General features: G+C 48.1%; 3 long non-coding RNA genes across 3 annotated transcripts in view; 2 read left to right on the top strand and 1 right to left on the bottom strand.

Moving 5' to 3' along the window:
- LOC105723259 (uncharacterized) overlaps positions 1 to 1,030 on the top strand; it is a 13,456-nt gene extending 12,426 nt beyond the window's left edge. The window contains exon 2 of the long non-coding RNA XR_001108796.2: positions 1 to 1,030. This exon is cut by the window's left edge and continues 1,387 nt beyond it. This is a non-coding gene — a long non-coding RNA (uncharacterized LOC105723259).
- Positions 1,031 to 13,739: 12,709 nt separating this feature from the next.
- On the top strand, positions 13,740 to 51,930 carry LOC135275157 (uncharacterized). The gene is made up of 3 exons (XR_010342860.1): positions 13,740 to 13,926; positions 47,000 to 47,102; positions 51,642 to 51,930. It is a non-coding gene; the product is annotated as an uncharacterized LOC135275157 (long non-coding RNA).
- Positions 51,931 to 53,692: 1,762 nt separating this feature from the next.
- Positions 53,693 to 70,094, bottom strand: LOC110568573 (uncharacterized). The gene is made up of 3 exons (XR_002478815.2): positions 70,002 to 70,094; positions 57,778 to 57,935; positions 53,693 to 53,937 (listed from the first exon to the last, which is right to left on the bottom strand). It is a non-coding gene; the product is annotated as an uncharacterized LOC110568573 (long non-coding RNA).
- Between the last annotated feature and the right edge of the window lie 1,519 nt (positions 70,095 to 71,613).

Raw genomic sequence — 71,613 nt, 5'->3', positions numbered from 1 at the left:
TGGACCCTGCCAGCCACCCATGAGTGAGCTGGGAAGCGAATCCAACCCCATTTCAGCCTTGAGATGGCCACAGCTCCACGGACATCCTATTTGCAGCCTTGTGAGGGGCCTTGAGCCCAAGACCCAGCTAAGCCACACCCAGATTCTCAACCCAGAGAAACAGTGAGATAGTAAACTGTGCTGGTTTTTAAGCCACTACGTTTTGGGGTAATTTGTTACACAGCAATAGATAACTAACTCAGCCAGTAACATAGACAGATACGAGACAGTGTAAAACATTTTAGATTTTAATGGTTATCTTTTGGGTTTTAGAGGGTTCCAGGTAGGTTCTCAAACCTGGTACCCACATGTAGTCCATCTGAGCTTCGGATTCTGAGCCTTCCTGATTCATATAATCTACATATCACCTGAAGTTGGGTGAAAACCACTGTTGCTTTACTAACATCGAAGTGGTAGGTGGGCAATGGGAGGTTGAAAAGGATGGGGACTAACCTTGGTTGACAACGTATTGAACTCTGGCCCTTGCAGGTTGTTTTGCTGAATGTTCAAGTATCTCACTGATCCTTAAGGCTATCCATGAATCCTGAGGGGTGCAGTTAAGTAACTCACCCAGGAATACCCAGCTAGTCAGAGGCATGGCAAGACCTTCCTGCAGCTCTGCCTTTGACACCAGCTGTATGCCACAGGCTTCTGACCTTACTCTCACCAGTGGCCCTTTCCAGAAACAGCTGGTCTGCTGAGTGAGGACTGATGGTGGAGAAGACAGAAAGCCTAGATACCTTATTGCTCCTGGGGAAATATGCCCAGGCAGACCTTTGCAGGGAAGTTGAAGAAGCTGCATGTTGGCTCTGGGAGAGGTGACATTCTGCCATTGCTCCCTACTAATGGAACCCCTGTGATTACTGGGAACATCCACCTGCCCCATAAATATCCCAGCCCCTCTTGCCATAGAGGGTACCCAATAAGATGTAAGTAGAAGTCACTGGGAGAAGCTTCCAGTAAAGATTTTTAAAATTGCTGACTTATCTGACAGGTGCCTCCTCTTGTTCTTCCTACCCCTTCTTGGTGCCTGGACTGTGGACATAATGGCTGGAGCTGCAGCAACGTTTTATGACCATGCAATGACCTTGACAGAAGAAGCTACTCTCTAAGAGTAGCAGAGCATGAAGATGGAAAGAGCCTTGACCTCTTGGAGGGGATGACTGGGGCGCCATCATTCTAACCCCTGACTATTTACATCAGGAGTTCTTTTATGTGAAAGAAAAGTAAACCTTTTTCTTCTTTAAGCCACTGTTATCTGGGTTTTCTGTTACAGGTAGCTGATACTAACCCTGAGTGATAGACTTGCATTCTTAGTAAGGCATTTAAACAGGATTTGGGGATTTCATTTTTAAATGACCAGGATCCCAGACTCTCAAAAACAAATTTTCCCTTCTCCCCCTCTTAGTTAAATAGTTATTGCTGTGCTCTCCAGAGGACAGGGGCACTGAAATTTCCTGAACATCTACTTTACCCCACACACTGTGCTTAAATCATATTGTTTGTACTTGCCTCATAGTGAATTCGTGAGATGGGATCACCAGCCCATTTTACAGACGAGGAAATGGAAGTCGAACAGATTGTACCAGTGTTCAGGGAAACACCACTAGAATTTGAACCCAGACCTCTCCGGCTCCACGGTCCAGACTTTTTCTGTCTCCCGCGTCTAGAACTCTGTGTCCCAGTTAGTGCAGAAAGTGAAGTCAGTTGGACCATTCGGAGGGCCCTGGCTCAGGGTGCCATCCCTTCCCCCAAATCTTCCACTTACAGCCACAGGCCGAAGTCTTCTCCACTGCAAGGTGATAAAGCAGACAGCCCAGCTGGCCGCCCTCTCCTCACTAGCTGCCACCCTATTTAGTGGCCATCTGGCTTTCATCTCTGTAATTCTCTGACTGTCCCTCCTCAAGGTCCCTCTTAAAGAGGCAGACACTCTGTTTGGCTTCAGTGAAGGACCTCCACTTCCAAGCCAATGCCTCCCCAGCCTTTACCAGGGCAAGCCTAACAAAGAAAAGGTAAAACAACAGGGATTTCTGGTAGCAACACAAGTCTATTTCAAACCTCGGATTAGAGTATCTGAAAGGATTACCTGTTCCAAGCAAACACATTCCCCCCCTCTGGCAGAAATGTGGTCAGAGCAGCCTGATGCCATGGCAGGCTCCAAATATTCTCCATCGAAGCTTGCTTTATCCTGTTTGAAACTCCTCTGTCTGTCCCCAGAGAGTCTGGAAATACACTCTTTCTAGGAGCTGATGGAAAATTAACCCACATTAGGAGAGAGCTAGGTGATGCTGAATTGGGGACAGGAAGGTCCATTTGAAAGGGAAAAAAAAAACATGTTCTTTGTAACCAGGACAAGGCTAACCATGCCTTCTCTCTATTGGTCTAAATCTATGCCAGCCTCCCACTGGCATCTGCGGGTGTGCTAAGAGCAAGCTATGGATTTCTATAGAGATTGTCACCATGGTACTAGGTATCTTATTCTGTTATTTCAAGAGGAAAAATAATCAAAAGGTCAAAGGAAGAAAATCTACCATAGGGCTTTTCATTCTACAAATATTTATTAATGCTTTGGTGTGTTCCTGGCATAACATTAGATACTAGCACAAGCAAGATGGGCTCAGAGAACCCACCTATACTGTAAATTCTCCATGAGGCTATAGCACAAGGCGAGCCACTGTTTATCCGTGATCTGATTTCTCTCATGACAGCCTTGAAACGGCAACAGTATAATTCCTATTTTCTCAACTGGGGGAAAAATGAAGTATAGGTGACCTGCCCAAGTGCATCCCGAATTTGGGATGAAGGGTGTGGTCTGGACCAGGCCATCTCAGTTGGAAATAGAAAGTATGTGCGGTGGGGATTATGAAGATAAATGAATGAAAGGTCTAAGACGTGAGACAAGGGCGCTCACAGGGTGGTGAGCACCTGCAACTAGCCACGGGGAGACTCTCTTGCGTCCCATCGGCTTGACAGGCAAGGAAGGGAAACTGCATTACCAGAACCTGGTGGGGGCTGGGCTTGGAACAGGCGAGAGTTGGGCAGAGAATGGATAGTGGGTGAGATGGGAAATCAGGAGTCCCCAGCACAGATGCGCTTGCTGACCAAGCTTGGGTCATGGTCCCCACCCTGGGTGTTGAAGGCCTGTGACAGGGGATGCAACCCTGTAGTGATTAATCAGCTACCACTGTACTAATTATGGGAAACAACTACAAAACTCAGTGGCTTATGCTAACAAGTCTTTCTATTTCTTTCTTTCTTTTTTTGTTTTTTAGTTTTGCTCTTGTCGCCCAGGCTGGAGTGCAGTGGCACAATCTTGGCTCACTGCAACCTCCGCCTTCCGGGTCAAGCAATTCTCCTGCCTCAGCCTCCAGTGTAGCTGGGATTACAGGCATGCACAACCATGCCTGGCTGATTTTGTATTTTTAGGAGAGATGGGTTTCCCCATGTTGGTCAGGCTGGTCTTGAACTTCCAGCCTCAGGTGATCTGCCCTTCTCAGCCTCCCAAAGTGCTGGGATTACAGGAGTGAGCCACTGCGCTGGCCGCCTTTCTATTTCTTATTTATAAATCCGAAAATAAGTTGCATCCCTGCTGGGAGGGACTGGGCTTGGCTCCAAACTAATGTCAGGTTTGGGTCTGCACCAAATGCATCTCCTCCTGTATAGACAAGGACACATGTTTTTCTCACTGTGGATAATAGGCGCACAGAAGACCAAATCACATCCACATTTAGAGTCTCTGCTCACCTCATAAGCACTCATTGGCCACCAGTTCACAAAAGCCACATGACCAAGCTCAACATCAGTCCCTTGGAGAGATAAGTTCTCCCCTTCAATAGAAAGACACTCAAAAGTCATGTGATAAAGGGCATGGATGTATAATTCTCTTACAGGGGAATGAAGAAACTAAAGCAATGTTCCAATCTATTATATTCCCCAAAGAAAATAAAATGTTAACACCAAACAAGAAATAAATGTAGGTTGAAAACCACCAATGCCCACCACAGTGGTTTTGCATAGTGTCCACTTGGACAGGTTGAAGAAGTTTGGCGGTAGCGGGAGGGAGTGAGAGTGTTTTCACTGGATTCCTCCTCGTCCTTGGGTCAAGACATGAAACGTGCTGGTCAGTGACACCACAGAGGCTGGGATGGGGGCAGGTCTCTGATAGAGACTTCAGGAGTCTGAACACAATAGTGTCCTATTTGTGACATTTATGAATGCCATGATGATCAATTTCAGGGAAATGGCGTAGTTGGGGATCATACCCTAACTCTGGGTTCTGAAACATTTGAAACTCCAACATATTATGAACGTCGGGTCTGAGAAACCAAATCCAATCTCATTATTTTCACCGCGGTGATTATTAGTCCTGCCTATTGGGCTTCAAAACCTGACCACATGGGCAAAAAGATTGGGAGATTTTGCTTAGTTCTGTGTTTGTAGTTATAGCCCTTCTCAGCCTCAGTTGCCGCATTTGCAAAATGGTACTAATATGATCTGCTTCAGGGACATACAGAGACAACTCAAAGCAACCCTGTGTGTGAACTGAGCTTGGAATCCACAGGATGCTCAATGCACGTTGGTGCCTGGGTACCCTCACCTTAGAAGCAGCAGATATGCCCATAATTAGTGGTTCCAGAGGACTCAAAGATCATGCTTCGCGGGGTGTGCCCAGCAGAAAAGCGAATGGAGCAAGCACTCGCTATGGGAGATGGGAAGTCTGCTCATTCCCACACTTTAGCCCTCACTGGAAGTGGCCCATTTGACTTCAGGCATCCTGTTTAAAGAGACACTTTGACAAAGGGTAGCAGGTCCAGCAAGAGCCACAGGAGGAAAAAAAAGGAACTCAACATTCTTTCTAATAAAAAAAAAAAGTTGAAAGAATAGAGGAGCATTCGAAATATAATTCCAAATATTCGCCAGAGTGACTTCTATTTTGAGAATATAGAACACTATCAGGTGCAAACGGCAGGCTGGGGATTTTAGCTCAAAGTAGGGAAGGACTTTGCACCCATCATGGCTGCCTGAGTTTGGAACACATGGCCTTATCATGGGGCTTGAGTCAGACACATCTAGTTCAAATCCTGCCCTAGCTGCTCACTTCTCAGATGGCCTTGGGCAAACACGTCTCTTCTCTAGGCTTCAATCCAGGTCAGAGTTTTGATCACATTAAATGCTAAGAAAGGGGGAACAGATGACAAAGATTCTCGGATTTGGCCTTCCAGTTGTCTCCCCTCACCCCCAAAACCAGAGAGAAGACAGAAGCCATATGAGGGGACATACTGATACTCTTGGTGCCAGAGAACATGGGACAATGGGAAGGTCATGGTTTATCGCCTGTCCCTTGCAAGATGGCAGGCTCACAAGAAAGAGTGAAGAAGAGGGCAGCATTTGCTGGTTCACGCCATCTCTCTAGAACCTAGCATAAGACCTGACATCATGGCAGCCTTTGATCAATATTGGAAAGCAAGAAAGAAAGCAGGAAGGGAAGGGAAGCGGAGGGGAGGGGAGGGGAGGGGGGGGAGGGGAGGGGAGAGGAGGGGAGGGAGGCAAGGCAGGCATTCTTTGTGCTAAGCACTCCTGCTTTACAGAATCTAACCTTCCCAAGAACCTCGTAAATCGAGAACTATTATCTCTTATTTTCCAAATATGTGGAAATTGGGCTTAGCAATTTACCTTTCGCAATTTATGTGATCTTGCAATTTGCCTTATGCAATTTATATAACTTCTCTATGCCTCAGTTTCTTCATCTGAAAAATAGGAGGTGATAATAATAACATTTGGCTCATAGACTTGTCATGTGAGTACCTTATCTGGGACATGATGAACTCAGATTCAATGTAAGTTATAATTATCACATTGCAAAAGGCAGCTTTAAGACTCAAGGCCTGGTCTTTTTGATTGAAAGATTCTTTTTACCTTACCATGCACTTCTACAAACAAACATTTAAAAGGCTCTACACTGTAATCAATGCCTGATATATAAATTAATTTCCAGTTAGTTTCCTTCCTCCAAGTTGAGGCCTGAGCACAATTTTGATAAGCTACAGATTTATAAATTGCTCAGGGCTGGATTTATTGGGGAAGGGTGGTGAAAATGTGGCACAGGGCAGAGGAAAAGTAATTCCTATAAAGTAGTGTCAGAGCAGTAAATGCAGATCGTGGGATACATGATGATGACAACTCATCAGCTTCCATGAATATTTCATCAGGTTGTGTTCTGGGAGTAGGGCCTGGAATTTTCAGGCAGGCTGTGGCTTGGGCTTATAAATAGTGAACATGCAGGAATGAAATGGGCTCCCAAACCTGAGTGTCCTTCCCACCAGAAATTTCTGCCACATGAACTTGGGGAAGGTAGTGGGTCAACTAAAGGGACCAAGGGGTGAGGAGGAAGAGGGGGGCTCTAATCGCCCACTATCACCCCACCTCTTTACCCTGCTCCTCCCAGTTGCCCCCAAATGACCAGTGGTTCCCCTGGCACTGATCTGAGATGGCGCCATTAACAAGGCCCAAAAGCCATTTAGTCTGCAAAGGAAGAGCTGGTATAGTGTCAGCCAATCTCCAAGCCCCAAGCTGTCTTCCAGCCCTCTCAGGAGGAGCTCCGGTTTCTGGCCCAGTGAATGGCGCAAGCTGGGGCCTCTCTAAGCAGATCCGGTTACACTCCAGCACAGCCTGCCTAAGCCAGGGATGCTCAGTTGGAGGAGATCAGACTCTGGCTTGTTGGTGACCCTAAAGTGAGGGCCTGTCTACTAGTCCTAACTGTCTCCACTGCAGCATCCAGGCTTATGGCTGTGACCTGAACCTTTGCGTAAGAGGGAGGCCATGGAGACAGAAAAATTTGGTTTGAATCCTAGAGCTGCCACTTACTGGCTCGGGGACTTGAGCAATCCTTTAGCCTCTCTGAGCCTCAGTTTTCTCATCTTTAGTGTGGGGATAATAAAAGTATTCAGCTCGTGCCTTTATCAGGAGATATACATGAGCTGAGCCATACGAAATTATTTTGCTGAGTGATTGGCTCATATTACGTGCTTCATAAATATCAGCTACTTTTATATTTGGTTATCATTGCTGCTGGTTAGAGTATGTTTCTAAGAAACAGACTTTGGTGCCGCATTGGCCAAGGTCATCTTTGTTAGACTCAAATGGAACAATGAGATCGTCTAGTGTCCAACTATTTCTTAGGGACAGACATGTCCAGATAAGTAACTTCCTCCAGATCACACAGTTAGCTGGGGGCAAAGCTCAGCCTGAATCCAGGCAGCCTGAGCGACATTCTCCTCCTCCTTCTCCTCATTGTACACTATCCAGTGTACAAAATGTATTCACATGTATCTGTCTCCATCATGCCCCGCTGCAGCAAACCATGTGCAGAACAAAGGGAACTGGGCCCATGCAGCCTTGTCTGCCTCACTCACAGTGCATTCTGGGAAACTCCTCCGAGCCCTGGGAGGCCTTGACAATTAGCATCATTCTGGTAGGCTTTTTAACATCCAGAGGAAATCAGCATCGTCAATCTCTTTAGGATTTAGTTTGAAGTTTAATTTCAGCCCTAAGTCTCAACAATATCTCTGTTCTTTGCTCCCTCCATTTCATTTTATTTTTTTAAGATAGAGTCTCAACTCTGTCACCCAGGCTAGAGTGCAGGGGTGCAATAACAGCTCACTTCAGCCTCTGCCTTCGGGGCTCAAGTGATCCTCCAATCTCTGCATCCTAAGTAGGTGGGACTACAGATATGTGCCAGTATGACTGCCTAATTTTTTTATTTTTTGTAGAGATGAGTTTCACCATGTTGCCCAGGCTGATCTTGAACTCCTGAGCTCAAGTGATCCACTCACTTCAGCCTCCCAAAGTGTTGGAATTATAGGCGTGAGCCACTGTGCCAGAACTTACTCCCTCCATTTCAAAGGAGAAGCTGGAGAAACATATCTGCGTGTGTGTGTGTGTGTGTCTGTGTATGTGTAAAAATTAAAGCAAATGCTCATGGTACAGGATGTTTCCCCTCCCAAGGAAGAGAAAAGGAAAGCTGGGCTGTAAAACTTGTGCTCTAGGCAGCAACCTTGCTGCTAGAATGCAGAAGTCACCTGTGTTGTTATGAATTTTTAAAAGAAACCTGAACTGAATTGTAATTCAGATAAAACAGTGTTTTGCCTAAAAACAAAACAACAAAACCCTAAAACTCTAAGCCATGAGACACTCCGTGGGGTCAGGGTCAGGATGCAGGAGACACAGGCTTTAATGCCAGACAGACTTGAGTTCAAGTCTCAGCTCTGCCATGTACTGGCCATGAGACCTTGAAAATATCACTGAGCATCTCTGGGTCTCTGTGAAACAGGGACAGTAGCAATCACCTCATAGGCTCTTTGTCGGATATAAAATGAGAGGATGTGTAGAAAGCACCTGACATAGGAAATGTACAGTCAATAAGAGCTGTCATTCAGTGTGACTGTCACCATGGCATGACTTCCCCCAATGCCATTTCAGGCAGAATTCCTAGGTGGTTCTACTTTGGAAGGGAAGCCTGAGAAAGCACTGAACCCCTCCACCCATTTTTCAAATGAGGAAATTGAGGTCCAAAGAGGTGATTTATAATGGAACTAGGAAATTAAAAGCTGGAAATGTCGTAGAAAGTCCTTTCTTGAGCTGTTTCAGGGCAGTCCTGCTGACTCAAGAGGCTAGGGCGTGACAGACAGTGGAGTCGGATTTTTGAGACTTATTTACAAGGCCAGGGCCCACAGCCGGGACTTCAGTGACATTGATGCCACAGCCAACTGCATCACCTGTTCCACCAGAGGATTGGGGGCAGAACCAGCCAGGGGGTGGTTGGTCCTGTCTTCAAGGCTGTGGGTCGACTGCCTGGTCAGTGGAAAGTGTCCTTAGGTCAGGTTTCTTGCATAAAATGGGAATCAGACTCATTGCAAAGACAAATGCTACGCAGAATGAAAGAGTTGCTAATCTCATCTCTGTACTGGGCTGGGCTGAGTGCTGAGTGATTCTCACACATTCACTCATTTGGTTCCCCTGACAACCCCCAGGAGGCAGGAACCATCACTTCCCCTTATCGAACAGATATGGAAACTGAGGCTTTGAAGGTGAAGTAACCCACTGAAGGTCACACAGCTGCTAAGTGGATGGAAGAATGGGGCCTTGACTTCTGCCTGTCAGACTGCAGATGTCTCTGATGCTGTTCTGGGCATGCCCAGTGGGTTCTCTGCGAGTGGCCTCCAAAACCAGCAGCAAGTCATAGAACAAGGCAGAGAGAGCAGCTAGCTCTGCTCCCCATAAATGGAAAGGACACTGCAGAGCAGCTTCTAGGACCCAGATTGTTTCAGTGACAGCCAATCACGATCGCTAACACCTCTGCATGGGATGAGAGGGCTGGGAGAACGGAGGGGCAGGTTTCTTGCCCCCTGTGCTAGCTTGCTCCAGCTGCCATGACAAAATACCACAGACTGGGACGCTTAAATCACACACATTTACTGCCTCACAGTTCCAGAGACTGGAAATCCAAGATCAGGGTTGGTTTATCTTGAGGCCTCTCTCCTTGGCTTGCAGATGCCATCTTTATTCACATGGTCTTCCCTCTGTGTGTATCTGTGTCCTAATTTCCTCTTCCTATAAGGACACCATTCATATTAGACTAAGGGACACCCTAATGGCTTTATTGAACTTCTTTTTTTTTCTAAGACAGAGTCTCGCTCTGTCGCCCAGGCTGGAGTGCAATGGCTGATCTTGGCTCACTGCAACCTCCACCTCCCGGGTTCAAGTGATTCCTCCTGAGTAGCTGGGACTACAGGTGTGTGCCACCACGCTCAGCTAATTTTTTTCTATTTTTAGTATAGCTGGGGTTTCACCATATTGGCTAGGCTGGTCTCAAACTCCTGACCTCATGATCCACCCGCCTCGACCTCCCAAAGTGCTGGGATTACAGGCATGAACCACTGCGCCGGCTTATTTAACTTCTTAACTTCTTTCTTTCTGGCCGGGTGCAGTGGCTCATGCCTGTAATCCCAGCACTTTGGAAGGCCCAGGTGGGTGGATCACTTGAGGCCGGAAGTTCGAGACCAGCCTGGCCAACATGGTGAAACCCTGTTGCTACTAAAAAATATAACAACAACAACAAAATAGCCAGGTGTGGTGGTGCACACCTGTAGTCCCAGCTACTCGGGAGGCTGAGCATAAGAATCACTCACTTAAACTTGGGAGGCAGAGACTGCAGTGAGCTGAGATGGTGCCACTGCACTCTAGCCTGGATGACAGAGCAAGACTTCATCTGAAAAAAAAAAAGATGCCTTCTGTAAATAGGGTCACATTCTGAGGTACGAGGGGTTAGGATATCAACATATAAATTTGAGACGGGGGGACCCAGTTCAACCATGACACCTCCCCTGACTGTGAGGGATCAACGTGCCTTTCTGGTCCACACACTGTGGCCTGTGGGATCTTTCACAGCCTCTCAGCAGCACAGACCTCTGAGCCCAGGGCTCTCAGGAGCCTCTGTGGCTGGTCACAGACTGGCGTCTTTGGATCTCCAGCCAGCGAAGTTTCTACTCATGTGTCGTCTCCTAAAAGAGGCCTCTGCTGACCATCCTGTCTAAACAAGAGCTCCCCTCCCCCAGCCACACAAATTCTCTTCCCGGCATCTGTCGTCGCCTGGACTTGGGTGTGTTATTTGCTGGCTTACGTATTATCCCTCTACCCACTAAAATGCCAGCTACATGAAAACAGAAATTTTGTTTTGTCCCAGCTGTACCCCTAGCACTGAAACAATCACCAGAGCCATGGGTTGGGGGGAAGGGGTGGGAAGCAGGGAGGGCTGTGTAAGTGGCACACAGGGAACGGTGGCATCGTGCATGTCAGGATGCCTTTGTGCAAAGCCATAGAATGTACGACACAAAAAGGGAACCCTAATGTCAACTATAGGATTTAGTCAATGAAAATGTGTCAATATTGGCTCATCACCAATGCAAGATATTAATAACAGGTGGTAAGGGGATGGGGGACTTTAGAAGTAGATGAGAACTCTGTATTTTCCACTCGTTTTTCTATAAACTGCTCAAAAAAAATGAGGTCTACAATTTCTTAAACAGCACATAGCACAAAGTAAGTACCCAGTAAATATTTGCTGGTGACTGAAGGATTCAAATGGTCAGCCTCAACTTATGGAGGTTTATGCCATGCCCCGCATGGTAATGCAAAAAACCTAGATGAGGTATAAAGCATAGACCCTCCGAAGAGTGACAGAACTAGCAGGAAAAAAACACAAGGTCAATGGCAATTAGGTCAGTGGTAATTAAAACATAAGGTCAGTGGTAAACACAATGTGATGGTAATTAATTCATTCTAAAGCTCTTGTAAATTGCCTGCAGGGAGGCTGCTATTGGCCACCTGCAGACAGTACCCCAGCCCCCACTTGAGTCTGCAGGAAACGACCCCCAGCCACTGAGGGTTGCCTGGGTAGGGTATTCCATGGTGTGAGCCACATGACTTCTCAGAGGTCCCCAGCAGGCTAGAGCCCGGCTAGCCTTGGCAATTACCTGTTCATTACACACCATCCCACGGTTTTACTCCTTTCCCTGTGTCACGTCCCCAGTCCCTCACCAAGATGCGTGGGATCACCTCCCAAATAAAATCTTGCCCCAATCCTTGTCTCAGTGTCTGCCTCCTGAAGAACCTAAACTAAGACATTACTCATTGTAAAACGCGGTGCAGAGAAGGCTCTCCATAAGTGGTAACCACTGTTATCATGCTACTACTAGCAGCAGTAATAACAAGCATCATGATGATGAAATAACTGAGACTCCAAGAGGGAGGATCTCTTGCCCTAGTTCACTTCAAAAGGTAGATAGCAAAGGGGTTTCTAATCTAGGTCTCTCTGACTTTAACATCCATGGGAACTCATACACCCACACACCTATGCACTCTGGGTTAAAATGCCTGCTGCGGATTCCCAGGGCTCCCAAGGAGCTGCTATTGGGAGTTAGATGATAAAGATGGCTGGAGTAATCCCAGAGGACTTCCTGGAGGAAGTGGCATGGAGTCTCAAGAAAAGAACGCAGATTCTGACTCAGATTTGTGATTGGGTTCTATGTCCTGAGTAGCTGACTTTAACTGCTTAGAGGCTCAGTAATCCCATTAGAAATGGGAATAATGGGGCCCAGCTCACACAATTGTTATGAAGAGTAAATGTATTAGTGAAGAGAACAGGTTTTAGACTGAGAGAGCTCTGGGTTGGGATCCCAGTATTGTCACTGACAAGCTTAGAAAATACTCTTAATCTCTATAAGCCAAAGTTCTTTCATTTGTAAAATGGAAATAATATTAATTCCTACCAGTAGAATTATAGTGAGAGTTAAATAAGATAGCACATGCAAATTTCTTAACACAGTGTGTGAATTACAGTCAATGCCCACTAAATGTTTGGTGCTTTTCATCAAGATATTAGTGGCAATGGAGTAAATTGGTGCAAACTATTTTGGATAACAATATGGCACATCAAATTAAAAATGTCCATACCTGTGGCCCAGCAGTGCCACCTTTAGGGGTTTATCCTATGGACGTATGAAGTTACATGCGTGAGAACGCTGAGTGGAGTATTGTTTGTAACAGCAAAACACTAGAAACAGCTCAACTGCCTCAACAGGGAGGGAACTGGCTACATCAGTGATGGCAATACCCACACAAAAGAATACCATGCAGTTCAAAGAAGAAATGCAGATTCATGAGCGGGGTAGACAGAAAGATGTTCAAGACATACTGGTAAGTAAAAAAGCAAGTGATAAAAAAGGTGTATATATTAACCTGTATTTTAAAAAAATTTTTTGGGACAAGCTCTCACTCTGTCACCCAAGCCAGAGTGCAGTGGCTCAATCACAGCTCACTGCAACCTCCTCCTCCCAGGCTCAAGCCATCCTCCCAAGTAGCTGGGACCACAGCCGTCTACCACCACACCTGGCTAGTTCTTTTATATTTTTAGTAGAGATGGGGTTTCACCATGTTGCCCAGGCTGATCTCAAACTCCTGGGCTCAAGAGATCCTGTAATCCCACCTGTTGGGATTACAGGAGTGAGCCACTGCACCTGGCCTTTTGTTTGTTTGTTTGTTTTGTTTTGTTTTGTTTTGTTCAAGACAGAGTTTCGCTCTTGTTGCCCAGGCTGGAGTGCAATAGCGCGATCTCGGCTCACTGCAACCTCTGCCTCCCGGGTTCAAGCGATTCTCCTGTCTCAGCCTCCTCAGTAGCTGGAATTACAGGCCCAGCTATGTTTTGTTTTTTAAAAGCATACCCATATGCTTAGATATATTCTAAAAATATTCTCAAGTAAGTATGAACCCAAAGTATCTGAGACAGGTCTTAATCAAATTAAAAAGTTTATTTTGCCACGGTTAAGAAAGCGCCCGTGACATCCTCAGGAGGTCCTGACGCCAAAAATTGTTTAGCCCCAACGTAGTCGAGACACAGCTTGTTTTTATATATTTTAGGGAGACATGAAACATCAATCAATATGTATAAGATGTACATTGGTTAGGTCCGGAAAGGTGGAGGGGGTGGGTTTCCAGGGCATAGGTCGACAAGAGACAAATAGTCGCATTCTTTTGAGTCTTTAATCAGCCTTTCACCGAATACACAATTTACATGTGGTGGGGGTGGGCTAGAAGAATAGTCACTTATGCCTCAGTCTGGCTCAGTGAATCAGCATTTTTACTTGAACAATAGGGCAGAGGAAGCAATCAGATATACATTTGTTGCAGGTGAGCAGAGGGATGACTTTCTGTCCCACGTCTGTGAAGATCAGCTGTTGGTTTACATTGCCAGGGTGAAATTCAAGGGAACTGCTTTAGGGTAAAGATCTCGAGGCCCGCAAGGAATTTCCTTGTGGGCAAATTGTGAAGAAGGCATGAAGCTTTTAATCATCTTCGTAGCTATCTTATTTAGGAATAAAATGGGCAGCAGGTTTGCCTGACACAGTCCCCTTTGGCCTAGTGATTTTGGGGTCCCAAGATTTATTGTCCTTTCACAAAATGATTAACAGTGATTATTCTAGAGCAGTGGTCCTTGCAAGGGCAATTTTGCCTCCTACGGGACATTTGGCAATGACTAGAGTCATTTCTTTGGTTGTCACAGACAGAAGGGGGGTGCCACTGTCATTGAGTGGCTAGAGGCCAAGAATGTGTCTAAACATTCTGCAGTGCACAGACCAGCCCACGACAAAAACATTGTTTGACCCGAGATGTCAGTAGTGCTGAGGGTGAGGAATCGCTGAGAGGTTTAAGAGGTTGAGTGCTCTCAAATGTGGGGAAGAATAATTTTTCATATCATGCTTCTCTGATGCTTGCATTACATTAATAGCAACAACTATAAAAATCTGCCCACTCCTAGCTATGAGCTAATACGTGTAAAATGCCAGCAGATAGCAGGTGACCGCAAGGTGTTCTTTCCCTGCTGGCCTCTAGCTTTCACTTCTGCAGAAATGGGTGTGCTAACACCTCTCTGGGGGTGGCTACAGGGCTCATTTAAGGCTACAATTCAGGCCCTGACCACCTGGCTCTGGGCACATCTGTTAAACGCACCAACCTGCTTGGGGGCAGCTTACCATATCCTTCCCTCTGCCACTGGTTATTCTTCTGCTGAAGTTCAAGGGCCCCCAGCTGCTTCTCAAAGCAGGAACACTTCTGCAAAGCACACCCTGAGTTGGAATAGCCGAATTCTTGCCTGGGAGAAGTTTTGATTTGCTTTCCGTGGCACTGAACCTGATGTTGCTGGGTCTCTGAAGACAGGGCTGCCAGACAAAACTCAGGACATCCAGTTAAATGTCTCATGCAATATCTGGGATATACTTATACTAAAAACTTATTCATCACCTGGAATTCAAATTAAATTGAATTCACACATATATAGTCATTGTTTTAATCTGGCAACTCTACTGTGCAAGCAAGGTAGAGATGAACTGTGTGCTCTTTTCCAAGGAGCTGATCTCATCGGAGAGGGATTTTGATTTTGTTCCATCAAAAGTCTTGCTCACTTACCAAGGGAGCTTGGATCCTGCTGGGAGGCTGAGGTGGTCACTGCCTTTGACAGTTTCAGAAAATCTCAGGCTCCTGGGGCTTATCCAGGCTGGTTGCAAGGGTCTTTTCTGGAACATGTTTGGCTGGGTCATTACCGAGGAGGAGGAGGGGTTGAGAGCAGAGAGCAGAAGCAAATGGAGTTCAGGCCTCAGGACCTCCCTGTCATAGGCCCCATCCGAAGCCCTATTGTATGTTTGTAAGTTCAGATGGTCCTTCTTAAAGAGGGGCTGCATACTGTATGTGCCCCCGGGTCCACCAAGCCTGGGTCTGGTCCTGGCTGAGAGGGCAGTGCTCTGAAGTTGTTTATCCAGTACCTGCTATGTGCCCAGCCTTGAGCACACTTAACCTCAGCCAGCATCATGGGCTAGGGCTCTCTGTGGGCATTCTACTAAGGAGGAAACTGAGGCTCAGAGTGGTGGCGTAACTCCCCCAATGACACACAGCTGGGAAGTGGCAAAAAAAAAAAAAAAAGGATTTGAACCTAGATTGAGTCTCCTGTTTGCTGAGGACAGCACTCAGGACCCTGGTTCCTTGGGGCCGGTTGGAAGGAGAGACTTGCCTCCCTGAGGGTCTCTGCTGGGTCTCAGCACTGCAGAAAGGGGCTGTCCCCTTAGGGGAAGCTGGGGCCCTAGCCAGGGCCAGAGCAGGAGTAGGTTCTGGGAGCACAACTGAAAGTTTCAGAATGATGCTTGATGTCCAAAAATATCAAGCACCGATTTCATGGCAGGCACAGTTGCTAAGAGACTTCACAAGCATCATCTCATTTAACCTCCCAGCAACCTTGTGACAGTTTGATCATGAGCTGCGTTTTGCAGATGAGGGAACCGAGGTTCAAAGAAATGCTGTATGTGCCCCAAAGCACCCAGTGGGTAAGGAGAACAGGGATTTGAAGCCAGGCCTCCTGCGAGAAGGCAGGCAGCTCAGGAGGCGGAAGAGGCAGCACTGGGCTCCTGCGGGGGCAGTTCGAGGACTGTTGTATCAGTCTCCTGTTACTGCTGTAAAAGATTGCTAGGAGCTTAGTGGCTTAAAACAACACAATTTTTTTACCTTACAGTTCTGAAGGTCAGGAGTCCAAAATGGGTCTCACTGGGCTAAAACCAGTGTGTCAGCAGGATTGCATTCCTCCTGGAGGTTTTGGGAGAGAAGACATACATTTGCTTTTTCCAGTTTCTGGAAGCCACCTGTATACCCTGGTTCACGACCCTTCCCTCCAACTCCAAAGCCGGCAGCATAACATCTTCCAGACTCTCTCTGACTCTCACTTTTGGCCTTTCTTCTCCATTTTTTAAGGATCCTAGCAATTCCCCCAGACTCAGCCACATAATGCAGAATAATCTCTCCAGCACAAGATCCTTTACTTCAGATCTCAAAGTCTCTTTAATGATGTAAGGCAACATGGTCAAAGATTTTGTGGATTAGGACATGGATGTCGTTGGAGGTGGCATTGTTTTGGCCGTCACAGTGCTGCCTTGGCCTTAGGTGGCCTTTGTCTCTGTTCTGGGAGTGAGGGGTGAAGTCATGGGGCTGGAGGAGGGGACAGGAATGGGGCTCATGGTTGAAGAGGGGAAGTGAAACAAATATTCTTAATGTGGAATCATGGTCAGGGGGGTCACGGGATGGCCTCCCTGAGACGTCTCCAGCCAAGAATCTGAGGAGACCACTCTGGGCACTGCCATCTTCTGAGGGGCACAGAACCATGCCAGGGACCGCCTAACTGCAAGAAAGTCTAGAAAATGCAATTCAGCTGTGTGCTCAGGATGACAAGGAAAGCATGGCTATTGTTGAAAGTAGTGCAAGAAGTTGGTAGGAGGGTACCCCAGATAGATGGACTCCCTAGACTCTCGGGACCGTCGCCCAGGTCTGCATCGTTGGGTGAGACTAGGGAGGGACCCAGACAGAAGGACAGGTGCAGTGGCTGGGCGGTTCACACCCAATTATGCTAGAACAGTATAACCCTTTCACCCAGAAGTTCAGTTCCTATGAGTTTATACTGCAAATAGGTCCACTCCTGCATGAAATGACATGTGCAAACGTGATCACTACAATTTATTTATAAATTTGAAATAACCTAACTGTCCATCAATAGGGGACTACGCTGGTAGTAGAGTCAGTGTGGAGTTCTATGCCGTCATCAAGAAAAAAATCTCAGACAAAAATAAGGATCAGGATACTATGTTCAGCATGCTACAACTAGGACAAAATTGGGCGAAAGAAAGAATGGATGTATATTATTTATATTTGCATAAAACAGCACTGCAAGATTATGCATGAAACTGATAGCATCAGCTGCCTCGAGGGAGGAGAAAGACTGTGTGCCTGAGAGACAGGGTGGGAGGGAGGTTTGTCATGATTGACTCTTTTCACTTTTCAAATGTGGAACAAAATGAGTGTATATACTGTGTTCCCTATTTTTTTTTTTTTTTTTTTTTTTTGAGACAGAATCTCGCTCTGTTGCCTAGGCTGGAGTGCAGTGGCGCAAACTCGGCTCACTGTAACCTCCGCCTCCTGGGTTCAAGCAATTCTCTGCCTCAGCCTCCCAAGTAGTTGGGATTGCAAGCACCTGCCACCATGCCTGGCTAATTTTTGTATTTTTAGTAGAGACGGGGTTTCACTATCTTGGCCAGGCAGGTGTTGAACTCCTGACCTTGTGATCCACCCACCTCAGCCTCCCAAAGTGCTGGGATTACAGTCATGAGCCACTGCACCTGGTGTGTTCCCTATTAATAAATGAATGGTTAAAGTGTTTTAAAGAATCCTTTGAAATCCTACATTCACAGAAATACTCGATTGTCTAAGTTGGAAGAAACTTCAGCCATTTGAGCCAAGCTACCCCTAAGTGATGGTCTTGAGCTTGAACTCTGCCCATGACCCCCTTTAAGAGCCAGGGAATCTTTTCCTTTCTTTTCTTTCTTTCTTTCTTTCTTTTTTTTTTTTTTTTTTTTTGCGACACAGTCTCGCTCTGTTGCCCAGGCTGCAATGCAGTGGTGCAATCACAGCTCACTGCATCCTTGACCTCCTGGGCTGAAGCCATCCTCCCACCTCAGTCTCCTGAGTAGCTGGGACCGAGGGCACAGGGCACCACACCCAGCTAATTAAGGGCCAGGGAATCTGGTTGCCCAACATAGTCACTTCCCTCCCACCATTCCCCACTCCTGCACCCAGGGCCAGACAGCTGAGCACGTGGCGGTGTCCGGTTCACCTTGCTCGGCTTCCTCCAGACTTTGGCGCACAATGATCCGTCTATCTGGGGTACCTTCCCACCTGCTTCTTGCACTGCTGTCGGCAATAGCCATGCTCTCCTTGTCTTCCTGAGCACACAGCTGAATTGCATTTTGTAGGCTCCCTTGCAGTTAGGTGTGGTCAAAAGCTAGGTCTTTTAGGAGGTCACTGAGGTTAAATAATGTCATAAGGGTGGGGCTATAATGCAGTAGGAGTTGTGGCTTTATAAGAAAAGGAAGAGAGCATGCTCTTTCTCTCTCAGCATTATTTTTATTTTCATTACCATCATTGTCTTTATTGGTTTAGTATATATTCATTGCATCCCTCTTGTTCCTTCCCTTTCCTCAGGAAAATCTGATCCAGATATCCATCCTCCCTTCCTCCATGCTCCCCTGGGCCCTGGGGAAGCTGACTTTTCCACCATACCTCAAGCAGCTAGTTCGATTGGTAAAGGGCCCTTCCCACCCCTGCAGCAGTGACTGGGTTTGTCTCCTTTTTGTCTCTTCCTCTCACTTCCGGCCTCTGCGTGCCACTGCTCCGTCTCTGACTTTTGCTTCTCTAGCTGTATCCTCTCTCCAGGTGGCCACAGCCAGATCCATAGATTTTAATACCATCCTCATCAGAGGTTGTCCTGATTGGTCGCATTGTAAATCAACTCTGGCTGTACAATGCAATCACTTGGGGAGCTTGTAAAAGTCCCAGTGCCTGACCGCAACCCACCAGTTCTATCAGACTCTGAGGACTCAAGCATCCACAGTTTTTAAAGCTCCCACGTGAATCCACAGAAGCCAGGCTTGGGAAGTGCCGCTGGAGGCAGGGGCGGAAGACCTGGCGGTCACGAGGACCTCGGTTTGGGTAGCAGCAGTGGATGTGCGAGTGGCTGTACTTTCTGGGTATGTTTCAAAGGTAGGGTGAGCAGGGTCTTCTAAAGAATCAGATGTCCAGTGTTAAAGCAACAGAGGAGTCAAGGATAACACTAAGGTTTCGGCCTGAGGAACTAGACAGAGGACATCATAGGAAGAGCAGGTTTGGGAGGGATCAGAAAGCAGATTGAGGTTCGATTAAGTTGGAGATGATTATTATGATGATTAGACATCCAAATGGAGACCTGAAGTTGGAGCTGACCACAAAATATGGACATCAAGGGAGAGTCATGCTCAAGAGAGTGGAGAGTCAGCGATAAGGATTTGGGAGTCCTCAGCACATAGACCCATGCCTCTCAACCTCATCTGTGCATAGCCTCTCCTGGCGAGGGCTTTTTAAAATCCTGATTCCCACGCCCTGTCCCTGACGGATGACATCAGAACCTTTGTGGGTGGACCCCAGGCATCTGTATTTTCTAATTGTAAAATTGTAAAATTCTCAATGCCTGACAGGTGATTCCACTGTGCAGTCAAGATTAAACACCTCTGTTTTAAAACCTAAATGAGATTGAGACATTTCTCTACTCAAAATCCTCCATGGGCTTCCTATCTAAGTCAACATAGAGGCTGGCCATGATGGCTCATGCCTGTAATCCCAGCACTTTGGGAGGCCAGGGTAGGTGGATCACCTGAGATCAGGAGTTCGAGACCAGCCTGGCCAAAACATGGTGAAACCCTGCCTCTACTAAAAATACAAAATTTAGCCAGGCATGGTGGCAGGCGCCTGTAATCCCAGCTACTCGGGAGGCTGAGACATGAGAATTGCTTGAACCTGGGAGGCGGAGGTTGCAGCGAGCTGAGATCACGCCATTGCACTCCAGCCTGGGTGACAAGAGCAAAATTCTGTCTCAAAAAACAAAGCAACAACAACAACAAAAACCAAAAACAAAGTAGAAGCCAGAATACTCAGCACGGGTCTCAAGGGCCACACCTCCTGCCCCCGCCTACCTCCCTGACCCCGCCTACCTCCCTGACCCCGCCTACCTCCCTGACCCCAACCCCTCTCCTACCATGTCCCCCTCCCTTACTCTGCTTTAGTCATTTGGCTTCCTTGTTGTTTGTGAAATATACCAGGTATACTTCTGCCTCAGGGCCTTGGCATCGCTGTGGCCACTGTCCGGAACGCCCTTCCCCTTGATGCCCTCACGGCTCACTCCCTCGCCTCCTTCACTCTCTGCTTAGACCGCCCTAGTTAACATCGCAACTTCCCCACCTGCACTCCCCATCTGCCTTCTCTGCTGCACTTTTTCCCATAGCACTGATAATATGTAACAGTACTGTGTATTTTACTTATTTCCCTCTTGCTAAAACATATCAATTTTTAGAACTTTCTTCTATTTTGTTCATAGCTATGCTGCCTATAGCAGGTACTTAGTAAATATCTGTTGAAAGGAGAAATATGTTAAGCCAATCCTCGCCAATAGGAACTACAGGGGCTGACTTAGGAATGGGCACGAGACCCAATTTAGGCAACTGAGATGCAAGGGAGGCTGACTGGGGACTTCTAGGAAAGCCCCAAAGAGATGTTGTGTAGATTGTAGCTTCAGTGCCACAACCATCACTGCATTGTGGGGTGAGGGATTCGGGTAGGGGTCAGCACTGGCAGCACCCCAGTGGGGTGGAACTAAGGGAAAGGGGACACCAGACCCGGCCAGTCCCCAGCTAGCCACCTCTTTGTTGTTTATGCCAGTCAGAGTTTTTTTTGCTTTTGTTTTGTGTTCTGTTTGTTTTCATTTTTAAGATTGTCTGGGAGGTGGCTGTAGCCTTTTCAAACAAATTAAAACTCTCCCGGTATGACCTGACTTTTTCTCAGGACACATAAAGGCTTCATTTCTGAGGGCAACACTCCCTTTAGAGCTGCAGCTCTGGAAGCCGAGGAGTCAGGGAGTGAGTCCCGGTTCTGCCATCAATTTCCCAAGCTGGGCCTCAGTTTCCCTGTTCTTGAAGGAGAAAAGCCTGAATGTCTTTTCTCGGTCCTCCCGGCTGGGAGAGTCTGTGACGATCCCCGATGTTTTGGGATTCTGTTCCTCATTTTCAGCTTCACACTGCTCACAGAGTAGGCAACAGGACCGTGCTTGCCAAGTAGACCATCTGACCAAGAAAACCAAATCAATGTGTTCCCACCCTTCTCTCCAGCACACCATGCCTGCTGATTTTATCCAGGATGTAGCTGCAGTTCAGGGGAGGGGGCAGTGCAGGGGCAGCAAAGGGAGCTGTTGAAGGGTCTCAACTGAAGAAGACACTGGATGGCCTGGGAGGGAGGCTGAAGTGGCATCGCTTTTTACGTGACTTAATTGCTCACCTAACAAGTACTTACTAGGTGCCCACAGTGGTGGGCCAGGCCCTCAGCAGGTGCTGGAGCCATGGGCTCTGATGTCAATGTGTTGTGTCGTTATAGAGTGCCAGCACTTTCTATGCATTGTCTTACCCTGTCTTCACAATATCCCCATGGGGTAGCTACCAATATCATCTTTTTGGTACTTAAGGAAATTGGGGCCCAGAGAGGGTAAGAAACATGCTCTGGGTCTCATTGAGAAAGTATCACAGCTGAGATTTAAACCCAGGTCATCAATTCCTGACTCCTGAGCCTTGCTTTTAACTGCTTCCCAATGGCTCCTGTCCATCCACTGGACCTAGGCATGTCCAGTTTCTGGGCATCCACTCTGGTCCTGTGCTGGCAACTGGGAGTACAGCCACAAAGTGGACCATCCAGAGCCTATGGAGGGGCTCCAAGAGCTCAACACAGGACCCAGGTGTCCAGATGCACTTGAGAAAACCCATAGCCTGTTGGCCTGCTACCACACATGGAGTCCTGTTCCCACTTAGGTTCAGAGAGTTTGGCCCACTCATCGATCCATCCATCCATCCATCCATCCATCCATCCATCCGTCCATCCACTTACTTATTCATAGCTTACTCATTCACTTAAACATTCACTCAACCCCTGTGGCCCACTCTGTACTAGACTCTGGGCTAAGATTTGGGGATAAACCTCACCAGGAGAGACCAGGTCATTGACTCACCACTGAGGGCATAAAGGAGGGTCAGACAGTAAACAGAAGCAGATGAGATGGTTCAGGGTGGGAGGAGTGCTGGGAAGACAATAAAATCAGGCAGAGAACTGAAGAGAGACTGGGAATGAGAGAGGCACTTTAGGTGGAGTGGTTAGAGGAGGTCCCGAAGGAGATGACTTTACAATGTGGCCAGAAAGAGGAGAAAGGGCCAGCCCAGGGGAGCGCAAAGCCTGCAGAGTTGGAAGAATTGGAGTGTGCTAGGAGGTGACAGAAGGCCTCTTTGGACTGGGAGTAAGCGGCCTCTGTGATGCTGAGGTGTGGTCAGCTCCAGACACGCTGTATCCACAATCGATGCTCACTCCAGCAACCAGTGCCTGGCTCCTTCCGCAGGGGCCTGCCTTGGAAACACTCCAGCTCATAGACAGCTGTGACTGTGGTTGAGGCCCCTCCTTCTCCAGGGTGGGGCTGGCAGGTGTCACCAGTCTCTGCTGTCATGGGTCAAGGAGCAGGGCCTTCCTGAAACGGCATCAGCCATGGCTGACCTTAGCTTGGCCTCTACATTCTTCAGACTGTGGGTTTCTTCCCCCAGCCCCAGGGGTTGGGGCTTTATGAAGCCTTCTGTGCTGCAGCAGAGAGAGGCTAAGAGACTGGACTGAAGTCGCTCAGCAGGTACCCGGGTAGATGAGTCTAGAATTCCTCCTTTGTCTCCAGTTTCTATCCATGATTGTCCATCCTAGGTGGTCTCTCTCTAGGCAGAATATATCCTTCCTTCTATTCCTGAATGTTTTCCCCCTCCTGGGCTTGCATAAAGCAATATATGGGGAAAAGGCAAGGTTTCCTTGGACCTGTGCTTTTCTTTTTTGTTTTTTTTTTTGGAGATGGTCTTTTTCTCTTGTTGCCCAGTCTGGAGTACAATGGTGCGATCTCAGCTCACTACAACCTCCGCCTCCCGGGTTCAAGTGATTCTGCTGCCTCAGCCTTCCAAATGGTTGGGATTACAGGTATGCACCACCACACCCAGCTAGTTTTGTATTTTTAGTAGATACGGGGTTTCTCCATGTTGGTCAGGCTGGTCTTGAGCTCCTGACCTCAGGTGATCCTCCTGCCTTGGCCTCCCAAAGTGCTGGGATTACAGGCATGAGCCACCGCACCCGGCCCTGTTCTTTTCTTATGTCAATGTTTAATGTTCCCTATAATCATCCATTTGTCCATTTATTTGTTTCCGGCAGTCATTTATTCATTCAACTAAAGAATCACAAAACATCCACTCTGTGAATTACCAGGAAGAACAAGTAGAGGTCTTGTCTTTCATGATCTCACAGCCTAGCCAAGGGCTCAGGGACAGCAAGGATTGTGGGTGGTGGGGCAGCGGCAGGGGGTCACAGAGACTGGGGGCGGTGGGTTGGCCAGCAGTGGGAACAGTTACAATAGTTACCATGCAATATGACTGGATTGTATCAAAAGCAAAAGCAAATCACTGTTGGAATACAAATGACAAAGTAACCAACTGTTCACGGAGTCAGGGAAGGCTTCACAGAGGAAGGGGCATTTGAGCTGGGCCTTGGAGAATCAATAGAAGTTTGCTAAGCAAATCATGCAGGATATTGATATTCTGGGTAGAGGGACCCGCATGAGCAAAAGCACAGCCATATGCTGTGCCTATTTAGGAAGGAAATAGGATGGAACCCGGCTAATGAAGATGACAGCTATCATGTATTGTTTGGGGTGATTAGTGTGTCCAAGTGTTTTGCATCTATTTAATCTTTATAACAAGTGTCATTTGCCCGATTTTTACAGATGGGGAATTTGAAGCCCAGAACAGGGAAGTCACTTGTCAAAGGTCACACAGCTGGTAAGAGGCAAATACAGGATTCAGGCCAGGTCTGCCTGACACTTGTATCCTTCACTCCTCCCTCTCAGCCTGAGATGTCAGGGTGAGGACAGTTACGTCAGGGAACCCCAAGAAACCCTAACTTGTTTCAGAATCTGCAGTGCAATAGCCTGGCAGCCTAGCAGAGGACCTAGCAGAGTTCTCTTCCAGGATCCCTTCCTTGCCCTCCCTGCCGGGACTGAAGTCTGCTCTGTCATCCACCTCTCCATCCATCCGTGGCCTGCAGGTCTTGTCTCAGCTGACCCCAAGTAAAAGAGGGTCACGGGAAGAACAGACATCACCTCATTTCCAAGGATGGTGCTGTGCATGGAGATGAAGTCTCGCCAGCAAGCAAAGGGGCCTCTGCAGAGGCAGAGGAGCCAGGGGTGCTGACAGGCGCATTCTCTGAAGCCAGGCGACAGTCTAATTACAGGCCGGCTCTGTAATGAGAAGCGTGGGCTGGCTGGGACTACCCGGCACGGCTCAGGGCTCGTGGCTCTGAAGGAAAGAGGGGCAGTCAGCATCCAGGCGTGCAGGAGGGCCCTGGGGAGAGACCACCAGCTCATCTGTGTCTGCAGACCACACACGTGCTGGCTCTGGAGAGGGTGAAGGGGAGATGAACGAGAACCAGGCTGACTACCAGTCATGCGGCAGGTGCTAAGCTGGGACTCTTACTTCCATCTCTCATGTAATCCCCCAACAACCTAGAGAAACAGGTGTCATTTGCTGTTTCATAGAGGAGAAGATGGAGGCTTCCAGGAGTGAAGCAAATTTCTCAAAGCTCACGTGCCCAGGAATGGAGGTGTGGGCTTCCGACTAAGTTGTGGGTGAAACTGAAAGGCTGTTTTCTTCCCGGGGGAAATAAAGGAAGAGGCAGTTCCATTCTGGGGCTGAGAGAGACCGTGAGGAACAGGAAGAAACAAACAGGCTTGGCTGTGACCCAACTGGGGCCCTCCCCACCAAACTATGTGGGCGAGACAGGAACATGAGGCATTATTTTGGATGTCAAAGCAAAGGGTGACATCAGAAACCCAAGTGGCTTGGGAACATCAGAGCTGCATATTTGGGCTCTTAACTTTACCTTTCTTTCTTTGCTCACCTTTGTGTTTCTTTGGGCTATAAGTCCCTGGGGAAGGGAAAGGCCTCTAGGCTCCTGTGCCAGGTTAGGCCACAGATCACCTCCCTCTGACAATCCTCCAAAAACTTCCCCACACACCTTCCTCCCCAGAACATCCGGGTGGTTCTTCGGGAAGAGAGCCATGCTTTTTCCCCTGGACTTCGCCTCCTTGTTTGGAAGGGATTGCAGTGGGCAGTGGCCTGGAAGCAGCTGTGTGGGCCAAGGAGCTACGACTAAGGTCCTTGAGCAACTCCTGGGGCCCTCGTGGCACAGAAAAAGCTGCCACCATAACAGGGTAAGTACTCTCAGCCCCTCTCAGCGCCACCTGCTTCTGATTCAACTACAGGCCTGCCCGGGGACTGCGGGTGCAGCTGCCTCTCCTGCGCTCATGTCACGGCCTCCACCCCAAGCTCTGGCTGCAATCCAGCTCTCCCTACCCAGTGGGACCCCTCATGTCATGTTTTGACTATGCTTTAAAGCTCAGGAGGGGGTTTCCTGTTTGTGAAACGCCCACTCACAACAGGACAGCCCTGTGTCTAATACAACTCAGCAAAGTCTGGGACACAACAGAACAGGTGTTACATCCTGTGACACAGGAGCCTCACTTTATGTAAATTGGGGGAGCTCTCCACCCTCACACTTGTTCACAGCGGTGCTACAGAGCCGTTTAAGACCTCAGGCCCTGCCGTGATGCTTCTTCCCTCCCAAGCCCGGCTCCAGTGCCTGCCAGCAGAGTCGCCTTGGTGCCACCTTCTTTGCCCTCACTAAACCCCAGGTTCCTCATTTATGAAATGGGCGTGGTGTCCTGTCTGTTTCACAGGATGCTGGTAAAGATCAAACGGGGTGATCCAGGTGTGCCCTGAAGTGCTGCACCAGCCAGTTAGCAGCCCTCGCCATGTGCCACCTGCACACAGCCTGGAGTGGCAAAGCCCCTGGAGACACTGAAGCTGTTGACCTTTTCCTCGTTTTCAGGAACATGGTCCATGCGAGTCATTTTCTTTCACCATCCACAAATAAGAAAAGACGTTGTTACATTAGCTTCAAGATAGCTCTTTCCCCAATGGGAAATTTCTGGTGACAGTCGCTACGGAAACACAGGCCCACCGGGCGGGGCTCTGGGCCAGCATCTGGAAGGCAGGTAAGGAAGTGACTCACTAATGCTTCTGAGTGTCACCTAGCAGGTCTCCACCGCCTCAGGGGTGGCTGGCAAGGGCAGCGCAGTCCTCCACCCCTGAGAGGGCTCCGTACATTGTACCAGCAGGTTGGCTGCAGGATGGGCACCCCTGGGAAAACAGGGTAGAGTTGAAGGCTGGGACAAGGTTGGCATTAGAGGAGACTGGGATGGGCCCCAGGTGTTTTGTTCTCAGAGGCTCCAACCCCATCTGGTCAGCCCCATGGCTGCTCTTGCCACGCTGTAGAGGCAGAAGCAGCTGGCATTGCCATGGTAACCAGGCAGCACCAACTTCCAAATCACCTCTGAATTTTCTATGACAACGAACATGTTTGCAAAGTGAGAGCCATGAGCAATAAATTATGCCAGGGAGCTGTGGGGAGCTGATAAGGAAAGGTGGTCAAATTTCCTACCTCCTTGGTTAACCAAGAATGTAGAAAAAAGGCACGGACTAACCCAAATTCAGGCCTGAAAGAAACATTAGCTATACTTCCCCGTGTTGAGATAGAGTGTACGGGGACTACTGTTCCCTTTACACATAAAAGCACTGAGCAAATGTGAGCCATCAGGCTCTGGTGCAGATGGTGGGGCAAGGAGCTAAGGAGATGGAAAGAAAGACAGGACCTGGTTATCAGTGAGATGAAAGTCCCTGGAACCCAGATAGGAGAAGACTTCATGGGAGGGAGGTCTTTGTAGATTTTGAAAATTCAGTCTGGATGCAGTGTCTCAAGCCTGTAATCCCAGCACTTTGGGAGGCTGAGGCGGGAGGATCACTTGAGGTCAAGAGTTCGAGACCATCCTGGCCAACGTGGTGAAACCCCGTCTCTACTAAAAATACAAAAATAAACTGGGCATGGTGCTGTGTGCCTGTAATCCCAGCTACTCGGGAGATGAAGGTTGTAGTGAACCGAGATTGCACCACTGCACTCCAACCTGGGCAACAAGAGGAAAACTCCATCTCAAAAAAATAAATAATAAAATAAAAAAAGAAAGAAAGAAAATCCAGATTCCCGGAAGACGCAGTGAGCATTCCCTATGTGCCTGGCAACAGGAAGGTAATTGCAAATCTATCACACACCCATCTCACGATGGCCCTGGTCTCCCCTCACCGTTGTAGTTAGCCATATGCTTATTTCAACATCTCTAGTATCCACATCAATAAAAGTAGGAAGAAACAGGTACAATGAACTTTAATAATACATTTATTTCATGTAATACATTCAAAATATTATTTCAACATGGAATCACTATAAAAATTATAAAATGATTGCTGTGATTTTTTTTCTTTTCTGAGACAGAGTCTTACTCTGTCACCCAGGCTGGAGTGCAGTGGCGCAATCTCAGCTTGCCATAGCCTCTACTTCCCGGGCTCAGGTGATCCTCCCACCTCAGCTTCCTGAGTAGCTAGGACCACAGGTGCCTGCCACCACATCCAGCTAATTTGTCCATTTTTTGCAGAGACAGGGTTTCGCTATGTTGCCCAGACTGATCTCAAACTCCTGGTCTCAAGTGATCCACCAGCCTCAGCCTCCCAAAGTGCTGGGATTACAGGTGTGAACCACCGCCCCACCCTACTGTGATGTTTTGTGTTCCTTTTCCTTCCTGAGTCTCAGAAATCTGCCGTGTCTTTGATCTTCACAGCACCTCTCAGTGTGGACTCGCACATTTCAAGTGCTCCACGGCCGCACGTGGCCCGTGGCTACCGTACTAGATGCTATGGTTCTGGATCCTGGAGGTGGAGGTGTGGCTACGTGATATACTTTGCCTTGGGTTGGCAAGCTTGTCCACTTCAGAGCTGAGAATCCAACCCAGGACTGTGCCCATGGGAAGGGGTCTGAGCAGCAGGTGTGGTCTTGGAAAGGGATTGGTCTGCTGCAACAACTCTGCTCAACTTCTGTGGACATTTTGGGCCAGGTCATTCTTTGTTGTGGGCAGCTGTCCTGTGCTTTGTAGAATGTTTACAGCATCCTCAGTCCCTGCCCACTAGAGGCCATTAGCAATCCCTGAGTTGTGACAACCGAAAATCTCCCCAGATGTTGCCAATCTGCACTGCAGATTCTGGACTCGCCAGCCTCCGTCATTGTGTGAGCCGATTCCTAAAGGCACATCTCTTTCGAATACACACACTCCCTCCCAGCTCTATTTCTCTGGAGATCCCTAACTAATAAAACAGATTTTCATTAGCTACTTCTTGAAAAAGTAGGAGAAAAATCAGTTTTGTTTCCTGTAAGTGTCAGGAAGAAATGCAGTGTTTAAAGAAGGAAAGTCACAAGCTGAAACTATTTGGTGAGGAATCGCCTCGTGATTGGATATCGGAGATGCTGGAATGCTGTCCAGGGTGGGAAACAGCTTTATGTAAGACCAGGCTGAGGCACGGAGCGGGCCAGGCTAGGTCCCAGCTGGGCTGGGTGAGGTGAGGGGGCTGTGGGAGGCGAAGGTCTGCCCGTTAGTGCAGTGGTAGCTAGGACCAGCTGGGCTTGGCTGCAGATGTGTGGGAGGGCGGGAGATGGAAGCAGAGTCAGTCAGCTCAGCAGCTAGGCTGGGCCCTGGGGAATATGAGCAGGAGCAGGTGACAGGCGAACAATGATCAATTCTTCATGGGACCCTGCTTGGTTGTACTTAGTCGTCGAACATCTGAGGGAGAAGAGGCCGGGTGCACTGAGGAACGTGGCTCCTGAAATAAAGTGGGCTGGTGGTGGGGGCGGAGGGTCCTAAAGGAAGCTCTGAGGTAGATGAGCTCCCCAAGGAGAAGAGCAGAGAACTGCGATGGATGCCAGGGGCACTGGCCCTGCGAAGCGAAGGACTAGAAGCCAATGAGGGAAAAGAAGAGGCTTGACGGGCAGTGCCATGAAGGCCCCGCCAGGGAGCAGAGGCTCTTTCTTGAGACTCTTCCACTGCTCAGGAGCCTGTGGGGTGCAGTAAACTGAGCCTGAGCTCCCTGGCACCCCACCACGTGACCTTGACTGATCACCTCCCTAAGCTGAAGCTTTTTATCTGTAACTTGTAGGTAGCAATTGCCACCCACAGTTACTGCAAAGATCGGATAAGAGTATAATTGCTAACCATGAGGAGGCACTTAATAGGTGCTTAATAAAGCTCTTGGCCTGTTGGTAGCTGTCCGATTGTAGCAAGTGTCCCATCCTGACCTGTGAGCAAGGAAGAGCATGCTGCCCAGCATGCTCTGAGAACACTATTGTCAGGTACTCCCTAGGGGCCTAGTGTGTGCCCTAACTCTAAAAGCCCTCTCAGGAGGGACTGGTGTTATTATCCCTACTTGACAGATGAGGAAACTGAGACTCAGAGACTTACCCAAATGTCCACAGCTGGTAAGTGCTGCAGCTGAGTTTCCAATCCAGGCTGCTGGACTAGACAGTCTCCATGGCTCTGCTCAGCCACCTTATGCAGTTCTACCACCAGACTCTGAGCTCCTTGAGGACAGGGATGGCCTCATTCAGAACCTCACCCTGTGCCGGACACAGCAGTCAAGACAAAAGTTCTGCAGAGAATTCTGGCAGTGCATTGAGACAGAGAAGGACCAGGCTCCTCCTCTGGCCTTCAATGCCTCTTCTTTTCATGGAAGAGGCTCTGGGGGTCAAACATTCATTATGCACAGAAAAACAGTGATCAGAATGGTTTGATAGAGGCGAGGCAGAGAGCACTGTGGTGGATAGATCACAGGCTCTGGAGACAGATGCTGGGATCTGAAAGTCGAACCCATCACTTCCTAATTAGGAGACTTGGAGCAAATTACCTTACCTCTGTGTGCCCAGGTAGCTCAGATATAGAGCTAAAATGAAATAATGAAAATACCAACCAGCCAGGACTGTTGTACAGGTTAAATGGGATAACGTAAGTAAAACCCGGTCCACAGTGAGTACTGAATAAGTGTGACTCATTTGGAGATCAAGTAGGGAAGACCAAGACGAAAGATAACACTTGCCACTTATCAGACAGCTGAGATGTTTCAAGCAATTTCTCTGCATTCTTTCCAATAACCCCCACCACCTGCCAGGAGGCAGGGGCTATTATACCATGTGACTGGCAGATGGGGAAGTTAAGGATCGGAGCTGGCACGAAGTGTCTGAGGTCACACAACTGAATAACGATGCAGAACTGAATAACAGTTTTTTGCCTCTGAATGCCACGCTCTCTCTTGCCCTCAACAGTTCCTGGAAGGCTGAGGAGGAACACAGACCTGTTGGCCAGGCTACCTGGATGAAAACTCATGATTGGAGGGGGAGGAGGCAGGCCGGGGAGCAGAAACTCTCAAGGGTTGGAACTGGGAGGGGAGTTTTAGAAGTGCTCTGTGTATCCCATTCTTATTCTCATTTCACAGATGAAGAATGTGAGGTTCGGCCACTTGGAGGGTCTTGCCCAAGATCACACAGCCAGTAGATACCAAGTGAAGATTCAAGCCAGATCTGAGTCTGAACTGCCTGAATGTGAGGTCTTGCCTCTGTCCAGGGCACCCTGGAGTAGGAGGAGTGGAAGGGGGATGGGGAGTGGGCTGGGGAGGTTACTGTCTTCATCCCACAAGTATCCAAGGAAGTGCCTAGAGTATTCAGAGGACCAGGATGCTGCTAAGTGGATTTGTGAATCCCATGTGGATTGTGATAAGCATTAGCTCCCTCCCAGGCCAGGATGGGGGCTCTGGACAGAGCCAGGATACACTAAGCCCATGAGCCTGTGGTGAGACCCTGCACGCTGATTACAGCTGCACTCTTCCGTTTCAGTTCTAACCACACTGTCTGTTTTCTGCCTGGCATGCCAGTTCCTAGAAGAAGCAGCTCCATCTCTGTCTGTATCCCTGGCAATTCATATGCTGACATGTAGTATTTGAACTCACATCACATACTCTGCTCCACACACCCACCTTACCGCTCACTATCCTCATACCCTTTGTTTTTCCTGAAAGAACATGTCCCTACTTGACACGAGGTATTTACCCATTAGTTGATTGCCTATGTCTATCCCCTATGCAAGATTGGGAGCTGCAGGCTGGGAGACAGCCTGTCTGTTTTATGTGTGGCTGTGAACCCCTAGGAGAATTCCTGGCACATGGAAGGGGCTGCATAAATACGTGCAGAGTAAATGAATGAATAGTAGGTGCTCAATATGGTTTTCCAGACTCAGTGGTTGAGCAGACACTGTGTGCTAGGCAGTTGCACATGTTACTGCATTTCATTCCCATGCTCACTTTGAAGCAAAGAATTATCTATCTTTTACAGATTGGATGAAAGAAGAGAGGTGACTTCTCCATGATCACATGTCTAGTTGGCGACAGAAGTGGGATTCAAGCCCAGTTCTGTCTTAACTCATAGCTTATTCCTATTCGACTTCACCCTGCTGCCTCGAAGATAAAGGTGAGATCAGGAGAGCAGAATGCTGGCTTCCCCAGAGGAACATGTGGTCTCATTTTCCGGTTAGGGATAGTTCACAGGATTCATGATCTGGTCACCAGAGGACAAGAACCAACTAGGTTAATGTAAAGAAAATGCTCAGCTGCAGCTGTTTAATGAGCAACTCAAAGCTGCAGATAAGGTAACTGACCTCATCGGCAAGACTGGGAACCACCCTCTGCTTTCAGCTCTTGATTTTACAGGGACTCAGAGAGGTCGAGGTAACTAGCCCAAGGCCACACAACTAAATCCTAGAAGAGCTATGTGGAGATCTGATCTAGCTCTGTGTGCCTCCAAAGCCTGTTTTCCCCCAAGTCGTTTCATGGATGCATTGACAGGTCCTGGGGCCAAATTGCAAAGCCATGTCATCGGCATCTGGTCTCATCCCACTCCCACAGGAATTTGCTGTCGGATCCTTGGTAGCAAATTTCTTTCTTCTTTTCTTTCGACTTTTATTTTAGATGCAGGTTGTACATGTGCAGGTTTATTATCTGGGAACATTGTGTGAGGCTGAGGCTGGAGGTACAAATGATCCTGTCACCCAGGTACTAAGCATAGTGTACCCAACAGTTAGTTTTTCAGCCCTTGCTCCTCTCCCTTCCTCCCCACTCTGGTAGTCCCCAGTGCATACTGTTCCCATCTTTATGTCCATGAGCAGCCAATGTTTAGCTCCCACTTACAAGCAAAAACATGTAGTATTTGATTTTCTGCTCCTATGTTAATTTGCTTACAATAATGGCCTCCAGCTTCATCCATGTTGCTGCAGAGGACATCATTTTGTTCTTTTCTATGGCTACATAGTATTCCGTGGTGTATGTGTAGTGTATATTCTTTATTCAGTCCACTGTTGATGGCCTCTTGATTGATTTCTTGTCTTTGCTATTGTGAATAGTGCTGGGATGAACAGGGGCATGCATGTGTCTTTTTGGTAGAACTATTTGTTTGCTTTTGGATATTTACCCACTAATGGGGTTGTAGGTCAAATGGTAGTTCTGTCTCAAGTTCTTTGAGAAATCTCCAAACTGTTTTCTACGGTGGCTGAAACAATTGACATTCCTACCAGCAGTATATAAGTGTTCCATTTTGTCCACAGCCTCATCAGTATCTGTGTTTTTTTTTGACATTTTAATAGTAGCCATTTGGACTGCTGTGAGATGGTAACTCATTGTGGTTTTGATTTGCATTTCTCTGATGATTAATGGCATGCAGCATTTTTCATAGTTTTTTTTTTTTTTTGGCCACTTGTATGTCTTCTTTTGGGAAGTGTCTGTTCATGTCTTTCACCCAATTTTTGATATTTGCTTTTTGCTTGTTGAATGGTTTAAGCCCTTTGTCAAATGTATAGTTTGCAGATATTTCCCCCAATCTATAGGTTGTCTCTTCACTCTGATGATAGTTTCTTTTGCTGTGCCCAAGGTCTTTAGTTTAATTAGGTTCCATTTGTCAATTTTTGTTTTTGTTGGAATTTATTATTACTATAAACAATTAATAAATAATTAATTGCATAAATTATGTATTAATTTATTATCATAAATTATTTCCCAAGGCTGATGTCCAGAATGGTGTTTCCCAGGTTTTTTTCTAGAATTTTTTTTTTTTTTTTTTTTTTGGAGATAGGCTCTCACTCTGTTGCCCAGGCTGGAGTGCAGTGGTGCAATCTTGGCTCACTGCAACAGCTACCTCCCAGGCTCAGATGATCCTTCCACTTCAGCCTCCCAAGTAGCTGGGACCACCACAGGGACGTACCACCACACTTGGCTGATTTTCCTTTTTCTTTCCTTTTTTTTTGTAGAGACAGGGTCTCCCTATGTTGCCCAGGTTCGTCTCAAACTCCTGAGCTCAAGTGATCCTCCTGCCTTGGCCTCCCAAAGTACTAGGATTACAGATGGGAGCTGCTATGTTCAGTGTTTCTAGGGTTTCTTATAGTTTGAGGTCTCACATTCTTACACTTAAATCTCTAATCCACTTGGAGTTAATTTTTGTATATGGTGAATGGTAGGGGTCCAGTTTAATTCTTCCGCATATGGCTAGCCAGCTATCCCAGCATCACTTACTAAATAGGAAGTCCTTTCCCCATTGCTTAATTTTGTCAACTTTGTCAAAGATCAGATGGCTGTGGGTGTAAGGCTTTATTTCTGGCCTATGTGCCTGTTTTTGTACCTGTACCATGCTGTTTTAGTTTCTGTAAGCCTTAGATTATAGTTTGAAGTCACATAATGTGATGCCCTTAGCTTTGTTTCTTTTGCTTAGGATTGTTTTGGTTATTTGGGCTTTCTGGTTTCGTATGAATTTTAGAATAGTTTTTTTTTTCTAATTCTGTGAATAATGATGTTGGTAGTGTGATAGCAATAACATTGAATCTGTAGATTTCTTTGGGCAGAATGGCCATTTCAATGATACTGATTCTTCCAATCTATGAGCATGGGATGTTTTTCCATTTGTTTGTGTCATCTATAATTTCTTTCAGCAGTGTTTTGTAATTCTCCTTGTAGAGATCCTTTACCTCCTTAGTTAGCTGTATTCTCAGGTATTGTGTGTGTGTGTGTGTGTGTGTGTGTGTGTGTGTGTGTGTGTAATAAATGCTATTGCATTCTTGATTCGGCTCTGAGCCTGATCATTATTGTGATATAGAAATGCTACTGATTTTGTGCATTGATTTTGCATTCTGAATCTTTACTGAAGTCATTTATCAGTTCGAGGAGCCTTCTGGTGGAGTCGTTAGGGTTTTCTGGGTATAGAATCATACAGTCTGCAGGGAGAAATAGCCTGACTTTCCCTTTTCGTATTTGGATTCCTATTATTTCTTTCTCCTGCCTGATTGCTCCTTGGCATCTAATTTCAACTTCATTGTGGATCTTCTCAGCATTCTTTGAATATTAATAAGTGTCTCTAGAAACCAAAACACCTTGGGGGGTCTGATCAAATAGACCTCTGAAGAAAATTTCAACATTTGGACCCAAAGATTGGGTGCAGTTGATAACCATGACCTTGTCGTCCCAGAATCACTTCCTTTTCCTGGGACTTACTCTGCCTCCACTCCAAGCACTGCCTCTGGCTGAAGAGGGCTTGTCTCATATTACCCTGCTCCCAATACAAACTGAGCCAATCATGGCACTTTCTACCTCAAAGACAGTTTTGATTGGTCCAATTCAGACCAATCAGAGACTTTCTGTGATACTGGAATATAATAAATATATGCATTTGTCCTTCCTCCTCAGTTCCTGGCACAGAGCTCCTAAAACCCTTGTAATTTTCCAAGTGATAGGGGTGACAGGAGCATCTTTTGTTATAATATTTAGTCTTAGTCACTGGTTCCTGACACTTGAGCTTCTAAGACCTTTGGAATCTCCAAAGCAGTAAGAGTGTCTTTTTGTATGCTAATGAGCTGGGATCTCTAACCAGCTTCAGGATGGGACTGGTCACCAGAAAGACTAAGGCAGGACAGGAGGGTTGGGACTTTCAGCCCCACCTTCCAACCTCAGGGAAAGGGAGAGAGGCTGGAGATAGAGTTAGTCACCAATGGCCAGTAATTTAACTAAGCATGCTTATGTAATGAAACCTCCCTAAAATCCCTGGATGGTGGGGCTCAGAGAGCTTCCAGGTCAGTGAACATGTGGGGGCATTGGGTGGAGGGTGTGCACCTGGAGAGGGCATGAAGCTCTGTGCCCCTTCCCTCCTACCTTTCCCTATATATGTCTTCTTTCCAGCTGTTCCTGAGTTGTACCCTTTATAGTGACCCAGTAAAATAAGCAAAGTGCCTTCCTGAGTTCTGTGTGCTATGTAGCAAATCATCAAACCTGGGGATGGAACCCCTGATGTAAAACCAGTTGGTCAGAAGTATAGGAGGTCCAGGACTTGTGGCATCAGAAGTGGGGGCAGTCTCGTAGGACTCAGTCCTTAACTTGTGGCATCTGATACTAACTCCAGGTAGATACTGTCAGAATTGAGTTAAATTGTAGGACATCCAGTTGGCATGAGAATATTGGAGAACTGGTTGTTGGTCTGGATAGACCCTACACATCTGATGTAAGAAGTATTCTGTAAGTAGAAACAGGTTGTACCTTCCCTAGGAAGTTTTGAGTGGGAACTGAGAGAAGGGGAATGTTTCTCTCTGGTAATAGACTGTGCAAGATGTTCAACTCAAAAATCAAGAGATAACTAATTTTCAGAGAGAAATTTGAGAGTTGAGACAGCCTGCCACAGGACCTACAAATCATTTGAAAGAGGCATCACCTTCCTAACTTCCTTGACTTGGGAAACCAAGCATCCTTGGGCCACTCAGTCCCTGTGGCGTCTACATAGCTCATTATACATGCCCCCAGAGCACAGAGGCAGTGCGGAGCCATGGCAGAGGTGGAAGCTTTAGAATCAGGCTGCTTGGGCAACAGTTCCAACCCGGTTACCTACTGTGTGGGATGTTAGACAAATCACTTAGCTTCTCTGTGCCTCAGTTTCTTTATCTGAAAACAAGAGGATTATAATGGCTTCTTTCTATAAAGTTGTGGGCATTAAAAGAGATAAGATGCTAGAAGGTGCCCAGTAATAGTAGGTGCTATTATTAATTGCAAACATAGTAAACTTTCTTCGTCCTTGTGGACACACTCTTTGGTGCCACAGCCTACTGTTCTAGGGGACTTCTCCATGGAAATGTGGACCACGTAGAGGTCAGCCTTACTTTGGCCCCACAATGCCCTCTGAAGGCTTTACCCCCAACCCCTTCCTAGCCCAACCTCACCCAGCTGGGCCTAGCATGCCAAAACCCAGAATTCCTGGCTGAACCCAGAGCCCTCCTGTTATCATCTGAAATCCACCTGCAGAGAAGCCCCTCCCACCCAGGCTGCTCCCCTCTCCCCAAGATGCCTGGCACATGCATGCACCAGCACACACAGTCTCCTGTGCACACGCACATGCATGCAGGCAAACCCCACCCCCCACAGGCACACTCCCATTTATAGACACAAATTAATATGTTCAATAATTACATGCATACCCATGAATTCAAACCTCATACTTCCACTCATATGCACCATACACTCCTTCATTGAGCACATCGGTACAGGAGTGTCCAGAAATGCAAATATCACAACTGCAAAGGCAGACACGCATGCACAACACACATGCACACACACACACACCTGCACATGATTCTGATGTGGGACAGAAGCTGACTTTCCTTGGGAAGGACTGGTAGCCCAAATTGTGCAAGGTCAGGAGGGCAGGAGGAAGTTAGCCAATGGGCAGTAGGCTGGGTCGGGGAGGGTGCCCTGGTGAGAACTAAAATATGCTTCAGTGGTAGACAGAGGTGGCTCTGTTTCTTAGTTACTCTGAGAGTATCTTTTGCTGTGTGGTCCCTCTGGCCAGCTCCATGCTCAGGGGCTTTAGTCAAAAGACCTTCTCAGGGAAGACTTCCCCAGCCTCCCAACCTGAGCTTGCAAACCCCACATGTTACCCACACAGAAGCACACGAATCCACCTCACCCTCAGCTTGCCTTTCCCTCCCAGCATTTATCAGCACTAAAACACTGACATTGTTACCTTAAAAAAAGTCATTTCTGTCATTTATTCCTTCCCTCTAGAATATACTGCTTCCTAAAAGCAGGTTTTTTTTTTTCTCTGATATGTTTCCTGCTTAATTTCCAAAACTATAATGCCTGGTTCATAGGAGGCAATCAAGAAACAAATCAAGTGGTTTTAGAAATGATTTGTTTCATACTCTGCACAGCACACAGCACCCTGAAGTAGGTACTATTCAGAGCCTGGTCCTATAGAGAGCAGAGGCTCAGAGAAACTAAATGACATACCCACAGGCACACAGCTCCTGAGTCACAATCAGGTTCTGACTCAGGCAGTTTAGCTCCAAAACCTGGGCTATCAGTGAATGGTCTACCTCACCAGTGTGTGAGCACCAGGAAGTTCACTCTCCTCCTCTGAACTCAGCTGCTCAGCTGCAAAATTCAGTTCAACACTTTATTCTTTCATGTCTCATCCAGCTGAGGCATGGTGTGATTTCACAGTGAACGCTTCACAGGAGTAAAGGACTTGATGCCTGCCAAAGCATTTCCAAATAGCTTACCTGATTCGATTCCCACAACCCAGACATTCCCAAAGGTTCCTTTTGGTAAGGAAACTTCTGGGGGCTCCGGAAGGTGAATACCTGGCCCAAGGTCCCATCTCTAGGGGAGTGGGGCCACCCTTGAGCAACTGAGTGTCCCCCGGGTCCTGGGTTGCCAGAAAGGCATAGACTTCTTCCAGCCCCCTCTGTCCAGGGACAAGATTGGTTTGCTCCCCCAGATAATTACCAACGCTCGCTACCTTCTCTTTCTCTTTTCATTCAACTTAATAATATCGGTGAATATCAATAATATCAGTGAATATCAGTATCACCTACTAGACGCCAGGCACATCACTGGCCACTGGGGCTGCAGCTCATCTCTGTCTCCATAAGCTTGCATTCCAGGAGAGGCTGAAACACAACCTGATGTGATGGGTGGGCTGATGGCAGAAGTTCAGGGAACGTTAGGGCTACATGGGTGTGGCCCCTAAGGGTCCAGGAAGGCTTCCTTCCCCAAAGAGGAGGTGATGCCTGAACTGAGACTAGTAGATTGGTAGGAATAAATTAAGTCACAGTTGGGGAGGGTGTCCCTGTGCCGAGGCCCAGAGGTCAGCAAGCCAGGCCATTGGGAGAACTCACCCCACCCACCTCTCCGCTCTGGGACTCTACCCTGCACAGCCCGTGCCTCTGGAAGCCACCGACTCTTGTTGGAAGGGAGCTCCTTCCAGCACCATTGAACGGCTGGCTGCTGCTGGGGCTTCTCTCAGCCCTTCCAGCTTCCCTGCTGCCTGGCCTACCTACTCCATCTCCAGGGAAGCAGGATTCATTCTAGGCCCGATTTATTAGCCTCATCCTGGAGTCATCCCAGATGCTGTGGCTGGTCTCATTTACTGACCTGCCTGAGGGCCGAGAAAGGAAATTCATTAGGCCTGCAGAGCCCATGGCCAGGCCCATCTGTCTGGGCATCTGCCTCCTTTCCCCTCCCGTTCCATTCTCCTCTCCTCTTCCTTTCTCTCCCCTCCCCTCCTATTCTCTCCCCCCACAAAGAAAGGAGGCTTTGTGCCTGAGTCTCTGCTCAGGACTACCAAGGCAGTGACACCACAGAGCCTGGCCCTCAGGGGAGGATCCTGACCAAGGAGGAAGAAAGGCACAGAAGTCCTCTGCAGCCTCCAGTACTGCACCCTGAGGTCCCCCAGCCTCCTACCAGACCCAGGAAACACACACTCTCCATCTGGGGATTTGGAAACCTCTCTCCCAGGTATACCAGGCCTGCCTGTTCTTATGCAAAAGGTGTCTTCCTGGCAAGTTGTATGGAAATAAGATCTCCTGAAATAGATTGCTACCTTTAAAGCGGAAGGCGAGGCAGCCTCGGAGGCATTTCCATTCCTGGCACAGGGCCAGCAAGGTGATGCCACAGAACAGAGGACTCAATGCGTTTTATATTCATATGTCTTAGAGATATAAAAATATATATAAACGTATAATTAGCATATCTAACCCTTGATTACACAAGATGAAATTACTTTGAATAAAGGTAAAATGGGTATTTACATTTTTAAAAGCAGATCAATTTAAAGAAAAGTGCTAAGTATAGTTACCGAAGATACAGTGTTTGGCAAAGACACTAGAGTTTAGGACACATCATTCTAAAAGAGTAAGTCAGTGAACGCGTTGCTAAAGTTAAACTTCTTGTGAGAAGGAGCAAACCTTGATTTCAGCAGTGCATCTCATGGAGAGAAGCTGCAACCCCAGGTACCTTGCCAAGCCGGCACCTGCTCCCCTCAGCCTGCAGAAGAGAAGTCATCCAAAACGGATCACATGTGTGCAGTGACCCCGGAGGTTTAAGCAAACATGGCCTCAGGCCTTGGTAAATGTTTAGCCTTAGTGACTGGCTGGCAGGGGTGAGGCCTGAGGACCTCTGTCCCTGACAGCTGGCCCTGTGGGGGCAGGCTGGGGGGTGAGGATAGGGAGGGAAGGCCTGGGTCAAGCTCCTCGCGCTGTGCTCATCTTTTCTGTCCTAAGGAGAGCTGACACTCTTGGAGTGTTTTTTCAGCTTCTGTGTGGGTAATAGCCTGGATCCTGTCTCCCTCTCTCTTTTTATCTCTCTCTCTCTCTCTCTCTCACACACACACACACACACACACACACACACCCCAATTACTGCACCCAGCTACCTCTATATACATGTACACAAAGCCACACAGTTTACACATCACAGGTATACATTATTCACACATAGACACATACATAGACACACATGTACAGTCCCTCCAAAATATATGTACACAAAAGCACACCATTATACCTTCATATGTGTGCACACACACAAACACACACTCACCCAGACTCACTTCATACACACATAGATACAACCACCACAGCTCACAGCCACCTACACACCACACACACACACACACACACACACACACACACACCTGGACACCCAGCTCTAATATAATCAGATAGAGCTATGCATGCAGACATATTTGCCTGTATAGTCAAACACATAAGCAAATAAAGAGAGAACGAGACACCACATGGACAAAAGCAAACCTGTACCAAAGACACAGAGCACACAGGCACGTATATCTATAGACCCACCGTGGCACTTCCGGGTAAGTGCACATAGGCAAACTCACATCCACAAGCATGCACAGGCAGAGAACGTACTCCCAGTGTAGTAAAGAACAGCCCAGCTTTAGCTTGGGAACATCACATCAGACACAATAGCATCGGCTGCACCACGCGTTTCCTCGGCTGCCAGCTTCCCAGCCGTGGAGGATGCCCAGGGCACTGGCCTAAGCCAGGCAACTGGGCACAGCAAAGAAGACACCCCCCACCCTCCTTGTCAGCTCCCCTCTGCTCCACCTCACAAGAAACCCAGAAGCTGAGGAGTCAGGGAGACCAAGATCATATCCAGGCCATTCTTGCTCACCAAGTCTTTGTCATGAGGTTTGTATCAGTCACCCTGTCCGCTGCTACAGCACAGTGCCAGCTGGCCCACAAAGACCATTCGGTGTAGTGAAGTCAAGCAGACCCAAGTTCAAGTGCTGCCTCTGCCCTCCACAATTGTGGACCATGAGCAGGTCACTTCACCTCTCCCAATCTCAGTAGCCTCATCTGTAAAGTGGGTGTAATGATAACACCCAGCTCAAAGAAGAGTGTGAAGATTAAATTAGTCGTGCATGTACTGACCACTTAGCACAGCTCCTGCCATGCAGTAGGCACACTGTAAACCAGGCATTTGTGAGAAAAGTTGGCACTATTGACATTTTGAGCTGCATAATTTTTCATTGTTGTGGGGGGGGCGTTCTGTGCATGGTAGGACATTAGCAGCTTCCATGACCCCTACCTGCTCTGAGCACCCCCTTCCAAGTTATAGCAACCAGTCTCCAGACATTGCCAAGTGACCCCTGGGTGGTTAGCGGCGGGGGGAGCTGCCCCTGCTGAGAGCCACCGCTATGCATGTTAACTTCTATTTTTGTTGTTGGGCTCATCACTGGTAGTATACAGGCTATGAGATGCTCAGAACAAAAAGGGAAGCTGAGGCTAGAATGAAGATACACTGTGGCTCCTGTAATCATTTCCCTCCTCTCTCCTTCCTCTCCCCTTTCTCCACCTTTGCTGCTGAAGCCACCTTGCAGGGACAGTCCTGGCCTTGTGAATAGCTGAAGGGAAGACAGTTGAGGTACCTGCGCATGTTACTGTGGGAGGAGAACTGAAATGGCTTCTCAAGGATGGGTAATCTGTTCAGGAGCAACTCTGCACCTGGAAACTTGGCCTTCTGGGAAGTTAGGATGCACCCCACTTTTGGGTAACCTTGGGTGGGGCTGCCAGGGGAGAGGGCTGGGGAAGTCAGGAGCAAAGAAAAGTCAGGACAGCAAAAGGGCAGAACAAGTGACTTGTTGAAAGAACCTAGCCTCATCTATTAAAATACAAAATGCATGTGTCTTTTGACAAAGGGATCCCTTACATGGGAATCTGTCCCATAGAACAAGCAATCGTTTATAAGATTTGTAAGTACAAGGTGTTATTGCAGCACTGTTCATAGTGGCAAAAATCTGAAAGCCACCTTTGCATGTCTGTCAGCTGGGGAATAGTTGAATAAATTGTGGGTTGCCCACATAATGGAATATTTTGCACCTGTTAAAAAAAGCTTGCTATATATCCAGTTATCGGAATTAATGTCTAGCACAACATTGTTAAATGAGAAAAACAAGATACAGAATACTGTAGGATCCCACTCGTTTGGTAAAATCAACTAAGAAGCCCTATTTTTTGTATGTGTCTGGGTATTAAAACAGCTAATATTAGCTGTGGGAAGAAAGGTGGAATGAGATGAATACAAAGAGATGACTTTTGATATGTAATTATCATATGTTTTATGCATTGTTATGAGTGTATGCTACTTCATTAATTTCTGCAGATAAATTTAATAAGAAGGTTTTTTTTTTTTCTTTGAGACAGAGTCTTGCTGTTGCCCAGACTGGAGTGCAATGGTGCAATCTCGGCTCACTGCAACCTCCACCTCCCAGGTTCAAGAGATTCTAGTGCCTCAGCCTCCTGAGTAGCTGGGATTACAGGCACATGCCACCACACCCAGCTACTTTTTGGATTTTTCAAAGAGATGGCGTTTCACCCATGTTGGCCACGCTGGTCTCAAACTCCAGACCTTAGGTGATCCACCCATCCTGGCTTCCCAAAGTGCTGGGATTACAGCCATGAGCCACCGCACCTGGCCAAGAAGTGTTTTTAAAAGAAAAGAAAAGAGCTCATTCCTGAACCAATCTCCCAAGCTGAGGTTTTAAAGTATGATGGGTGACTCCTTCATTCATAAATCTGTTCAGCAATTCTATCTTGAGAATCTGCTATGTGGTGGGCACAGCTCTGGGCATAGTTGATACAACAGGTAACAAGATGTATCCTTACCCCAAAGTACTCACCTTCTGGTGGAAACGCAGAGAACAGAGGAACACATCCATGTATAAGGCATTGGGAGGTCATGTTTGTAAGAAAAAGAGCAGGGTGAGGCACAGCCATAAGTGGCGGCCTGTCTTTTGAATAGAGTGGTCAGAGAAGATCCTGAGCAGAAACCTGAATGGATTGAAGGACAGAAGAGCCTGGGGAAGGAAGATCCAGGGAAGGGTGACCCTCCAGAAGGTCTCTGAGGGCAAATGCGCAGAGGGGGAACATGCTGGAAATGCTCAGAGCAACCAGGTCGGTGCAAGAGTTGGCGTAATTTCGGCACAGGAAGTATTTTGAATGTCATTCTGTGGGGGTTTGTCTTAAAAAAGCAGCTTTCGTCATTCCTGGACTTGTTCAAGACTGCAGTCAGCCCAGGCTGTATCCTGGAGGGTCTGAGCAAAGGTTCAGCAGAGGCCTTGGTGGGCTCCAGGCAGGAACCGAAGGTGTTGAGCAAGACCCTGATCATTCATGCAAATGAAAGCCACCACGGTGTACCCCAGAGGTTTAAGCAAACATGGTTTAAACCTCTGCAGAAATTAACAAAGTAGCATACACTCATAACAATGCATAAAACACATGATAATTACATAGATCTATGCACTTATACACACACATTTCTTCCCAGTGGGATGTGGTAGAACAGCCCCTGCTGGTGGGAGAATCCTTGTGGAGAAAGCCCTTTGGAAACGGTTGGCATTTCCTAGTTAAGCTGAACACGCACGCACCCTGAGCTCTACAAATGCACTCCTAGGTCTGTCCCCTCCAGGAACTGCAGCATGCCAGTGCCAGGAAACACACACGAGCCTGCGCACAGCAGGACCATTCACGATAGCAAAAGTGGGAACAGCCCAAATGTCTGCGGAGAGTAGAATGTGTGAGAAAACTGGGCCACGTTCCTCAGTGCGGTACAATGCAGCAGTGACAATGAATAGAGCCTCGTGTGAACACAGAAAGCAAGTCACAGAGCACAGAGAGTATGATTCCATTTGCACAAAGTCCAAAACCAGGCAAAATAGCTAGACTTTGTTTAGAAATCCATAAATAGGTCGGCCAGGCGCGGTGGCTCATGCCTGTAGTCCCAGCACTTTGGGATCATGAGATCAGGAGATCAAAACCATCCTGGCCATGGTGAAAACCCATCTCTACTAAATTACAAAAAATTAGCCAGGCGTGGTGGCACACACTTGTAGTCCCAGCTACTCAGGAGGCTGAAGCAGGGGAATCCCTTGAACCTGGGAGACAGAGGTTGCAGTGGGCCAAGATCGTGCCACACTGCACACCAGCCTAACGACAGAGCAAGACTTGGTCGTAAAAAAAAAAAAAAAAATGTAAGTAGGTCATAAAAGTATACAGAGAAACAAAAGAGTCATTAACACAAAAATTTTTTAAAAGGGTGTTATAGACAGTAATTTTTTAAGTGAAAATAGTTGATATTTGATTGTATGACTCACTTAAAAAGAGGCCAAAATGTATGAGTGCTTTTGATTTATTTTGTTGTTAAGTAGATGATGAAGGTGAAATTGTCAGTGGATGACACTAATCCTCTCTCCTCCATTTTCCATGGGACTGTAGACTTAAAGCAAAAAATCAATACTGTTGATGCCTTGAAATAAGCTATACAATTACACCCACTTCGGAGATTAGCAGAGTGGGGCTCAAAGAGGTGACGGCACTTACGCGTGATAACCCGGGATCCAAATCCAGGTTGGTAGGACTCCAAAGCCAGAAAGAACTTGACATATTTGAGAACTGAAAAAGAGGGCAGGGTGGTGGGAACACAGTGGATGAGAGATGGCAGAAGGATTTGTAGGTCATGGAGGGAAGTTTGCACTTTATTAATGATGCCCTAGGGAGCCACCAAAGTGTTTTTAAGCAGAGGAGGGACAGGGCCAGATCTGCACTGTATAAAAACTTCTCTAGCTGCTGTGTCGTGAATAGACTGGAAAGGGGCAAGGGTGAAGGAGGAGACCAGCAGAGCAGGCATGGCTGGGACAGGGCAGAGAAAAACCAGGTGAGAGCTTCTTGGCTTCCGGGCCTGAGTGTCAGGGCTCATGGTGAGAAATGAGCAAGGTGATAGTGATTTGGAAAAATTGCAAAAGAAGAGAATTTTGGCTGGAAGAGCCAAGATCTTCCCGCCATTATATAGATGGAGGAACAGAGGCCTGGAGACATTGCAGGATTTGTTCAAGGACCCACATTAGAGGTGGAACTCTACCAGAAGTAAACGGCACACCTAACCCCTAGCCCTGTTCTCTCTCCAGACCGATCCCTTGGGGAAGAGCTGCAGATATGAGTGAAGACAGCAAGACCTGCCTGATGTGTGTTTTCAGTTGCTGGGGAGCAGAGGGACCCACTGGAGTCCCACAGGCTGGATGGTTTTGTTTTTTCACCCAGGGTAAAATCTGAACTAGCTGCTACTATTTACGTTTCAGGAGGTTTCCTGAAAAAAATCAAAATTTCTGAATTTTTTTGAAAAATCAGAAAACATGGCCACCCAGCCCTGTATTCCTACATGGTGGCAGCAGTGGGAGCAGACCTGTTGCTGTGCCCTTGTAGATCTGTGCTCTCCAGTTTGCCATGGTCCCCGCCCCCCTGTATTGTCTCCTGGATGCGATAGCCTGGTGTCACCTGCAGTTGGCCATCATGCTTGAGCTGTTGTGTTTTGAATATGTGGCCCACTTCTCTCATTCGTGTGACCTGCCTTGTCCACAGAGACATACTCTTGTGATTCTGACTCTAGAGTGTCTCCTTAAAAAAATGTTTTAGAACATAAAGATATATACATGCTCTAATCCATTGCTACCCAATTAGCTATTGTTGTGGAACCCTGAGTCATTTTTCTCAAAATTCTCCTGGCAAATATGTTCCCTCTGAAATCTTCCTCCCCACATCCACTTGGAAATAGAATCTCCTGCCCACGGCTGTAGTGGTCCCTTTCTCTGCATCCCCCACTATTCCTCTTCTTTTAGATCTTGCCAAGGGTTATGGTCTGCAGTTTTCTGTATCTTTTCCTTCCCTTGCCCTAACCTCCTCGCCTGCCCACTGTGGAAACCTGGCCCTCCCTCCCCACTGTGGAAATGTGGCCCTGTGCTCTGCTTCCCTGCAGCTCTCCATGGCTGGTCCTCTTTTTTGCATCTGGTAGGTAAGAGGAACCAAAGACAAACATTTACAAAGAATGGGGGACAGGGATGGGTCAGGTTTCTTAAGCTTCTTGGAGCAGGAATGTCAATCCCCAACTCTGTACCCTTAACGATTCGCTCTGGACGTTGGCATAGTAAATCTGTGCCCGCCTCCCTTCCACTTTCAGAGATGAATAAATAAGAATGTCTTATCTAAGATGTTTGAGGTCTCCCCTCTTTGACTTTCTATTCTACTGCCTCTGTTTAGACCTGCGCCACTTACAAACTTGCCATGGCCTCCCATCCAACCTTCCTGCTTCCAATTCACTCCCACCTGCCCCTCTTCTGCCCTGCCTCAAGCTTTATCAGGTCTCCCCTCTATGTGAATTCAATCAAGAGTTCCTTATCACCTTCAGAGCGAAGCCCAGGCCCTTGGCCAACCAGGCAGGGCTCACCTAACTTCCCAGCCGCGTTGCTCATTTCTCACTGTGAGCCCTGGCACTCAGGCCCGGAAGCCAGGAAGCTCTCGCCTGGTTTTTCCTCCTTGCCCACATTTTTTTTCCCTCTATCAGAAAAACTTATCTCGTTAGGATGGAGTTGGGTAGGAGGGACACTCGCACTGATCCTTCAGGAATCAGTTTAAACACCACTTCCTCCCCATCCTTTGTCTGACTGCCTGTCTCCACCAAAGCGTTTAGATTGTTTTGTTTCTCCTCTGCTCACACATCTGCTGTGGCCTGCCTGGTTGCACAATTTACAGATCTGTTTCCTCCAGACTCTGAGGCCTCAGACAGAGATCCTCTGGCTCATCTCTGTGTCCTCAGAACATGGCCCAGGATCTGGCATGAGGACAGCCTAATACAAGCTTGAGGAATTGAATGATGCAGTACTGAATTTCAGCAAAGACACACAGAGGTTGTTCATAAAAGGCTGTCCTTGGGTTTTTTGAAAATATGTTTCTTGCTTCATAGAAGCAAGGACATTCTTCAAGAGGATGACCATGGGCCTCTCTCCACCCTTGTCAGCCACAAGGCCCTCTCTATTCCTTTCACAGGAATAGGTCCTTCTGTCACTGGGCACAGGACTTTTGACCACAAAATGTTGTGAGTTACCACTGACCATTTTCTGGGTCTTAATCTTGTGACTCCAAATGGATGGTAAGCTCCTTAAGGGAAAGTCTGTGATATTCATCAACCATCCACCCATCTCTTCATCTACACAACCATCCATCCATCTGACCATCATCCATCCATCCATCCATCCACCCATTCATCTATCCACCCATCCATCTATCTATCCATCTTCCATCCATCTGTCCACGCACCTATCCACCCATCCATTCAATTATTCATCTATCCATCTTCCATCCATCTGTCCACTCATCCATTCAACCATTTATCCATCCAACTACTCGTCTATTCATCCCTCTGACCATCCAACCATCCATTGATTTGTTCAATTATTTTATCAAGCAACTACGCTGCACCATACAACCTAATGGGTGTTGGAGAGAAAATGGAGAGTAAAATCAGGTGGGACCTCTGACCTCAGTGCAGCTGAATATCAGTCCAGTGGAGGAGACACGTAAACTGACAACTACAAATAAGCATAATGTGTCAACTGTGACAAGTGCTGTGAGGGAGAAATCAGCAGTACTGCGAAAGCCTGCATGGTCCTGGTGTGAGAGGTGGGATAAGCCCAGCATGGCAACAGCAGCAAGAACACGGGAGAGTGTGGTACAGATGAGCAGGTGTGCAGAACATGCAGGCCATGTCCACCAGCCCATTCTTTGTGCATTAGCAACAATAAAACAGGACCTGTGTTTCAGCAGATTATACTATTGGTTGGCTGGGCACAGTGGCTCACACCTGTAATCCCAGCAGTTTGGGAGACGGAAGTGAGCAGATCACCTGACGTCAGGAGTTCGAGACCAGGCTGGCCAACATGGCAAAACCCCGTCTCTACTAAAAATACAAAAATTAGCTGGGCATGGTGGCATGCACCTGTAATCCCAGCTACCCAGGAGGCTGAGGCAGGAGAATCGCTGGAACCCGGGAGGCAGAGGCTGCAGTGAGATGAGATTACCCCATTGCACTCCAGCCTGGGTGACAGAGCAAGACTCCGTCTCAAAAAATAATAAAAAAATAAATAAATGCCACTGGCCTTGCATCTCAAATGTCTCTTTGTTCACTCATTTATACAAATATGCTCAATAATATCTATGCATTTTTCCTGGGATATCATTTCCTTATATAATACAAAGTGTCTATTTATATACTGTATATGTAAATATAATAGACAGATGCACACACATACACAAGCACACATGCACAGAACTGCTTGACAGTCGGTCCCACATAAAGTAGTCCACTGCAGTGCTGTCATTGCCATCATCGGACCTCAGAATTATATAACCAGAGCACCTTATGTTGTTATATTTTATTATGTGTTTAATAATCACATAACTCTTTAGTGAATGCCGATTAACTAAAAGAATTACATGCATTATCTCTGCTCCTCACAACATCCTCCCTAGATAGGTTTTGTTTCCCCATTTCAAAGACGTGAAAACTGGGCCGGGCACAGTGGCTCACGCCAGTAATCCCAGCACTTTGGGAGAATAAGGCGGGCGGATCACATGAGGTCAGGAGTTTGAGACCAGCCTGGCCAACACAGCAAAACTCTGTCTCCACTAAAAATACCAAAATTAGCCAGGCCTGGTGGCATGCACCTGTAATCCCAACTACTTGGGAGGCTGAGGCAGGAGAATCGCTTGAACCCAGGAGGTGGAAATTGTAGTGAGCCGAGATCACTCCACTGCACTTCAGCCTGGATGACAGAGCAAGACTTTGTCTCAAAAAAAAAAAAAAAAAAGAAAGATATGGAGACTGAGGCTCTGAGTTGTGAAGCCAGTTGCCCAGTTCACACAGCCGGAAGTTGGGGAAGGCAGCGCTGGAGCTAGGTCTGTGTGACCCCCTCTCCATCCATGCTGCCCCCTCGCTAGCATTTTAGGATCCAAAGGGACCTGAGAGAGTGCTCAGACAGCTGGCCGAGTTAGGAGCTACCTGCGGCTGCTGAAGAAGCGTTAGCCTTTATTTAAAGAAAGAGCCATTCAAGGAATGAGGACCATGACCTTGGCTGCACTGAGCAGCTGGGCTCTGGGGACTCTGTGAGGCTGCCCAGCCATCAACAGGCCCTGCACAATAGATCCACTGACCCAGCGATCAGAGGTGACCCTAGGGGTCAGTGGCTCTTGGCTAAGGAGGAGGAGCACAGACCTGCGACCCCCTTTTCTCATGGACCACCCAGGGAGGCTGAGAGGGGACTGTGAGTTCAGATGGACAACCTCAGAGCCACTGGGGATTTGCCTGAGGCCACTGGGGTCAGGCTTGAATCCATACGCAACCAGCGTGGGCTGTGCTCCTGCCATTTTCTGGGCTCTGTCACATGCATCTTTCTGGCAAATCTCATGGTGATTCTCCAAGAATAGCACTATTACTATCCCCATTGACAGTGGGAGAAAGGGAGCTCAGAGAGGTTAAGTGTCTCACCGAAGCTCACACAGTTTCTGAGTAATAGAACTTTACTCAGTACAGGTTAACATCCATCCATTTATTTATTCATTCATTTAATAACCATTTACAGCACAGCTACCACATGCCAGGCAGTGTTCTAGGCACTTAGAATACATAGATGAGCAAAACAGGCAAAACCCTCCCCTCATGGCATTACCATTCGAGTGTCACCATGCCAGGGCTGGTACAGTTGCTACTGGGACAAACAAAATAAGACCCACTTCTTGCCTTTGAGGAGTAGGTAGTCTAGTGGAGGAGGCACATAGACAGAAAATTTCAAAGCACTGTGGAAATTTTAGGGTACTTTAATAGGGGTTAGCAGAGGGGATATGAGAATAAAGGGTGGAAGGCTTCCTGGAAGAGGTGTTGCCTGAGATGAGCCCGGAAGAATCAGTTAGGGAAAGAAAAGTCATTCCATGTAGAATTCATGGTGGGTGACAGAGCCTAAATCCAGTCTTTTTTGGTGCTGAGCACTGAGACCCAGACACGGGTGCTCAGACTTGACTTACTCTCTCAGGTATAGCTTGAGCAAAGACACAGAAGAAGGCAGGATTTTGGTTCAGTGAACGCTACGTCTGGCTACAAAGGGTGAAGAGGGACAGGGAGAGACGTGGTTGAAGAGAACAGGCTTGTTCTCCAAGTCGCAGTAAAATGAGCTAATGCCATTTATGGTTACAAAGATAACTCTGCTGGGGAGGGGCAAACAGAGGCTGAAGTGGAGTGGGTGAGGGTGGAGGCAGGGAGGAGACGGCTGCAGGGGTCCCAGTAGTGACAGTGATTGTGTGAAGGGACAACCCCAAATTCTGTGCTTCCAAATGCAAATCCAGTGCTTTAAAAATTTTTTTTAATTAATTAATTTATTTTTGAGATGGAGTCTCACTCTGTCACCCAGGCTAAAGTGCAGTGGCACAATCTCAGCTCACTGCAATCTTTGCCTCCCGGGTTCAAGCAATTCTTCTGCCTCAGCCTCCCGAATAGCTGGGACTACAGGTTCGTGCCACAATGCCCAGCTATTTTTTTTATATATTTTTGGTAGAGACTGGGTTTCACTATGTTGGCCAGGTGGGTCTCGAGCTCCTGACCTCAAGTGATCCACCCACTTCGGCCTCCCAAAGTGCTGGGATTACAGGCGTGAGCCACCATGACTAGTCTTATTTTTCTTTTTTTTTTTTTTTTTTTTATACGGAGTTTCGCTCTTGTTACCCAGGCTGGAGTGCAATGGCGCGATCTCGGCTCACCACAACCTCCGCCTCCTGGGTTCAGGCAATTCTCCTGCCTCAGCCTCTTGAGTAGCTGGGATTACAGGCACGCGCCACCGTGCCCAGCTAATTGTTGTATTTTTAGTAGAGACGGGGTTTCACCATGTTGACCAGGATGGTCTTGATCTCTTGACCTCGTGATCCACCCGCCTCGGCCTCCCAAAGTGCTGGGATTACAGACTTGAGCCACCGCGCCCGGCTATTTTTTTTTTTTTTTATTTATATTTTCAGAGACAAAATGATCCTTGCTCATTAAAAAAAAAAGAAATGGAAAGTAGAAACAAAAATGCCTGTATCCGATGGGAAAGATAAGCCCAATGTTCTTTTTCTAAAAACCTTTATTATGAAATATTTCAATAAGTATATGCAGTTTATATTGTGATAAAGCATGATAAGCAATCAAACAGCTGTGAACCCACCGCTCCATGTCAGAATTAGAACTTGACCAAGCAGTCGCAGCTGAGGTGAGATCCCCTCTGATGCCCTTCCCCGACTCCACCCCATCCCCAAGACCTGGCCACCTGATCACTCTAGAATTTCATTTTTGTCTCGTTGCCTTGCTTTGCTTTACGCCTTTACCAAATGTGAATGAGCCCCAAACAATACAGTACTTAATTTGCTTGTGTTTAAGCTTTATTAAAAATGTATCTTTGATCCTTCTGCTACTTGTAATTCTAAATTTGGTATTATGAGTTTCAGCCTCATCGGTGTTGCTGCATGCGGCTGTCATCTATTCACTGTCACCAGTACCTGGTGTGCTTTCTTGCACGCATGCACCCCTGCTGGGGTATCCATTCTCCCGTTGGCAGGCCTTTGGCTGGTGTCAGTTGCTGGTCGTCTCCGTGGTGCTGTTCTCGTGCAGGCCTCCAGGACACATGTGCATAAGGTCCTCTAGGAAACCATGGTGTAGAACTGCTGGGTTGCAGGCCCAGCGTTCTTTCCACTTCCCTATCCTCCCAAGTAGGGTCTAGCTGGCCCCAAAACAGCCTTAGTGCTGCCATGCTGGGCGATCTGGGAGTGGCAGTCCAGTGCAGACAGGCCCAGGCCAGCCACCCTGCCCCAGGAATTTCCCAGAACTCAGCAGGCACCCAGCGACCCCTCATCAGTGAGCAATACCCAGAAATGTGCCAGCTGGCTGCTAACTAGGTCACAAACGAGTATTGCTCTCTCACTCAGGGTTCGTTCCATTCCTTTAGCACTTGGGTCAAGGAAGGCTCTGTTCACAGGCCACAGACCAAAGGGAGCTGGCAATCAGCTCACAGATGCTGAGCTGACCATACCAGGGAGTGTGCAAAACACCTTACATGTAGAACTCACTTCATCCCCATCCGACTGCATGAGGAAGGCACTAGTATTAACCCCATTTATAGATAAGAAACTGAGGCACGGGAAGTTGAGAATTTTGCCCAAAGCAACACATGCTACATCAAATCCGGGCAGCCAGCCTGCTCTGCTCTTACTACTCTGCCACACCGTTTCTCAAGAGGGGAAAAGGACTAGCTCCTTGCTCAATCCTGAAGTTGTCAGCATTCTTTTACTTGCAAGGAAAAGAAATAGAATTTGAATGAATATATGTGGAAAGAGGGACTTATTAGCTGACAAAAATAAATAGAGAGAAGACAGGTTAGAAGCAGACCTCAGGGCCCACTGGGTACAGGGAGGCCGACAGCTATGAGAAACCTCTCCATCTTCCTCCTCCGTGTCTCTCTATAGGCTATCTTCATTCTTTCCTATTGCAAAAGGGCCTCCTCCTCTGGGCAGGTAGGTGGCTGCCTGCAACTGTCACCTGAACTTCTCACAGATACGACTATTTCTATTTTACAAAACCAACCAACCAACCAAAAGCCAGAGCAGGATCCTGACAGGCCCAGGAAAGGGTGCTGATTAGCTTAGCCTGGGCCACTTGCCCATTTTTTATGGACTGAATGTTTTTGTGTGCCTCTAAATTGGTATGTGGAAGCCCTAACTCTTAATGTGACAGTATTAAGAAGTGGGGCCTCTGAAAGGTAATTAGGTGTCAATGAGGTCATGAGGGTGGGGGGGATCCATAATGGAATTAGTGCCCTTATAAGAAAAGGAAGAGACACCAGAGTTTTCTCTCCACCATGTGAGGTTACAGCAAGAAGGCAGCTGTCTGCAGGCATGAGAGAGCCCTCACCAGGAGTCACATCTGTGCACCCTGATCTTGGACTTCCAGAACTGTGAGAAATAAATCCCTGCTCCTGAAGCCACTCAGTCCATGGGATTTTATTAGCAGTCGAGGCTGACCTGGACACTGTTCCTGGAACAATGCTAGTGGCCTGGGGAAGCTGGGCTCTGTGACTGGTGCAGGGAGGGCCATGAGTCCTAGCCTATAGCAACGGAAGCTCCATCTACCCCCAGGAAGGGGACTTAACAGACACAATCCCAGAGGCAGTGGTGGGGCATGAGTGATTGTGAGTAAGGCAACAGTCCCACAGGGCCCATCTGTGCCCAGGACTGGAAGAAGCTGAAGGAACCCTGGTCATGAAGAGAGCCCTCACCAGGAGCCAAACCTGCCAGCACTTTGATCTTGGACTTCCAGCTTCCTCCCTGGAAATGCATGACGGCACATATGGGCAGCTTTTCCTTCTTGAACAAGACCTGAGTCTTCACCCAGGATCCAACTAGACTAAAAAGAATTCTCTCTTTAATAGCACTCCTTCAGCATTCAGAGAAAAGAAATTTCCACCTGGTGTTTTTAACCAACACAACCTCCTTCTACACCCTAACCCATGGAGGGCCCTGGGACCAGCATAAGGAGTGTAAGTGTTAAGCTGGGACTGCTAGAAAGAGCAGCAGCATCATGGGAGCAGGGCACAAGAGTCCCTCTTGACCTGCTGAGTGCAAACACTGCAGCCAAGGAGACACTCACTCAGGCCATGCTGGGGAAGACCAGGGGAGGTACATGTCCTCATCCTTCAAGGGCAACAGGGCTTGGGCACAGGACAGGCGATTTGACATCAGAAAATCCTGCAGGGGCTGGCCTGGCCCCTGGATGCACGTCTTCCCCTCAGATCCACCCACACTCCCCGAGTCCTGGGCTCTGGCCACCTCGTGGCAAAGGCCTGATGTGTCCTCAGTGAATCCAGGTCAGAGAGCGGTCGAGCAGCAACTTGGGGAGCCAAGTGGATGAAAATCTGGACAAGAGAACAAAGCCAACCTGTTGGCCAAGGAAACTCAATCCGATTATGCCCCAGAGCCCCCCGTGGCTGGGAGCAGCCATGTGACAGAGAAGAAAGGGCGCTTTCATGGGCCCAGGCCTGCCTGCTGGCAAATGAGCCGCACGAATGCCCCGCCCTCTCTCCAGCAGCCCCACGGGATTGTCTGGGTGTGGGGAAGGAACCCCTCCATTGGGTCTCAGAGGAGACAGTATGGGGGAGAGGGGCATCAGGATAAGCCTTGGCCAATGAATACCTTCAAGGTTAAGGCTCCGGAGATTAAAAAAAAAAAAGGAAAAAAAAAGCCAGTGCGCGTTTGTCCTGGAAATTGGCTCATGGGCAGATTAAATTTAGGAGTAACTGGGGCAGATACGCAGGGAAGCATGTTTCCTTAATGAGCCTGTCTTTATTTAACTGCTTAATCATTTACTGGGCCAAAAAATCTGGAGGTGACTCCGAAAGTCACGATGGTTAAGACAGTGACGGATTGAGCCCTTGTCGAGCCACTTCAGGGCCTGGCTCTGGTGACATCAATTCCCTGCTCCTGTCCTTGTCACTCTGATGGGGCACGGAGGTGCCACACCCACCACCAGGATATCCCCAACGTGGATCATCAGCCACTTGGTTCCAGAAGAGTTCTGCTTTGCCATTTCGTTGTCCTCAAAGGGAGGCTCCTGGGATGGGCAATGTTGATTCGGATGGGGCTTCCTTTTCTCACCCTGACACCTCCTTCCTTCAGCCTCCTTCATTCCCTCTACTTCACTTCTCATTCATTCATTCATTCATTCAACTAAGTGTTTACACTAACATATGCCACGTACTGTGAGAAAGCCCAGGAAATACAGTGTGGCAAAGCCCAGTATAGCTGTTGCCCTTGTGAAGCCGCTTACAGTCCCGTGGGGGAGGCTGATGTTAATCAAGTAACTCCACAATTCCATCTTCACAACTGCAGTAAATGCATTGGAGAAAAAGTGGAGAAAACTGGGCCCCGGGGTAGGAAGAGGAGGGAAGAGGGTGATGAGTAGGCGGAGCACAGGGCAATTTCAGGGCGGTAAAACTATTCTGTATGGTACGGTAAAGATGGGTATGGAGACAACGCATTTGCCAAAACCCATAGAATTGTCTAACACGGAGGAGGAACCCTAACGCAAATGAACTGCAGCGAATAATGGCGTATGAATATGGGTTCACCTGTTGTAACAAATGTATCACACCAATGCAAGAGATTGGCAATGGGGCAGGAAACTGGGAGAGTGGGCGGAGGAGATATACTGAAACTTTCTGTATTTTCTGCAAACCTAAAACTGCTCTAAGAAATAAAGTCTATTTTTTGAAAAAATGAAGAGAGCTATGAGACGATATTAGGGAGCTAATCAACACGAGGGGGTCTGCATAGGGGCTACTTGAAACTGGACTCTAACTGACCTTTGCCTGGCCGTGGCTGCAGGGTCTGCCTGCACATCTCCTTTCGTCTGCAGGGTGAGAGGACCCATTATTTAGTGAGTGCCTGTCACCTGCAGCTCATGGGGCATGACCCTCCAGGGGTGTACCAGAACTCAGAGAGAGGGAAGGCGAGGGGAGGGAAAAGGGTGTAGCTCGGAACAGCAGAGCCAGCATCATAACATAATTTTATATTTTTGGGAAAAAAAAAACCCTTTCATTCCATAATACAAATTGTGGGAACGCTGGACAAAGTGTTCTTGGCTGGCGGATGTGCATGAAATACTCACCCATGGGGCAGCACAGAGAGGCGGAGTCTTCCACAAGGAAGGCAGAGATTTTCGTGTTTACCGAAAGGGATACAGACTAGAAAAGCTTGGCAGCGCCGTATCATCTCATGTGAACTCACTGCCACACGGTGAGCAAGATAAGAGAATCGCCACTTTCCAGAAGGGTAACCGAGGCTCAATACGTTTACGTCACATGCTCATGTCACACAGCTAATAAATTGCAGGGGCAGGATTAGAACGCCAACTAGACACAAATGCAGTAGCCATCACCGCTAGCAGGGCCATGCAGAGGGCCCTGGTGGACACTAGGGGCGTTCTCTGGGAGACTTAGACTCGTGGGCAGACTGTCAACTGGTCAATGCCTTGATAGCATGTGTGAGGCAATGGCAGGGAGTCCCCCGTGGCAGGACAGTCCTTCAGGAGAGTGAGGAACCTGTGATCGTGATGTACTGTGGAAGCCAGCGGGGCCAGCCCAGGAAGCAGAGTAAACGCCTCATTTGTCCGGACATCACCGATGCTGTGGGACACTGTTACCCTGACCTGGGCTGAGCTGAGGTCCAGGCTGCTCCTAGGTGCTAAGAAAGGGTTATAGAGCAAATCGTAGAATAAGATGGGTGAGAGAACACCCATCCGATTTCAACTACCTCTCCAAGTATTTTGGATATTTGTTTTTCTAAAAAAAAACTAGGCATGCCCAGACACAGTGGCTCATGCCTGCAATCCCAGCACTTTGGGAGGCTGAGGTTGGAGGATGGCTTGAGGCCAGGAGTTCAGTAAGCATGATCACACCGCGGCACTCTAGCCTTGGTGACGGAGCAAGCCCGTCTCAAAAATCAATCAATCATCAGTGTGGGAGCTCATAAAATCATGTAGAAGGTGTTAAATTATGTAGAAGGTGTTAAATGCATGTTCCCCTGTTTCTCCCAAAAACAAATCCAAGGAAACTTCCAGTAGGCTATGTGTCATTAGCAGTGGTGGGACATTAAAACAATGAGCGTGACACAACCAACTCAGTGCAGTCCCATTGGGTTCTTTGTCATGGTGGACATGTCCCCATCTGTGTTGTCCAACACAGTAGCCACTCTCCACACGTGGCTATTGAACACCTGTGATGTGGCTACTATGCAAAAGAACTGTGCTTAATTTAACTTAATTTAATCTGTTGAAAGTAAATAGCCACATGTCACAACTGGCCACTGCTTCAGACAGCACAGACTTAGATGGTTCCCTGAGGTGGTGTGACTTCTCTCCCGATTTAGTTCAAATGCTTACGCTGAAGGATGCAGCATAGCAACAGCTCACCTCTATGGGATGGATGGCCCACTGTCCCAGAGGCTTGCATGCCTCCTCAATTGGCACAAAATCCTGGGAGGGAGGCCCACGAGAACACCCGTGGTCCAGAGAGGAAAGAGACTCGCCTGAGGTCTGGCAGCTCTGAGAGGGCAGAATGGGAGTCGGATCTGAGGCCTGAGGCCTGTGTTTTCACCTATACCCTTGTGCCTCAAGCTACCTGGCAGAAGAGGCATTTATTTCTCCAGGTCAGCAAGCAAGACTGGCTGGCTGAGGATGGCCCTTGTGGCTACTGTGAGTTATAAGAAATAAACATTTGCTACCAACAAACAAATATACATACATACGTACATACACGCACCTGCGTGTGCGTGTGTGTGTGTGTTTGTAACAAGCACCAGGCCCTGGGGCCACCACACTTTTAATAAAGAGTAGTCAGGCTCCCTCCCACCCTCTCTGGAGCTTCCAGCCATAAGCACATCATAGGCACCCAGCTGCCTGAGCTGGGAGGATGGGGCTTTGGAGACAAGGGGACAAGCAAGGAATCCTTGAGTCCCTAGTATTTGATTCTCAAAAGTTACTCTGCACTTAAAAAAAATGAAAAAAGGAAGAAAGAAAAGAGTTTTAACTGACAAATAGGCTTGGCAATTACTGAAAACCATATTTCTCCTCCTGGAGTCTGACAAATGCCCTTTAGCATCTTAAAGAAAGGGACAGGGAGGAGAGAGGCAGTTGGAGGAGTGGACAGAGGCCTGGATTTAGCCTGTGTCACTCCAAGTCCTTGTTCTGTCCCACTTACCAGCTGGGCGACTTTTGGCAGGAGCCTCTTGAAGATTAAGTCTATGCATCTGTGAAATGGGAGTGAAGGGAATACTATGTCTTCCATACTCCAGGGCATGGGTCTGCTCCCAGTCTCGGGTGAGGATCAGTGAATTACTGAGTTTCTTTTTCTTTCACCTGATTGGGATGTGGAGGGCAAGGTGGGGAGGGGGAAAAAGGGAGGTTGAGCAATGATTATCTGTCTGGCCATCCTGGGCAGGCCTTGACCATTAGGTAAGGAACGGGGACCTCTAATTAGCAGTCACCTCCCTGCAGAGCATGCGACATCCTGGACAATGGGACTGAGCAAAGCCCACGCACTCAGCCCGAGCCTCCCAGCTCTTCCCCTGCCCACGGTTCTATCCCAGCTTGGTGTCCTTCCCTGCAAGCACAGGGCAGCTTCACAGCGAGACCTGAGCCAGCCCTCAGGAAGGGCAGGCTGGCCTGCCCTGCACGTCCACACAACAGGAGCCCACCATAGCCCAAGCCGTGCCAGCCACACCCAGTCCTGCAGGAGAATGTGAGCGACCTCCCAGGGCCACAAGGCAACCTGTTAGGAGCGAGCATCAACACACCTTACAGTTTTCCAGCAGAGGCAAAATTAAAATGTAACCACCTCCCCGAGGCCACGTCTTTGGATGGTAGATCAGAAAACCTGGGCTGAGTTCTGGTTTTGCGACTTTCCTGATGTGAACACAGTCACCTCCTTTCATGTTCTATGTCCTAGCTAAAAGGCACTAGGAAAGCAAATTCACCTATCCAAGCTTCCTTTTCCTCACTAGAAAAAATGAAAGTGAAAATAACCTACCTCTCATATTTGGGCAGTACTGGGCTTACAGTAAGGATCGGCTAGGCTGGTGGTCTTCAAAGTGTGATCTTGGGACCAGCAGCACCAGCATCTCTTGGGAACTTGTTAGAAATGCAAATTTCTGGGTGCAACCTCAGAGCCGCTGAATCAGTAACTCTGGGGGTGGGACCCAGCAATTTATGCTTTAATGAGACCACCAGGGATTTCTGACACTTGCTTAAGCTTGCCAAGCACTGCATTAAGTGGTAGCTGTCTGGGGGGTTGTTGATATTCTCAAAAAACACCGCAAGCTGAGTCTGAATATAGCAAGGCTTGTGGTCAGACGAACAAGAGAAATCCTGGTATCTCCACTTTTCACCAGTGGCCCCAGGCAAGCTGGTTGGTCTCTGGGCCTCAGCTTTCTCATCCTTCAAATGGGAGTAATACTTGACTGGCAGACTGCCCTAAAGCACCTCAGCTTAAGTAAGGCCTGATCTCCATGCCTGGAACATTAGAGTTGCTTGCTAACTAGAAATTACTATTATTGTTGTGGTTATTGTTTTCTTCTTAAACCATCAGATGCCAGAGATTTTTGTTTCTGAAAAGGGTCAAATTTTTCTGGCATAAATCCCCACTCATATGGCCATGGTACTCCAAAGAAAGTCCCCAAAAAGACTGTCAAGTAAATTGCCAAAGGGCCCTCTGCTACCCATCAGATGGGAGGCTTTCCAAGTTTGAATAAGGCAGAGGATTTCAATTACCCAGTATTACAAAGGAGGGCCTTGGATGCACCATATGGCCCGGGCCTGGCTGCCCATCGTCCTGCATGATCGGGGGCTCTCGTGTGAGATATTAACATAATATCCCTTCCAAAAGCGATTACAGAGTCGCAGGCAGCAGAATGTCATTTGGTGGCCATGGCCCGCTCTCATCAGCAGCGATGACTAAACAAGCTAATCAAATCAGCACAAATTTGCACACGAGCCCAGCAGCTGGGCCTGGTTATCGTTGCAGTGGAGGCATAATCCTGCCTAGGATGACTTGACTAATGGGCTCCTGGTGGGCAGCCTGCAGGGCGAGGTGGCAGCACCCACAGGCAGCCACAGCCAGGGGCCTGGAAGGTATGGAGGCCGTGGGAGCAAACAGAGGGGGAGGAGAGGCAGTGAAGACACCTGTGCATTCATCACTGCAGTCTCAGTATGTGTGTATGTGTGTGTGCGTGTGTGTATGTTTGTGTATGCGTGCGTGTGTGTGTGTGGCCACCCCGTGCACCTCCCATAGCTTCCTGAGAACACTGGTTCCAGAGCTGTTTCGGTTCAAGCCTCAGTTCTGTCTTTTACTATGTGTTCTTGAGCAAGATACTGAACATCTCTGATCTCAGTGTCCTCATTCATAAAAATGGGGATAGTGTTTGATCTTAATTATTGAGGCTATTGTGAGGATTCAATACAATAATATAAATAAAGTTCATCCCACAGTGTCTGATGCAAGCAGTGTTCAGTGAATGGCAGTTGTTACAACTCTTATTCTTGTCCAAAAGCCTTCACCATGGACCTTCCATGGGCCAGGCCCCAGGCCCTGGGAATGCCAAATTAAGGAAGACCTTGTCCTTGCCTCAAGCAGTACATAATAAAATGGGGCAACGGATCTGTAACCAGGTAGTCAACTCACACTATCCCGTAGGAAGCACCGTGGGAGCCGCGTGGGGAAGCCGCATGGGGGCTGAGAGCAAAGCGGGGGTGCCTCCACCTTGGGGTCCCAGGAAATGGTGCTAGAGGAAGTGATACTACAGGTGAGTTCTGGAAACTAAGTTGAGTTTTCATAGCAGCCTGGCCAGGCAATGGGGGTCTTCTGAGAGGGCAGACAAGTGCCTGCTGTGAGGAATGGAAACCTTCTTACTCACACGCCAGCGGGCCATCTGCCCAAGGACTGAGGGCTTCTCAAGTTTGAAGCAATATCAGAACTTGCAGCAATGTCGAGGAGGCTGGGATAAAAGGGACGCATTTCCAGGTGTGTAAATAACAGAGGGTGCAGCGGGAGGCATTGCAGGTCCTCAGGAATAGAAAGGTAGCAGGGAAGATGCCCACTCGCAGCCTGGAGGACTGGCTTCCTGAATGTTTCTGGGCAAACCCCGCCCTGTCTCTACACTCCATTTGCAGAGTGGAGGGTGGGCAGGCTCAATGCCTCCCACCTGCGCCGACTTTCCTTCTATTCCACAAGATTACCACAGCCTGGGAAGCCCGCAGCGTTCATGACTTAATATTTGTCTCTCAAACGGCAACATCCTAAAACTTAAATCGCTAACGTAAAGGAAGTCTTTATAATGGTACTGTCGTTAACGAGCCAGGACCATTTGCCATTGATAGAAGGTAACGGTAGAAATAAAATGAAAACCGAACAAGCAAGGTTACATGCTTCAGTTAGATGCTGTTCCTTCCTGAACAAACCTGGCGGGAAGGGTGGGAGGAGGCTGGCGAGTGTTAGGGGAATTGTCAAAGAAACGCCAGCACCAAGGTGAGACCTTCTCCCTGGGTGATCACAAGGCTCGAAGGAAAAACGAAGAGGGACTGCAATCCTCACTGGTCAACACGTTATTAGAACCAGGCGTAGGCACCACCTCCCGGTCCTTGCAGACCCCAAGTAATCACCCCATCTACTGCCCACGCCCTACACACACTTTGGGAAATGCTGGCCACAATAATCCGGATAAGCTATAAACCCTTCGATGTTGTGAATTTATCAACTCTTTAGAACAGGTAGGAGTGACTGGATGTGAACCACCAGGTCACTGCACCTGTCCTCCTCTCTGAGCCCCTCCCTAGTCCCACCCAATGAATGCAGACATGGTGACACTCCTGGGAGGGGCTGAACCCTGCCACGAGGCCCCTGGTTTGGTTCTATAGATGGCAGTGCTCAGTGTGGTCTCCTCGGATTCTTGGCCGGAGGACATCCCGTGACCCTCTCATGGTCCCACATCAGGGATACCTGTTGCCATGGCCTCCCTTCACCCACCAGCCCAGTTCCACCCCTACCTGCAACTCTAGCCCTGTGACTTAACCCCTTACCCCCAGAATGGAGGCAAAGCCCATCAAAGGCCAAGGCTGCCCTGACCACCCAGCTCCAACTGGGTGCCTCCTCCGACTCCCCAGCTAACCTCCCTTCTCCCCAGAGACCTGCCTCTGCTATTTGCCTGCTGGGATCTTGGACCACTCACTTCCCCTCTCTGAACCTCAGTCTCCTTATCTGCCTCCCTATCTCATCAGCTACAATGTAACTGATCTCACGAGTTTTTAGTTTTTGAGAATCAAGTGAAATGATGTAGGCAAACTCACTGAAATGCTGCTCAAGGGACTGAAAAAGGAATGAGAGAATAATTGAATAAATGAATGAATGAACCTAGAAGGCTTCTAGTGGGTGAGGAACTGGATACAAAGTCTGGAGACCGGGGTTCGAGTCCCAGTCCGGGACTTTTCCTCCTTGAGCTTTAGTTTCCCTAACTGCCAGCAAAAAGATTAAATTTAGATGACCACAGAGATTGTTTCCAACTTTAAATGCTAAGCTATGGTTCAGGGTGTGAGACCAGCAAGCATACTTTTGCAAGCCCTTGGTTTACCCAAAGCACAGGCTACACCTCTCATTTCTCCACTGCTGGGAAGCACAGGCAGGAAGGAGATTGGCTGAAGAGGCAAGGCCGGATTTAAAAGCAGTTACTCTTTTACAGCAGAGTTGACAAATGTTTAATAGCACAGTTAAAAATCATAACCCTGCCATTTCCTAGGTGTGCAATTATCTTAAGAAAGTAATATGAGTTGTGAGCCTCAGTTTTCCTCATCAGTACAATGGGCATAATCTTACTATCCTCTCTGGCATGTTATGAGAATGGAAGGAACATGTTGACTCTTACTGCTTGCTCATTCTTGCTACCTACGTGTAGCGAACTCTCAACAAATGCTAATATCCTTATTTTTTACATTTTAGATGACTGTTACCCTGTCATAAACAACAACCTTCACATTGAATACAAGGGTCTCAAACTAAAGGCAGGAAGGGCCTCTAAGTGGTGGCAAAAGAGTTTGGGGATGCTCTGTTCTTCCACACCCTCCCCCAACCCTCCAACACACCCGGCCACCTGCATAAGCCCAGAGGGATGGCAGAGGCGACCCTGCTGAGATAGGAGCCCAGTCTTAGGGATGGACAGTGGCCCTGTCCAGCTCCTGCCCCTTCTCAGCCCAGCTGAGGGCACTCTGCCCTGGGCCCCTGGTGTGGAGACTCCCAGCCCTGACCTTTCACACACTAACACCCCTGACTCCTCTGAGGCCCATGTCACAACCTCAATACACAGAAATGAAACATGCACAGGCAGATGTGTGTGTTGGTGAGCACACAGCAGGCTGAGAGGTTACCGTTGCCAGAGGGAAGATGAGACCCTGAGTCTGAATCCTGCTGCCCACCAACTCTGCAAGCAGTGCAAATGACTCCACCCCTCTGGGCCTCAGTTTCCTCCTCTGTAAATGAGGAAATGTTGTGAGGATGAAGTTCAAAACCATGCAGGGAGCCGAATTAGCACAGAGTCCAGGTCACAGTTCCCACTCCATCAATCCCGTCTTTTAAAAATCATTTTTAAGGGATCACAGGTATATTTCCCTTCCCTCCGCACAGGTGGAAACGTGGGATTAGTAAAGGTGAAATCAGGAAGGAAACATTGTCTCTTAACACAAGCTCCCTGGCTTTCGGAGCTAGGAAGCAGTACACCAATGTGTGAAATGGGGTTAAAGCAGGGGTTTTTCACCCTGGCTACACATTTGAGTCACCTGGGGAGGTTTGGAAAACCCAATACGGGGGCCACACCCCTGGCCAGCTACTTCAGATCCCCTGGGGTGGTAGGGGTGGAGGGTTATGTTAGGCTCCCCAAGGGCTTTCAGCGTGGAGCCAGGCTTGAGAACTGATGGCTTAGATCCAAAGGACAAGCTTGGGATCAGATCAGCCCAGCCCAGGTTGAATCCTGGCTCTATTCCTTATCAATGTGGCCCTTACAAGTCACTAAATGCACTCAAGTCTTGGTGTTTTTATTTGTGCAAAAAAAAAAAAGGGAATAATATGGAGATTCAGAGAGACAGCAGGTGAAAGCATGAGGCCAGACATATATTAAGCACTCAATAAATGAGAGCCTGCTACCATATGGGGCCGTCCAACCAATTTATGTCTACAAAAAATAGGACATTAAGTGAAGGCAAATTCAGCCACAAACCATTACAAGACCATTACATTTACCTATATATTCATTTATTTTTATTTGCTTGTGCTGATGTTTGTTAAACCCCACTTTGTTATATTAATAGAAAAAAATGTAAGACTGCCAGGTATATCTGCATTGCAAATATCTATCCCAATATAAGGTGTTATTCAAAATAGCACCTTTTGCTAGCAGACATGACTGCCCCTGCTTGGTTCCCCATTATTGAATGGGACATCTCTTTGAGCCATGTAGTGGAGCTGGGTGTTAATGAAGTCAGGCGGGGCTGATCCCCTGTGACAGCTGCTCCTTCCCATGTTCTCAGAAGAGCCTAGCCATTTGCCTGGTCTTGGGAGAAGCTGCTTTGGGACCCTGCAAAGCTGTCCTGGTTACAGAGACAATCATAGCTTACAGGCCACCAGTGCCTGGTGCAGGGTGGCTGGCAGAATGTTCCAGAAAGGACAGTGCATGGAGGAGGATTCAGGAGAGCCAGGTTCCAGGCTTGCCGCTGGTGAAGCTCCAGGCTATGTGGCTCAAGTAGCTCCTTCTGCCTCTCTGAGTCTCAGTGTCCCCGCTCTATAAAATGAGGATGGCCAAAAAATAAATTAATTAATTTAAAAAAATTAGGATGGCCAGGGCTGCCTGCCTACTCCACCCAGCTGTCCTGTGGTTTCAGGGTGAAAAGGGTGGAGGGCGCTGGATTTGTCTACGGTGGCTGCTGTGACTGCTGTGACAAACTACCCAAACTTGGTAGCTTCAAACAACCATTGATTATAGAAGCATTCTGGAGACCAGAAATCCAAAGTCAAAGTGTGGGCAGGCTGCGCTCCCTTTGCAGGCTAGGGGAAAATCCTTCCTTCTTCCTCCAGCTTCTGGTGTTTGTTGGCATCCCTTGGCTTGTGGCTGCATCTCTCTAATCCCTGTCTCCAGTCATTATCTCTTCTCCTCCTGTCCGGCTTCTCCTCTCCGCGTCTCTTATAAGGACACTTGCCATTGGATTTAGGGACCACATGGATAATCCAGGATGATCTCATCTCAAGATCCTTAACTTAATTCCATCTGCAAAGACCCCTTTCCAAATAAAGTCACATCCATGAATTCCTGAGAGCCAGATGTGGGCATATCTTTTTTTCTGGTGCTGGTGGGGGCAGTGTCAACACTGGGCCCATTGCAAGCAGCTTGTAAGTCATTTTAGTGAACTTGAACTGCATCCTATTGCTAGGGCCAGTAGATTTGAGAGTGTGAGCCAGCCTGATGGGTTGGTGATGGTGTCCTGGAGAATAAGAGCACATGGTCAGGGAGCACCTACTACATGTCAGGCAATGCACTGAGCACTTTGACAATTTATCTCATTTTGTCTTCACAGCAACTCTAATAAAGTACTCCTGCCCCTTCCTCAGATGGGGAACCTACCTGAGGCTCAGAAGCATGAAGTGACTTGGTCAAGGTCACTTTCATAGTAAGAACTGGAGCTGGCATTTGAATCCAGGCAGGCTGTGACTTCACAGGCCATGCTCATAACCGCTGCTATCTACTGCCTTCCACAGATACGGACAGGCCTGAGGTTGGCAGGGAAAGAGGCCACAACTAAGGGCCACATGTGGTAGGAAGCCTCGTAGGTCACATCAGTGCATAGTTACAACAATAATGATAACTCATGTTCATAAGCCCAATAGTAATCACAGCTAATGATGACATTAACATTACATATGGCATTGTGATCATGGGGGCCTCCTACAGCCAGACACCACGCTAAGTACTTTTCATGTATTATCTCATTTAATCTCACTAGCATTCTGTGAGGAGGAAACTACTATTATCCCCATTTACAGGCTGGCCCAAGAATCCATGGACTGTAATATGACAACTCATAAAAACAAAGAACTCACAGGGAGAAGAGAACAGGGTGGAGAAGCTACAAAGCCAGAGCAAATTACTAAAAAGAAATGTGTTTCGGAAGGTCCTCGTTTTCAGCTTGACCCTGGCCCCTGCATGGAGTAGGACCCCAGTACCCTGCTGTCTGCATCTCATTTCCAGAGAGGGCTCAAGAAGCCCCAAGTCCAGTCTGTCCAGAACCAAGCATGCCATCTCCCTCCCCTAGATGCCCCAACTACAGCAATCCCTGTCCATCAGGCACCCAGGCCAGAAATTCTGGCTCCACCACCCTCCCCAGTGGTCCTCATCAAGTAGGTAACATCCTGCTGGGTTTTTTGGTTTTTTTTTTTTTTTTTAGACGGAGTCTAGCTCTGCTGCTAGGCTGTAGTGCAGTGGCGCAATCTCAGCTCACTGCAACCTCCACCTCCTGGGTTCAAACTATTCTCCTGCCTCAGCCTCCCAAGTAACTGGAATTACAGGCGCCTGCCACCATGCCAGGCTAATTTTTGTATTTTTAGTAGAGACAGGGTTTCACCATGTTGGCCAGGATGGTCTCAAACTCCTGACCTCATGATCCGCCCACCTTGGCCTCCCAAAGTGCTGGGATTACAGGTGTGAGCCACCGTGCCCGGCCCAACATCCTGCTGATTTTAGCTCCTGCAGAGCCCTCAAATGCACACCTGCCTCCCATTCCCACACAATGCCCCAGTTCAGGCCTTCACCACCTTGTTCCTGGGCCACTGCCCAAGTCCCCCCTGACTGCTCTCTGGCCTTCTGGTATTTTTCCAACTCCACACTCATTAAATCCATCCCCCCTCAATAGCTGGTGTGAGTTCAGGAAAACCAAGTTCCAGCCGTGTCATCCCCACACTCATGACCCTTCCAGGCCTGCAGATCTCGTTCAAACTCCTTAATTGCATGTACAGTACATGCCACTATCACCTGCCACTTCCTCCCTTTTCAGCCTTACCTTCCACCACTCCTTCAATCATGGCTCAGCTCCCCAGCGCTGACCTGGCTGTAGCTCCCACCCACAATGTGCTGTTTGCACTTCAGGGTCTTTGCACAGGCAGGTCTCCCTGATAGAAATTCCCACCTTCCTGGTTTCTCTGTCCGGTTTTCCAGCTTGCATACTCTTTGACGGCAGGGACTGTCTTGCTGGCAGTTTTATCCCTACTCTCAGCATAAAGCTTCTGGGTCATAGGAGAGGAGAGGACTTTCTTTTCTCTTTTTTTTTTTTTGAGACAGAGGCTTAGGTTATTGCCCAAGCTGGAGTGCAGTGGGTGCAATCTTGGCTCATTACAACCTCCACCTCCCGGGTTCGAGCGATCTCCTGCCTCAGCCCCCCGAGTAGCTGCAACCACAGGTGTGAGCCACTGATTTTTGTATTTTTAGTAGAGACAGGGTTTCACCATGTTGGCATGCTGGACTCAAACTCCTGACCTCAAGTGATCCACCTGCCTCAGCCTCTCAAAGTACTGGGATTACAGGCATGAGCCATAGCACCCAGCCTTATGTTTTTTTTTTTAAATGTTTTAATTAATTGCTAATATTTCAATATTGGATGATTTCATAAAAATTCAAATTCGGGCTTCTCTTGAAGATATTGGGATCTAGCAACCCTGGGCCTGGTCCCCAAACGACAAGGATGGGCTGGGGTGGAGTAGCTGATGCCCCTTCTGCCAGGTCACTGGCTGTCCAGACCTCACCGGCCCACCCAGCACACTTCACTCGTCTTTGTCACCTGCCTGGCCCCTCTGGTATTTGAATTTTCAGGTGTCAGACACATCGAATTTCTCTGTGAAATCCTTCACTTAAGCATGTACTTATTTGGTCTCTGATACGTGGCATGCCCCAGTTCAGGCCTTCCCCTGGCAGTCTCACATTTTGTTCTATTAATTCAGCACAGTGGGGTTTAACAAATATTAACAAGCAAATAAAAATAAATAAATACATAGGTAAATGTAATGGTCTTGTAATGGCTTGTGGCTAAATTTGCCTTCACTAAATGCCCTATTTGTTGTACATATAAATTGGTTGGAAGGCCGCATATGGTAGCAGGCTTTCATTTATTGAGTGCTTAATATATGCTCGGCCTCTGATATGCCACATATCAGAGACCAAAGAAGGCGACACTTACTTCAAATTAAACCTGCTTTTCTTAGCAAAGAGAGACACAAGATCAGTCACAAGAGTCATTATGCCCATGAGATTTAAAAAAGCACAAGCTGTCCAAAGTCAGCGCAGGCGTCCTCGTAATGAGGACAGAGGGATGGGTCCTCTAGAGCAGCACTTCTACGACTTTAATGTGAGCAGGAGTCACCTGGGGCATCTGCTAAGCTGCAGATTCACGTACAGTGCGTCTGGGACAGGGTCTGAGACCACGTTTCTAACCAGCTCCCAGGTGAGGACAATACTGCTGGTCCCTGGACACACTTCAGTCCCTGGACACACAGCAAGGCTCTGTGACATCCCTGCAACAAGCTAGAGGGTCCTAACACCCAGATAGCTCAGCCATCTCCTGAGGCAGTGCCACCATCCCTCCTTCCTGGAGAGAACGTGTTCTAGGTCATTCAGGTATTCTTGGAACCCACTTCTGGGGTCACCACGGGTACTGAAGGTAGGAAGCTCTTTGCTTGGAATTCTCAGCTGCTTCACTTTGATCCAGGAGAAGAAAACATGGGAAGCAAGGGACACAGAGCAAGAGGAGTGGGGCGAGGGTGGGGGTGAGGAGAGGGGTGAGGGTGGGGGTGAGGGTAGGGGTGAGGAGTGGGGTGAGGGTTGGGGTGAGGAGTGGGGTGGGATGGGTTGGGGTGGGGCGAGGATGGGGGTGAGGAGAGGGGTGGGATGGGTTGAGGTGGGGCGAGGGTGGGGGGTGAGAGAGGGGTGATGGTGGGGGTGAGGGTGGGGGTGAGGAGTGGGGTGAGGGTGGGGGTGAGGAGAGGGGTGAGGAGTGGGGTGAGGGTTGGGGTGAGGAGTGGAGTGGGATGGGTTGGGGTGGGGCGAGGGTGGGGGTGAGGAGAGGGGTGGGATGGGTTGAGGTGGGGCGAGGGTGGGGGGTGAGAGAGGGGTGATGGTGGGGGTGAGGGTGGGGGTGAGAAGTGGGGTGAGGGTGGGGGTGAGGAGTGGAGTGAGGGTGGGGGTGAGGAGAGGGGTGAGGGTGGGGGTGAGGAGAGGGGTGATGGTGGGGGTGAGGGTGGGGGTGAGGAGTGGGGTGAGGGTGGGGGTGAGGAGTGGAGTGAGGGTGGGGGTGAGGAGAGGGGTGGGATGGGTTGGGGTGGGGCTAGGGTGGTGTGAGGATGGATGTGGTGGCAGAGCCTAGCTATTTATGCCTTTACGGGTGCCTTTCCCATTCCCCACTTCCTACTGCCCTTGAGTCCCAAAGTAGGTTGTCTCACAAGGTCTAAGATGCTCCCAGAGATACCAGAAGACTTGAGTTCAAGTCAGCCTTAGTCACAAACCCCGAATTGCCAGTATGTTGTTTTGAGCAGCCCTCACAGGCAAGCTCATGTTCCCGGCCTGCATATTATTTTTCCAGGCAGCAGGAGGGAAACCCTTTGCCCTCCCACTTCAGGGATCCCAGAGGAAGCAGAAAGAAACTGACACACGTAGAATGGGTCCCAGGGGCTTCTCACCCTGAGACTGTAAACAGGAAGTGCAGCTATACTCTCAGGAACACCCTGGTGTTTGCCGGTTTGTTTTGCAGGCTTTAGGCTCATCCAGATAAAGTGTGGAGAGGATTGTCAGAAACTCACCAAGCCCTTCACAGCACTCCCTACCTCAGCAAGGTTTGGTGATACTAAGGCTGCTAGCCAAAGATTTGCATGGGGGAGGGATGGGGCCAGCGCTCTCGGCTGCAGGCTGCAGGGAGGGTCCCACCTTCCCCAAAGTCTCCTTCTGCTATCCCCTAATAGAAACATTTCTCGGGGCCATCAAAGGGGGAGAAGCCAACCTCTCCCTGGTGGCTGCAGCTGGCATAACACTGGCTGCATCAGCAGGCAGGAGGAAACAGGAGATGGGGTGCCAGGCCCATATCAGGCTGCCTGCTCTTGGCTTTCACTATTGTCCGGTTTTCAAAGTACCAGCTCCGGAGGGGGCAGGGGAGGGTAGAGTTTTGGGACTTGTTCGGCCTAGGTATACATAAACAGTAGCAGACAAAATCTCCTTTATCAGCTATTTCCCAGGAAACAGGGAGAAAATTCTTCTCAGCACCAGATGATTAAAGAAGAGGCTCACCCTTCTGGGAGACAGCCCTCTCTTTTTCTCTCTTCCCCGTGCAAAACACTAAGTCACTGTTCTGGATGCCCACCAGGAGGGTCCCTGTTGGAGAGGAGGCAGCCGCAGGGCTGGAGGAAGAGGTCAGCTGCTAACGGGACCAGTGCACCACCAGCCAGGGCATAGACATTCTTTCCCGGGAGAGGGGATGTTACGTAGCCTGCTGGGTAAACTGGAAATTATTAACCACGGGATGAGTAGAATCAAAAGGTTTTGAAAACTGGTTGTTGGCTTTACTGGGAGTTGCAAGCATGCTAGGGAAAAAAAAATATTACAAAGCTATTTGGAATTTTTTTCCCTCTGAACCAGGAAGAGGCGTTCCCAATAATTCTATCAAGTAAAGCTCTCTAGTGTTCTTTCCTGCTGATATTTCAAGGGTGGTTTTGTTATTTCTTCACACAGATGGCCAAGGAAACAATGTATTTTTCTTTTCTTTCTTCCTTTTTTTTTCCTTGCCCAAAGAATTTGAGTCTTTCTAAGCTGGCCATTTCTTATTTTTTTCCTCTCTATTTCTGATTTAGATAAAATGGTGACTTCGAGGGCCTTTGAGACCACTTACATCGCAGTAGAGTTTGAGGTTCCTTCTCATCATAAAAATAATAGGTGCCACCTCCTGTCATGGTCAGCGAGTGTCTGGATCTGTGTGGGTACCTCACACCAGGACTTCTCCAAGGCATGATGCGTGTGTAGACCACTCAGGGATCATTAGAAGAGCCTGACTCAGCAGTTCAGGGCCCTGGGTGTCAGCATTTCTGACCACTCCCATGGGATGCCCATGCTGCTGGCTTCTGGACCACTCACTGAGGAGCAAGCTTCTTCCCCAATCTCATCTATCAACCCTCATCTCTGGTTGGCAGGACTGAATTTATTTAAAGAAGCTGAGGAGTTTTCCGTTTGAAAGAGAGGCAGACAGGCCTTAAGCAATCTTTTTTTTTTTTTCCATTGAGACGGAATTTCGCTCTTGTCGACCAGGCTGGAGTGCAATGGCGCAATCTCAGCTCGCTGCAACCTCTGCCTCCTGGGTTTAAGCGATTCTCCTGTCTCAGCCTCCCGAGTAGCTGGAATTGCAGGCATGCACCACCATGCCTGACTAATTTTTGTATTTTTAGTAAAGACAGGGTTTCTCCATGGTGGCCAGGCTGGTCTCAAACTCCTGACCTCAAGTGATCCACCCACCTTGGCATCTCAAAGTGCTGGGATTACAGGCATTAGCCACCATGCCCGGCTGGCCTTAAGCAATCTTTAATCTGCCTTTGAAACAGGCAGTGCTGACATGGCAAGGTGAGCAGATGTAAGTAAGATACATGTGGGTACAACACACCCAGGCTTGAGACATCCTCCCTGAGCTGCAAAAGAGGGGCATATAGACTTTGGGTTTTGGATGCAGAAAGGTGAAAGTTCAAATCCCAGCTCTGCTACTTACTAGCTAGATGGCCCTGGATGGGTAAGTCATGTCACCTCTCTGAGCCTAAGTTTCCCCATTTGTAAAATGGGGTAAACTCTGTCCCCGAGGGTTATGACAAAGAGCAAATGAGAAAACACACACAGAGCACCTCATATCTGCCCAGAGCTTCGTATCTGCACAATAAATGGTAGCTTTCACTTACCCAGCAAATTCAATGAACACGTACTAATTTCCTCATCTG

This window comes from Aotus nancymaae, unplaced genomic scaffold (genome assembly GCF_030222135.1).
Source record: "Aotus nancymaae isolate 86718 unplaced genomic scaffold, 86718_ANA_hifiasm-v0.15.2.pri h1tg000015l_1, whole genome shotgun sequence".
NCBI lineage: Eukaryota > Metazoa > Chordata > Mammalia > Primates > Aotidae > Aotus > Aotus nancymaae.
This window is presented reverse-complemented; position numbering and strand designations above follow the sequence as displayed.